Genomic DNA, 72,089 nt, shown 5'->3' with positions numbered 1-72,089 from the left:
GAGGAGAGAAGGGACAGAAAGTGTGGTGCTTCCCTGCTAGCTGTGTTCCCCTGTTGCAGGTTCAAGTAAGACTGAGCCACCGTGTGGTCAAGCTGAGCTGCTGGGAAGAAACCCTAGACAGCTGGCACCTCTACTGAGGCTAAGACTGAGTGCCCAGTGCCTCTTCCTGCCTACATACAATGAGGGACTGCACCCACACAGAGGCAAAGACTGAGCTGCCAGGATAAACCTGAGACAGCCAGCAGCTTCTCTAGGGGAAAAGATGAACTACAGGGAGAAGCCTGAGATCGCTGCACCTTCTCCTTCAATACCAGGACTGAGCTGTTGGGATAAGTCTGAGAGTGCCACTGCCTATATGCCGACAGCGAGGGACTGTGTCCCCATGCAGCCCTTGACTTCCTTACTACTGTAAATAAAATATATCAGGCGAGTTCACTCCACTGCAAATGGTGTGGTCATTGCTGAATCTGGTGTTATCCCTGACTCCACAACAACTAAACTTCTATCTATGTACCTGTCTAAACGTCCTGCCTCAACTACGTCCTCTGGCAGCCCGTTCTTAAAACCCACCACCCTCTGTGTGAAAAATAACTTCTATTCTCTGATAAACGAACATGTATCAAAAGTCTTGATCATCGCAGAGCCCACGATCCCTTTGCCAGGGATCGATCTCTGAGCACCACTGCGGACTTTGACGTCGTGGAGCCCGCGGTCTCTGGTCAGAGACCGACTTCAGGAACTCCAAGCCGCAGGAGCTTCGACCGCCCCGACGCGGAGGCTTCGACCGTCAGCTGCTGGAGCTTCAATCGCCCCGACGGATGGTTCAATTGCCCCGACCGCAGGAGAAAAAAAGAGAGAAGATTACACTTTATTGCATTCCATCACAGTGAGGAATGCCGGGAATCCACTGTGGTGGATGTTTATGTTAACTTTTATGTAATTGTGTTTTGTTGCTTTTTTAGTATGGCTGTATGGTAAATCGCACATCACTGTACCTTAATTGGTACACGTGATAGCAAAAGACCTTTGAAACCTTTGGCCTGCACCTTTTCACTTCCAGCCAACTGCAGCCAAAATAAGGGATGCATAAAAGATAATACATGAAATGAATGCGATGACATAAGCGCATCTTTTATGCTAAACAACTGCTGTTTCACATTCAGAGAAATCTGGTTGAGTTAATACCCCTGGTTTAACTACATATTGCTCTGCATTGGCCTAAAATCATATGGAACAGTTTCTGTTCCATTCTTTCACAGTAAATGAAAGCACAAGTTTTTCTGGTGCTTTTTACAATATGAAACTTGCAATTTAAACTCATTTTGATATTTCTCATACTCTCTATTTATCCCATTGAACAACGCAAGTATTGAATATGTATTCATTTTCCATTCAAGTCTCCAGCTATTAAATGAAATTGTGGATATTTGTGCGAACAAGGAGAAAGCAGGGTTGTTTTTTTAAACAGGTATCTCGAACAGAAACACTCCCTTTAATTGATTCTAATACATAAACTGTGTACTTCCAATGATTCCCGACTCTATTTCAAATTTTCAGCATTTCCACATCCTTTAATTGCAGATGAAAGGCCAATTTGTTCTGCCCCATTGTGCCTCAGAATCTGAAATGTAGCCTGTTGGAGCATTCCCCATCTCTGTTGTACATCAGTACCGTCCATCAGTCTGAGATTACACTTAATCATCTGCTGTTGCTTTGGCCATGCTTCAGAACCAGAATTTTCCTTATCTGCGACCCCTTTGTCCTGTTTTCACACCTTACATTTTTTTTATTTATGTATCTTCTTCTCCCCGACATCAGTCAGAAGAAGGGTCTCGACCTGAAACGTCACCCATTCCTTCTCTCCAGAGAAGCTGCCTGTCCTGCTGAGGTACTCCAGCGTTTTGTGTCTAACTAGCACCTTTGTCTTACTGACATTGAGATTGTTTCAGTGCTGAAAATAGTACAATGCCAATTTTGCTAATTACAAGCCGATTAATCAATAAATTAATGTTCGGCAAATGTCGGAAAAAAGTTTATATGAAGTAAGTTTCTGTCGAAAGTAATGACGATGCCAGGTGTCCCTGTACTAAAAGCCTAACTAATATAAATATCTGGCTTTTGTACAAACATTAAAATTTGGAAGCCATGTTCCAATTCCTTATAAGTGCCTTTCCATTTCCTTTTTTTGTCAAAGTGTAAAATGGAAAGCAAGAGCTCTTGGAACATGATGTTGGGGACGAATAGCAAATTACCACAACTCTGAGACTTCTCTATGGTGACACTGGCAACAGAAGTGTCCTATCACAACAGAAGTGGTTTATCCCTGTACACTTTGTATCCGAGCATAATAATCTAGGTCTGTACCTGCTTGTGGCTCACACACAAGGATCACACACCCTACATTATCATTCATCACCATTGTCACTTGGTAGTCATCTATTGATTTGCTATGTTGGTTCAAATATTGTTCATACAGCATGCTAATGCTAAATGAAGTTAGCATGAATACCACAGAATGCTTTTACTGACAATGCACTACTTGTGATTAACAGTAAACATTAACATTATAAAAGACAAAATTGCGGAGCATTTGGATAGCAGTAACAGGATCATTCCAAGTCAGCATGGATTTACGAAGGGGAAATCATGCTTGACTAATCTACTGGAATTTTTTGAGGATGTTACTAGGAAAATTGACTGGGGAGAGCCGGTGGATGTGGGGTACCTCAACTTTCAGAAAGCCTTTGACAAGGTCCCACATAGGAGATTAGTGGGAAAAATTAGAGCACATGGTATTGGAGGTAGGGTACTAACAAGGATAGAAAATTGGTTGACAGACAGAAAGCAAAGAGTGGGGATAAATGGGTCCCTTTCAGAATGGCAGGCAGTGACTAGTGGGGTACCGCAAGGCTCGGTGCTGGGACCGCAGCTATTTACAATATACATTAATGACTTGGATGAAGGGATTAAATGTACCATTAGCAAATTTGCAGATGATACAAAGCTGGGTGGTAGTGTGAACTGTGAGGAAGATGCTATGAGGTTGCAGGGTGACTTGGACAGGTTGTGTGAGCGGGCGGATGCATGGCAGATGCAGCTTAATGTGGATAAGTGTGAGGTTATCCACTTTGGTGGTAAGAATAGGAAGACAGAGTATTATCTGAATGGTGTCAAGTTAGGAAAAGGGGACGTATAACGAGATCTGGGTGTCCTAGTGCATCAGTCACTGAAAGGAAGCATGCAGGTACAGCAGGCAGTGAAGAAAGCCAATGGAATGTTGGCCTTCATAACAAGAGGAGTTGAGTATAGGAGCAGAGGTCCTTCTGCAGTTGTACAGGGCCCTAGTGAGACCGCACCTGGAGTACTCTGTGCAGTTTTGGTCTCCAAATTTGAGGAAGGATATTCTTCCTATTGAGGGCGTTCAGCGTAAGTTTACTAGGTTAATTCCCGGAATGGCGGGACTGTCGTATGTTGAAAGACTGGAGCGACTAGGCTTGTATACACTGGAATTTAGAAGGATGAGAGGGGATCTTATCGAAACATATAAGATTATTGAGGGGTTGGACACATTAGAGGCAGGAGCATGTTCCCAATGTTGGGGGAGTCCAGAACGAGGGGCCACAGTTTAAGAATAAGGGGTAGGCCATTTAGAACAGAGATGAGGAAAAACTTTTTCAGTCAGAGTTGTAAATCTGTGGAACTCTCTGCCTCAGAAGGCAGTGGAGGCCAATTCTCTGAATACATTCAAGAGAGAGCTAGATAGAGCTCTTAAGGATAGCGGAGTCAGGGGGTACGGGGAGAAGGCAGGAACAGGGTACTGATTGAGAATGATTAGCCATGATCACATTGAATGGTGGTGCTGGCCCGAAGGGCCGAATGGCCTACTCCTGCACCTATTGTCTATTGTCTATTAAAAGAATCTCAGGGGAAAGATCCATTTTGGTTCCAGTAGTTAGAGTTGTCATGTGAAGTCGCATGAAACAATGTGCATTTAATCTATAAGGAAGCATTCAGTTTAATCATAAGGAAGCACTCAGTGAACCTGCATGTTCTCTGACTGCTCCAGGCAAAGGAAACTGAAATTTAATGTTATTTCATGAAGTGCAATTCCTGCCCTGATCTTGGCCGTGGAAGTGACAGACGTCCGTGAGTTCAGTGAGGATGCTGTTAATGATCTGTTCATTCTCATCCGTAGTTCCTCACTAACATTCAGGTATCAGAATTGCTTCTCAAACACTTAAGTTAGAAACAGCTTCTTGCTGAAATCCTTGCTTCTTCAGTAGCTTGTCATTGTCTGTGTGCATGGTGCTTATTCATCACAGGAATGCCTACCAATGCACTCGGGGGTCAGGGAGAAACCAGAAACCAGTATGCCCAGAATTCCTGATGACATCAAAATGGCTCTCAGAAAATGTCACATCCACACATGAAGACTTTTGCAACTTGAAAACACAAAAAACACAGCAGAGTAGACCAGATGGGCCGAATGGCTTAATTCTACTCCGATAACTTGTAAATATGTTACAGAATTACATCCAGAAAAGAAAAATCAGGAACTAACCTGTAATTAGCCTGATCTGGAAAACTTTCACTGCCTTCAAAATCCTTTCACATTCCTGCTTACCATCCTTATTGTTATTGCTGACTCACAATTAACAAATAAATATGGTCATAATATTGCATTTGAGTTATAAAAATATAGCATAAACCAGCAGGGGACCAAAATATTCTCAAAAATTCATTTCAGATAACACTCACGGTGTTTATTAAGTACAAAATTACTAAAAGCTTCATTGATTTTGCCAGAATAGTACAGTATCATTCCCTAATGCCTATTTGCAATATGCTTGGAAAAGTCAGGCAAAAGCTTAGGACTATAATTCCCTAACCTGTCATACTAACATTTAATTTCCTTCATCACTTTATGGGTTTCAACCAAGCCTGAAGAAGAGGCCTTACGATGTATCATATTATCTTATTTACTGAGGTACGGCAAGCAACGTGTTTGCAATAAAAGTGGAAACTTTGCCGGTCTATCTGTCAGCAGACCTGGAGTTTGTTGCCAGCTTCAACCATTGATATCAGTTTCATATTGAGGGCTATGCGTCCAATCACTTTCATTTCTAAGATAATGTCGGCAAATGTAATAAAAACATAATCAGAATTATCCAGAAGGATATCAGTAAGTATCTCAAAGCTTATAATGACACTAAGATCACAAAAAAAAGGATAACATTGTGAACATGGCTCTGGGGATGGAAGGGGAAATAAATGACAGATGCAGGTTAAGTTAGACAATTATAAATGTGGATCCAGTGAAATACAGCAGATATGATAAATCGAAAGATATGGACAAAATCAAGAATGATATCTGAAATGATAAACAAAATTCCTGATTTCAGGCATGAGGTAAATATTAGGCAGAAACAAGGTATGCAGATGTTGCTTTACAAAAAAAGACACAAAGTGCTTAAGTAACTCAGCGGGTCAGGCAGCATGACTGGAGAACATGGATAGGTGACGTTTTGGGTCGGGACCCTTCAGACTAATTGTGAGAAGGGGACAGGTGGGAAGAAAGTTGGAAGAGAGGAGGCGAAGGACAAATCCTGGCAAGTGATCAATGGATACGGGTGAGAGGTGTTTTTGATAGGTAGATAGTTGGGCAAAAGCCAGAGATGAAAAGTCAGAAAATGTGAGACAAAAAAATTGAAGCTTTGTGAATTGTGAAGCTAGAGGAAGGAATGTAGAAGTGAGGGGAGAAATAGGCGGAAGTCCTGGTGAGTCACAGGAGAGAATGTGCGGGCGGGGGTGGAGGAAAGGAGGGTTGTAGTTACCTAAAATCAGAAATTCAATGTTCATACCATTGGGTTGCAAGCTACTCAAAAGGAATACGAGGTGCTGTTCTTCCTCTTTGCTTGTGGTCTCATTCTGGTAATGGAAGAGGTCCAGTACAGAAAGGTCCATATGGCAATGGGAAGAAGAGTGACAATGGATGGCAAATGAGAGATCCAGTAGGCCTTGGTGGACTGAGCGCAGGTTTTCGGTGAAGTGGTCGCCAACATACAGGAAGTCACATGGGGATCACTGAAAGCAGTAGGCAAGGTCAGAGGAGGTGCATGTGAACCTCTGTTTCACCTGGAAGGATTGCTGGGGTCCCTGGATGGAGGTGCAGGAGGAGGTAACGTAGCGTGAAGCATCTCCTGTGTTTGCAGGGGAAAGTACATGGGGAGGGGATTGTTTGGGTGGGAAAGGATGAGGGAAGATGATGTGTTGAACACAGAGGCGAGAGGGGTGAAAGGTGAGGACCAGGGGTCCTCTATCGTTCAGGGGGAAGAGGAGTGAGAGCAGAACTACAGGCAACAGGAGATGCAGGTGAGGGGTCTGTCTATGACACCAGGGAGGAACCAAGTTTACGAAAGAGGACATCTCCAAGGTTCCGGATTGGAAAACCTCAACTTGGGAGCAAGTGCGGCGTAGACGGAGAAATTGAGTGCAGGGGATAGCGTCTTTGCAAGAGGTAGGGTGGGAGCATGTGTTGTCCACATAATCATGGGACATCAATCCCCCCCCCCCCATCTCCCTTCATCTCTTTTTGTCCCCAGACCCCATAACTCCTCCTCCTCATGGACTACCTCTTTCACCATCCCCCCAACTACTTCTGCTGATGCAGAATGGTCAGTCCTCAGCAGAGGACTTATCTACTTACCCCTACGCCCACACCTCAATGAGTTCTGGTCCTGCCATGATGTTCAGCTGTTCTGGTGCCTCTACCTCCAGGCTTTTTTCTCTGGTAAGTTCTCACCGCCCAATGATAACCCCTTCTCCCGTTCCCATCATTCCTCCTCGTCATGGACGACCTCTGCTGGCCTTCTACCCTCTTTGGACCTATTTGTTTCCAACTGCTGGAATGACATCAAATGCTCTGTCTTCATCACATCTGCTTCCAAGATGAGGCTTTCCATTCTACGACATCCGAGATGTCCTCTTTCTTTAGTAAACGGGGGCTTCCCCCCTGCTGTCACAGATGGATCCCTCACCCTAGTCTGTATCCTGTAGTTCTGCTCTTGCTCCCCATCCCAACAGACGACTCATATATTTCAAACAGAATTCCTGCAACTTCCACTCTAGTTTCCCCCAATGTCCTCGGATATATCAATAGACAATAGGTGCAGGAGTAGGCCATTCGGCCCTTCGAGCCAGCACCACCATTCAATGTGATCATGGCTGATAATTCTCAATCAGTACCCCGTTCCTGCCTTCTCCCCATACCCCCTGACTCCGCTATCCTTAAGAGCTCTATCTAGCTCTCTCTTGAAAGCATTCAGAGATCTGGCCTCCACTGCCTTCCGAGGCAAACAATTCCACAGATTTACAACTCTCTGACTTAAAAAGGTTTTCTTCATCTCTATTCTAAATGGCCTACCCCTTATTCTTAAACTGCGGCCCCTGGTTCAGGACTCCAAACATTGGGAACATGTTTCCTGCCTCTAACGTGTCCAACCCCTTAATAATCTTATATGTTTCAATAAGATCCCCTCTCATGTATATAAGCCTAGTTGCTCCAGTCTTTCAACATACGACAGTCCCGCCATTCCGGGAATTAACCTAGTAAACCTACGCTGCACGCTCTCAATAGCAAGAATATCCTTCCTCAAATTTGGAGGCCAAAACTGCACACAGTACTCCAGGTGTGGTCTCACTAGGGCCCTGTACAACTGTAGAAGGACCTCTTTTCTCCTATACTCAACACCTCTTGTTATGAAGGCCAACATTCCATTGGGTTTCTTCACTGCCTGCTGTACCTGCATGCTTCCTTTCAGTGACTGATGCACTAGGATACCCAGATCTCGTTGTACGTCCCCTTTTCCTAACTTGACACCATTCAGATAATAATCTGCCCTCCTATTCTTACCACCAAAGTGGATAACTTTACACTTATCCACATTAAACTACATCTGCCATGCATCCGGCCACTCACACAGCCTGTCCAAGTCACCCTGCAACCTCATAGCATCTTCCTCACAGTTCACACTGCCCCCAGCTTTGTGTCATCTACAAACCCACAAGGTCGCAAGGAGGGTATACAAACTCCTCACAAACAGCACCTGAGACCAGGATGGAATCTGGGTCTCTTGTGCTTAAGGCTGCGGCTCTACTAGCTGAGCCACTGTGTCATCATAGTGAAGTGTGCCACCATAGTGCAGTGTGCCACCGTAGTGCAGTGTGTCACCATAGTGCAGTGTGTCACCATAGTGCAGTGTGCCACCATAGTGCAGTGTGCCACCATAGTGCAGTGTGCCACCGTAGTGAAGTGTGCCACCATAGTGAAGTGAGCATAACCCTCCGTAAGATGCAAGAGTGCTTGTGCATTTGTGCAGGGGTGCCTTTAAGGACTGGCTGATGAGCCTCAGTTAAAGTATGTGCCTCAGTGTTGGCACCAGTGAGAAATTTGGCCAGTGGTGCTCAGTTCTCTTGAACAAGAATGGTTTACAAAAAACATAGCCTTATGACAATGGATTACAAACTGCACTGCTGAATTTATTGGTTATTGGTTAAGAACTTTTAAAACCACATTAGGGAACCTTGCAACTATGTTTTACAAAATAAAACAAAACCTCACCACAAACTAATTTCTGGGAAAACTTAAGGAACAGAAACACCCGCAGGACTCTTGACTGTCTCCAAATCCCTGGTGATAATGTAGATGGGAGTTGGGAAGGGAAGAGAGGGGGAAAGTAGAATGTGTGGAGACAGGGAATCTTGCACCAAAGGCATTGTTGTTATAAAGGAAGATTTAAAATGTTTAACCACAATGAAGAAGAAGCAGATAGCCCAAACAGTGAAAGTAAATGATTTCTGTAATGGATTCAGGACAATGCCTTGGGAGTTCCTGATTTTGCATAAATGGCAAACTAGGCATTAAAAAGTGCCCAAAGTTGCACTAGTTTCACAAAGTCTCTTTCAGGTTTGCACTCAGACTCATTTTGTACTTCACCAGAGACAAACGCTGGTGTGTCAGTATCACAGCAGGCCATTCGAGCACAGATTGTATAATTGTACTCATGGTATGATTTGACTGGATGTAAAACAGAACTTTGCACTGTATCTCAGTGCACATGACAACAATAGACAAAACTAAGCAAAACTAAAATATTGACGTATTTGCAGAGTAGATTTCATCACCTTTATTGGAGGTTTCGTGACTAAAATTTAGAAACTTGCTAATTGTGAAATATTTAGATCAGTTAGGCATATTTCACATCATGTGCTTTCTTTCCAAATGATTCATATGTTCTTTACTGTGGATTACAAGTGTTAATTGACTGGCAGGGTGGTGAGTCAATGTGGTATCAGCTCTTATTCATTTCTACTTGATAAGTCAACTTTGAAAATGTGAAGCAATCTGTTATTAAGAACTGGGTGAATTTTAAGGATTATTCAATGATAAAGGGAAAACAAATTGATTATAACTGGCATTTAAGTTATTAAGATATAAAAGGTTGAGGGTCTGTGGACCTTGGTAAATCTGCAATAGGGAAAGCTTGGAAACGGTTCGTTAAGATATGAGAAGAAATGTTTGCAGTCAGTAAGAATTTATCGTGGAGCCGGAAAGAGTGGGACATGCAGGCACAAATATAGCTTTCAAAAAAGGATCTGGATGAATAAAGAAGCTGAAGGTAAATAAATTGCAGGGCTCTATGAGAAGGTCCAGGGGTGGGGCAAATGGAGTTTGTCTCACCTATTGCCAGATATTTTCTATTTTCCTCTATTTTCTTTATGAATTCTGCTGCACCATTGCATTTTATATTTGTAGGAAGGAACTGCAGATGCTGGTTTACATTGAAGATAGACACGGAAAATGCTGGAGTAACTCAGCAGGACAGACAGCATCTCTGGATAGAAGGAATAGGTGATGTTTTGGGTCGAGACTGAGTCAGGGGAGAGGGAGACACAGATAAAGAAGGGTGTGTGAAAACGAGACATCAAAGGGGACGAAGCTTGAGGAAGATGTAGTGGATCATTATTAGCTTGGGAAAGATGACAACGAAGCATACAAAGATAACATTTAATCAGAAAGACAGTCAGACTGGTTGGCGAACTAGGATGGGGGAGGGATGGAGGAAGATGGAAAGCAAGGGTTACTTGAAGTTAGAGACGTCGATATTGATACTGCTGGGTTATAAGCTGCCCAAGGAAAATATGAGGTGCTGTTCCTCCAATTTGCATTGGTCCTCACTCTGACAGTGGAGGAGGCTCAGGACAGAAAGATCAGTATGGGATAGGAAGGGAAGTTAAAGTGTTTAGCAACCGAGAGATTATGTAGGGTTAGGCGGACTGAGTGGAAGTGGAGTGAGAGGGTCTTCAAGGAGGCTCTAAGCACATCCTTGAATCCTTTTCTCAGTCCACCTGGTAATCTTTTACCATGACGGAGTTCGGGATAGAGTGTCTATTTCAAGGGTCTGCTGATACAGACTGTTCCACACCTGTTTAAGGCAGCACGGTGGAGCAGCGGTAGAGTTACTGCCTTACAGCGCCAGACACCCAGGTTCAATCAACCAAAGGCTGTGTTGGCACTTTGTATTTCAGTGAAGGCTCCCAAATTATGAGACGTGGCTCACTTTTTCAAGGTTGTGTGAACTGTTATTGTAGTAGGGCACTGCACAGCTGTGGGACTGCACAGTGCCACAGCCAACAGAGCTGCTGCCTCAGTGCTCCAGGAACATTTATTTAATCCTAACCTCTGGTGCTGTCTGCATTTACTCATTCTCTCTGAGATCCCTCCAGGTGATCTGGTTCCCACTCACCTCAAGACATGCTAGGCGCTAGTTTAATGGATCACTATAAATTACTCCCATAGCGAAGGTGCTGAGTAGGATTTGGCTAAATTCATGGAACGTGAGGAATGTTGATGGGAATGTAAGGAGAGTTGATGGGAATGAGGAATGTTGATGGGAATGTAAGGAGAGTTGATGGGAATGTGAGGAAAGTTGATGGAAATGTGAGAATAAAATGGGATTAGCATAGGATTAGTCCAATGGATATATGAAAGAACTGCAGATGCTGGTTTAAATCGAAGATAGAAACAAAATGCTGACGTAACTCAGCAGGCCAGGCACATCTCTGGAGAGAAGGAATGGGTGACATTTCGGGTCAAGACCCTTCTTCAATCTGTGCAATGGGTGTTTGATGATCAGCACTGATTCGATCAGTCTAAGGCCCGGTTCCATGCAGTTTGACTGACTCTTTGAGGGCCTTGTAGTGGTTGAGTCAAGGCCCAATCTGTGACACTTCAGTGAATCAACAAAGCCATTGAGGTTAGCCTTTAAACACAAATGTAAGCTTTGTCTGCATACAGCAGTTTGGCTATTAATGTTCAGGTAATCTTGGTTCAGTAGCCACAGATTGAAGAATTAACTGTGCAATTTGTTCCATACATCAGTAAGTTTGATACAGGTGAGGCATAGCAATGGAGTGAAAATTTTGGAAAGATTGTCAGGACAATGACACGGTTTTGCATGCCACCAGTTCTCTCGGAGAATGGTTCTGTTGTAGATCTGTTGGCTAAGATCATGACTGCCAAATGTAAGATAGAGTCATGTTTCTTTGGCAGCCAGATTTGAGGAAAGTACTTAGTCCTGGTTGATAGAGTTAATCGCATTAGTCAGATATAAATAGGTTGGTTGAAATCTGCATTTTCTCTGTAGCTGTAATTTGCACTTTGTTTATTTTCTCTTTTGCATTACTGGATTTACTTAAGTGAGGTATAATTTGCCTGGATAGCATGTAAAATAAGTTTTTCACTATATGACAAAATAAACTGATATATGATAGTATGCAGATTCTTCAAAAACAAAATGTTTTTGAATGGATGACCATGAATAAACTCAGGTTAAATTTAGTTGTCACAATGAAATTGGTTAGTTGAGACAATAGGGTCGGCTAAAGTTGATACCAGACTACAAGGTATTGGAAATACCGTTTATACTTAGAGCAGATAAGACACGAAGCTTGGATTGGATACATCCAAGGAATGTAAAATTGGAGATATATTGCCTATAATCTTCTAATCCTTCTTAAATAAGGGGGCAGCTTGCCAGAGAATTGGAGAGTTGCGAAAGCAATGCTCTAGTTCCAACACGTATACAAAAAAAAGACCGAAACTACAAATCAGCCTGACCTCTGGGAAAGCTGCTAAAACTAATATTTGGAGACAAGGTCTTGTCCTGTTCAGGCACCAGTAAAGATGTTTCTTTCTCCCCAAGGAGCAGTGGAGATTCTAATCCAGAAAGCTTTATGATTGCAGGTAATTAGTGATCTCTTGATCAAACCAATCCAAGTTCTTCATGGTGGAGAAGCTAAGAGTCTCTTCACAGGTGTCCAGTATTGTGGACGTCAGGCTGTAGCTCCAGTTAGGTGGAAATCAACAGGTTGTCTGTGAGGCTTCCTCTGAGAAGAGGCAACCATACGAATGTCCTTGAAAGTTTCAACATTGATATTGTCGCAGCAATAGTCCTGGTGTTGCAGAGAAGGGCTACCTCACAGTGTGCTGTGCAAATACAATTTGAAAGTGACCCAGGCCACGAGAGGTCCCAGGCTCTCATTGAGAAACCTGGACTTCAATTGGTTTTCAAAATGTCAAAGGATCAGGAAGAACATTCTGAGTCCTGAACGGGTTGGGAATGGTGTGTGCAGGGTCATGGTCAGAACAATCCTACTGAACATTCATTCAAATGTTGACATAATTACAAGAATGCTGTTCAGTGAGGCAAAATATGTCCTACAAAATATGGCCGCGGCACTTTCCATCACCCGGTGGGGGCTCAGGACCTTCATCGGCCTGTTTGGCTCGGCCCTGGGACTTTCCATCGCCCGGTGGGGGCTTCAAAAGTTGGGAGCCTCGATCGCCTCGTGGCACCACGGGAGAAGAATGAGGAGGAGATAAGACTTTTCTTTGCCTTCCATCACAGTGGAGTATAATTTGCCTGGACAGCATGTCAAATAGGTTTTTCACTGTATGACAAAAATAAACCAATACTAGGTATGCAGATTCATCAAAAACAAAATGTTTTTGAATGGATGACCATGAATAAACTCAGGTTCAATTTTGTTTGTCACAATGAAATTGGTTAGTTGAGACAATAAGGTCGGCTAAAGTTGATACCAGACTACAGGGCATTGGAAATACAGTTTATATTTGCAGTAGATAAGACACAAAGCTTTGGTTGGTTATATATCCAAGGAATGTGAAAGTAAAAATCGCCTACAATCTTCTAATCCTTCTAAGATAAGGGGTCTGCTTGCCAGAGAATTGGAGAGTTGTGAAAGCAATGCTCTTGTTCATACAAGGATGAAAAGAAAAGACCGGAAACTAAAAATCAGTGTGACGTCTCTGGCGGGAAAGCTACTAGAAAGGGGTTGGACACGTTAGAGGCAGGAAACATGTTCCCAAAGTTGGAGGAGTCCAGAACCAGAGGCCACAGTTTAAGAATAAGGGGTAGGCCATTTAGAACGGAGATGAGGAAAAACTTTTTCAGTCAGAGTTGTAAATCTGTGGAATTCACTGCCTCAGAAGGTAGTGGAGGCCAAGTCTCTGAATGCATTCAAGCGAGAACTAGATAGAGCTCTTAAGGATAGCGGAGTCAGGGGGTATGGGGAGAAGGCAGGAACGGGGTACTGATTGAGAATGATCAGCCACGATCACATTGAATGGTGGTGCTGGCTCAAAGGGCCGAATGACCTACTCCTGCACCTATTGTCTTTTGTCTATTGTCTATAGAAATAATATTTGGAGACAAAGTCTTGTCACTGAAAATGTTAATAAAGGAAGCCCATCTGGATTTATTAAAAGGCAGCGTTTAATTGATATTTTTGATAATGTAACGGTATTCATAAGGGCAAGGGAGACTTCCAATGAACACATTGTAAAATGCAACATTGAATTATTATTTTGACATGATATAATTGCTATCATCATGTAATTACAGTATAAATCAACAATCTCCATGGGTGCAGCGCCAGAAACCTGGGTGGTGCCTTTATTGAAGAAGGGCTGCAAAGAAACACCGATGAACCTGGGAACAATAGTCCAGTAAACCTCATATCTGTAGTAGGTAAGGTATTGGTGAGGATTCTGACTAAGGTACACCGATCAGCCAAAACATTATGACCTGATGAGCCAAAACATTATGACCACCTGCCTAATATGCTGTTCGTCCGCCGTGTGCAGCCCCATACACAGCAGGGTGTGATGCACTGTGTATTGTGACACATTCCTCCCGTGACCACCATTAAAATTTTCTGTGACTTGTACTACAGTAGACCTTCTGTTGGTCCGGACCAGACGGGATAGCCTTCGTTGCCTTTGCGCATCGATGAGCCTTGGGCGCCCAACACCCTGTCGTCGGTTTGTGGTTTGTCCTTCCTTGGACCACTGTCGGTACGTACTCACCACTGCTGACCAGGAGCACCCCACAAGCCTTGCCGTTTCAGAGATGTTCTGACCCAGTCGTCTGGCCATAACAATTTGGCCCTTGTCAAAGTCACTCAGGTCTTTACTCCTGCCCATTTCTCCTGCATCCAACACATCAATTTCAAGAACTGTCTGTTCACTTGCTGCCTAATATATCCCACCCCTTGACAGGTGCCATTGTAACAAGATAATCAATGTTATTCACTTCGCCTGTCAGTGGTCATGTTTTGGCTGATTGGTGTATACATGCATTTGTGAAGACAAGGGTTGAATATGAATAATGTGCATGGCAAATCGGATCTCACAAATTTTATTTTTTTTAAGTAACCAAGGAGGTTCATGAAACCAGGGCTGTAGATGTGCTCTATATGATCTTCAGCAAGGGCTTAGATCAGGTTCCTCGTATAGGCTGCTCTGGAAGGTCAGATCACATGTAATCCAGGGAGAGCAAGCTAACAGGATACATTAATTGATGGTTGGAAGCTGAGGGAGGTGTTGGAGGTTATTTATTGGACTGGAGACCTCCGACTAATGGTGCTCAGGGATTGGTGCTAGGCCCATTGCTGTTTGTCATCTAGGTTAATGATTTGGATGAGAATGTACAAGGCAGGATTACTAAGTTTGCATACGACACAAAAGTGGGTGGTATTGTTGATAGTGAAGATGGTTATCAAGAATTACAGAAACATCTTAATCAGCTGGACAAGTGGGCCAAAGAATGGCAAATGGTTTTTAATCCAGTCAAGTGTGAGGTGTTGCATTTTGGTAAGTTAAACCAAGACAGGATCTCAGTGAATGGTACGGCCCTGGGAGGTGTTGTGGAACAGAGGGATCTAGGAGTACAAGTACATACTTCTCTGAAAGTGGCATCACAGGTAGATAGGTTGGTAAAGAAGGCTTTTGGCCGACTGGCCACTAACCAGGATAGTGAGTATATAAATTGGAACAGTATGTTGTAGTTAAAGACACCAATGAGGCTGCACTTGGAGTGCGATGTGCTGGTTTGGTCACCCTGCCATAGGAGAGATGCAATAAAACTGGAAAGAGCACATATATGAGGATGTTAGCAGCACGAGGGCCTGAGGAATAGGAGAGAAAGGGCAGGATAGGACTTCATTGCTTCCAACATAAGAGGCAGAGAAGTGATCTTACAGAGGTGTATTAAATCATGAAGGGCAAAGATGGTGTATAAACTCATGAAGGACAAAGACAGGATGATTGCGCATTTCCCCCCCAGGATAGGGGAGTCAAAAACTAGAGGGCCTAGATTGGAGGTGGAAAGGAAAAGATTTAATAGGAACCTGAGGGGCAACATTTACACGTGGAGGGTGCTGGGTATATGGAACAATCTGCTTGTGAAAGTAGTTTGAGTAATAACCCCCACCCCCTCTCTCTTCCCTGTGCTCTCATCCACCCTGGTGCACACATTTTTCCCACTCTTCTTTTCCCTCCTTTGTAACTCATCTCCCATCATCAAGTTCCTTGATTCCTTTTATCACCTCCTCTTTCCCCTCCCCCCATCCCCTTCCCTCGAGCTTTATATTTCACTCCTTTTCCCTTCTTATTTGACATCCTTTGTCTCAATTTCATCTCTACCATTTGTCACTCCACTCATCTGCCAATCTCAAACTTCTCACCTGAATCCACCTATCACTTGTCTTACTCCCACCACTCTTTTCCAGCTTTGTTCCAATTACTAGTCTGAAAAAGGATCCCAAGCCAAAATGACACCCATCCATTCCCTCCACAGAGGCTGCCAGACCTGTTGATTTACTCCAGCAGTTTGAGTTTTCCATCGAGAATATTGGTTAGCTTTGTGTGTTTTAATTTAAAATAAATAAATAAATGTTAAATCATACAAATTCAGAATATGAGATTAATTAGTTGGAATTATGGCACCAGTCTTATAATTTGAAACGGTTGAATGAAAACTATATAAATAAATAAAAGATTATTGTAAAGCCAATATAATTATGCCTCATTTGAATCACTCTCTTGTGTCTCCATTTAAACTCAGTTTGAAAAGATAGCTGCAGCTCCATCTTCTGGCTAAAGTGACTAAACAAGACTAAACAAAATATCGGAGCAACCTTTAGGATTCTCATTTTACAAGTATTTGCGTAGGCCACCGAATTCCACCTAGTATTGCACCAATTTTAAGAAACTATCTAAATCATACGACTGCACTTACTGAAACAATGAATAAAAAAAACAATTATTACTGTGGTGCAAATACTGGAATATCAACGAAAACTAATCCAGGTTTGGGTTTTCAGAGTAAAATGGTTGAGAGTACAAAATGATTCTCCAAAGCACAAAACAACACAATGCCATCTCTCACTCCCATAAGAACATAAAAAATTAGTTGGATACATCTTTATATATATTTTAAAAATCTTGACTTCACTTTATTGGCTTTTTTCACGTTTTTGGATTCCTGTGGGTTCCAAAGATCTAATAATCTTAGTCTTTAAAACACTTCCATTCGTGACATAATTTCTCCTCATCTGAAATCAAAATGGTCAAATCCTTATTCTGAATTTATGGCTTGTAGCTCTTGACTTCTCTGCATGAACACTTTCAAGCCCGTTGAAATTTATACAATTCAATATTCCTCTCAATTTTTCCGAACTCCACAAAAATCACCTGATCAGAAACTGTAAACCTTTGATCTTACTACAAAACAGATTAAATAATAATCTTAAGAATGAAGAACCGTTTGGGGGGGGGGGGAGGGGGGGGCGAACATGATGAAAGGTTTACTTTTGTAGCCTCCCAAGAGCAGTGGTAATCCCAATTAACTTGCTGTTCTGGTTGAGTGATTGACAGCCTACTTCCAGATTAAATATTTTAATGTTTAAGGTCTTATAAAGTATTGTTTTAAGTGATATAAGAGGCTTTATTAAAATGTCACAAAATAATACCACAAAAACCTCTTAAGTTTACCCAGGTTTTACTGAAGATTAAATTTTAATACTTGCACACGATTGTTGTTTGAAATAGAAATTAATATGATAGTAATAAAAAGTTACCAATGGAGGGAGATGGTAAAATTTCAACTGGCCTTTGTCCAATCATCTGCCAATCAATCCCTCCACCCCCTCTTCCCATGTATCCACCTTTCACTGGCCAGGCTTTGTCCTGCCCACTTCTCTTCCAGCTTTCTTCCCTCCCCACCCCCACCCGCCACCACAATCAGTCTGAAGAAGGGTCCCAACCCAAAACATCACCTATTCATGTTCTCCCGTGCTGTTGCCTGACCTGCTGAATTACTCAAGCCTTTGTGGGGTTTTTTGTGTACCAGAATCTGCAGTTCCTTGTGTCTCTATGTTTCCCTCACTTAATTACTTTTACATGAACAGATCAGCTATACATTTAAAACTACTTAGTTTCAGGATCTTAACTGTATAGTTAAGATAAAGGATGTTGTCAACATACAGTACCATTTTGTACATTGAAAAGAATAGTGCACCACAAATTTGGCACTTGACTAACTTGCCTCTCAAAAACTATTGAAGCTTTTGTTATTTCGAAAAGTCCAATGCACTGATAGTGAATTTAATCAAGGAAGACAATATCAATACTTGTTGACCACATCAAAATTTAAAGCAATTGTAAATGGTTGCCGTGTGTAGTTATAACAATTGATGCAGTTTATAGGTGGAAGCAAATCTATCTACTGAAGAAACAAAAGCAGTCTACAGAAAAAAGCAGGCAAATACAGAGTACTAGAAATGCTGAAAGCACCAGAAATAATTGGTAAATTTAAACAGGACATTAACTAAGAACATTTGAACCAATGAGCTACGTTTGCCTCGATTTCAAAAGGCAACTCTCCACTCAGATAGAAACATGGTCCACCTCCTGGTACTCACTTAACTTGATGCATCTCTGCTTCGAGAGCCATAGTGATATAGTGTGGAAACAGACCCTTCCGCCCAACTTGCCCACAAAGTCCCAGCTACTCTAGTCCCACTTGCCTGCGCTTGGTCCATATCCCTCCAAACCTGTCCTGTCCATGTACCTGTCTAACTGTTTCTTAAACGATGAGATAGTCCCAGCCTCAATTACCTCATCTGGCAGCTTGAACCATACACCCACCACCCTTTGTGTGAAAAAGTTACCCCTCGGATTCCTTTTAAATCGTTTCCCCTTCACCTTGAATCTATGCCTTCTGGTTCTCGATTCCCCTACTCTGGGCAAGAGACTCCATGCGTCTACCCGATCTATTCCTCTCATGATTTTGTACATCTCTAAGATCACCCCTCATCCTCCTGCGCTTCATGGAGTAGAACCAGCCTCCTCAACCCCTCCCTATAGCTCACACCCTCTAGTCCTGGCAACATCCTCGTAAATCTTTTCTGAACCCTTTCAAGCTTGACAATGTCTTTCCAATAACATGGTGCCCAGAACTGAACATAATATTCTGGATGCAGTGTCACCAATGTGTTATACAACTGCAACATGACCTCCCAACTCAATACTCTGACTGATGAAGGCTAAAGTGCCAAAAGCTTTTTTGACCACCCTATCTCGACTCGACCTTCATGAAACCATGCACCTGTACTCCTAGATCCCTCTGCTCTACACAACCGAGGTCTGTGTTCCAACTGTTAATTCATATACAATAATCCATCCTCCACAACTGACACTACACCCCTGCTCTTATCCCATCGCAATACACACTGCGTAGCCTTTTATTTTTCCCTCTCTGCCTCTATTTCCTAACATGGCATCATTGCCCCTCACACACCATGGTCCTGCTTCTCCAGACATCAGCCTATTTTATAACCTCATGCTACTCCTTGCTGCCCTGAAATTACTTCCCTCAGTATATTCTCCCTCCGTTTCTTCTGCAACCACACCAGTGGTTCCCACTTCCTCTAAGTTCATTAGAATCCAGATTGGCCTGAAAAGCTGAAATTACTTTTGACTAACCATGTACAATCCCAAGACAAACCAGCTGGTCCTTTGCACAAATGACACTTTAAAAAAAATAGATTTGTTTATAACTAAAAGTACTTAAATCATTTTCTGAGATGACCCTGAGATGGTGCCATTACTACCTGTGGAGCTTAACAATTTGAAGCAGATACCAAACCTGTGGATAATTAACGTTAACTTATCACCTGCAAAATTGCACCATAATTGTTTGTTTCAAGAAAATGAATTAAGTAACACAAAGACCCATACAACCCTGGCCATGCTCTCATTTGGAAAGAAGATATATTGGAGTCTTAAAACCATGACCTCCAGGTTCAAGAACAGCTTCTTCCCAACAACCATCAGGCGCTTGAACACTGCAAACACCAACTTAACTACAAGTTGTCTTGGTTGCACTAGGGACTTCAGGCTTTTGTATTGCACTAATATTAAGGCTATTTTTAATTTATTGAACATTTTTTGGTTTCTTATTTTATCTATGAGTACTGTGCTTTGTCCTGTTATGCTACTGTAAGTAGAATTTCATTGTTCCATGTTCAGAACATATGACAATTAAACACTCTTGACTCTCTTATAAAATGTACTGTTAATGTGACACTGAGCAAGGTTGTAAATGAAATGGTAATTGAGTCTGTTATTCACTGGATTATCTGCTACACACAAAGGTTCACAACTTGTTGGTACAGAAAGTGGCACGAAGATATCTTTCTGATGTTTAGAAGAGTAAGGTCTCTTTACTCAGGCGCCATTGCCACCTAACATAAACGATACCTTACAATGTCGTTGTGAGTACAACTAATATGTAAACATTCCATTCACAAATATGAGCATCACTCATCATGAAAACCAAAATCAACCGTTGATTTTTTTATTTTTTAAAAAATAAATCTGTAAACCCCAAATAGTTATGTCATAGCAAAGTTATTATTTAATAAACAATTAATTAAGTGGAAAAGAGGACATTCTCAAAGTAACACAGTCCTTGCTTTGGGAAGAGTTTATTTTCTTGAATAACTACTTTTGTGATAACGCAGATCCAATCTGTAGTTGTCTTCTGACTTCGGCAAACAATTCCCAAACAATCTGGATTGGCTTCCTTCAATAAAGGGTCAAAATGTAAGTTCTGTAGTTTCTCAATTAAACCAGACTTTATAGCGAACTGAGCTACAGTCTTCTGAATTCAATAAAGAGCAACCAAATTCACTGAACAAATCTGAATTGCTGCATTCATAGATAACCTCCATGAATGGATCCAGGATTATTGAAGAAAATATTGCAACGTGCAATGCAGAAACAATGAAAATTAACTTCCTATTCTGCAAAACAAAAAAAAGACAGACCAAATAACCTCAATTGCAAAATAAGTTCTGGAAATAAAAGATTTGATCTTTTAAATATGGAGGGGAGGGTTGCAACTGAATTATGATGGTGGCTGCAATTCCATACATGTGGTTCAGGATGCTACTGTGACATCTGAGCTTCCATTGCCTGCGCCGTCCACTCAGGGGCAGCCTGGCTGATCTTCTCCAGGAGATTGTTTACTTGGAAACAAAGAGACTGGATCTGTTTGTCCCATGTGGGCAAAGTTTCACGAGCTGGAAGAATAAGATAAATGTATCAGTCTTGCAAGTATTCCACTAACAAAAATAAATGACCATTGAGGCACCCTGGCCACTCCCCTCTGCCATCAGGCAAGTGGAATAGAAGTGTGAAAACGCACACGTCCAGGTTCAGAAAGTTTCCTTCCTGCTATCAGGCAACTGAACCATCCTACTAACAACTAGAGATCAGTCTTGAGCTGCTTTCTATCTCGTTGGAGACCTTCCAACTATCTTTGATCGGACTTTACTGGACTTTATATTGCACTAAATGTTGCTATTCACGTTATTCCCTTTATTGTGTATCTGTGCACTGTGGACAGCTCAATCATCTTTCTGCTGACTTGGTTAGTGCGAATCAAAAGCTTTTCATTATACCTCGGTACACGCGATAATAAACTAAACTCAACTCATCTGTTGGTTTAGAGTGCAAGAATATAAATAGAACCAATAATCCATTGGACCCTCTAAGCCTGCTCCATGACGGGTTCTTTCTCTCTGTGCCTCTTTCTTACACTAACCACATAGTCATTGATTCCCTTAATCTCCAAATACCTATCGGAGTCATACAGCACAGAAACCGGCCCTTTGGCCCAATTGGTCCATGTCGACTAAGACACCTCATTAAACCAGTCCCATTTGGCCGCGTTTAAACATTTCCAATCCATGTACGTTTCCAAATATCTTTTAAATGATGTTGTTGTGCCTGCCTCAACGATCTCCTCTAGTAGCTCGCTCCATACACCCACCACCCTCAGTGTAAAAAAGTTGCTCCTCAGATTCTTATTGAATCATTGCCCCCTTCCTTTAAGCTGTCCTTTAATTCTTAATTCCCCATTTCATCACTCTCGAATACATTCAGTGACTCATGTTGCAGTTGTATAAGACGTTGGTGAGACCCCATTTAGAATAATGTGTTCAGTTCTGAGCACCATGTTATAGGAAATATATTGTCAAGCTTGAAAGGGTTCAGAGAAGATTTACAAGGATGTTGCCAGGACTAGAGGGTGTGAGCTATAGGGAGAGGTTGAGTAGGCTGGGCCTCTATTCCATGGAATGCAGGAGGATGAGGGGAGGGATCTTACAGAAGTATACAAAATCATGAGAGGAATAGATCATGTAAATGCATATAGTCTCTTGCCCAGAGTAGGGGAATCGAGGACCAGAGGACATAGGTTCAAGGTGAAGGGGGAAAGATTTAATAGGAATCTGAGGGGTAACTTTTTCACACAAAGGGTGGTGGGTGTATGGAACAAGCTGCCAGATGAGGTAGTTGAGGCTGGGACTATCCCAACGTTTAAGAAACAGTTAGACAGGTACTTGGATAAGACAGGTTTGGAGGGATATGGACCAAGCACAAGCAGGTGGGACTAGTGTTGCTGGGACATGTTGGCTGGTGTGGGCAAGTTGGACCAAATGGCCTGTTTCCACACTGTATCACTCTATGGCTAGGCTTTCACTATTTTCCTGAATGGAAAATTCCTAAGATTTGCCACTCAGAATGAAGAAATGTATTTCTATCTTCATCCTGCATGGTCAACCTCCTATTTTTTGATGGTAGCTTAGATACCCTGGCCAGGAGAAACATGAATCCCACATCCACCATCAAGCTTCGAAAGAATATCCAATGCTTTAATGAGATCTCATCTTTTCCTAAACTCAGAGTAAATGCCTACTCTGCTTCTCCCCATATGATAAACTTTCCCAGTGCCATGAAACAATCAGAACCTTTGATGATCTCCCTCTATTGGAAATATATTCTTCCTCAGGAAGGGTGACCGCAGACTTGTACACAATATTCCAAGTGCAGTCACATCACTCGATATAATTGAAGCAAGATGTCTTAATTCTTGCCATCAAATATCCTTGCAGTTAAGGCCCACATGTCACCTTTCTACCTGCTTGTTAATTTTTAGTGATTTGAGCAGAAGGGCATCCAGATTGCTATTGTCACCAACACCTTTCAGCCTCACCATTTGAAAAATATTCCATTATTTGATTACTTTATTATGCCAATGAAACATTTCTGAGTCCCAAAGCGATGTATTAAGTTAATGAACTGTCACAAGATCTCACATCTTCATTGCACAGAATTATAAAAACACAAACAGTAGAAAGACTTAACATTTTCAGTTTGGAGGCACATACTTACTTTCAAAGTGAACAATTCCATCAATTTGATCAATAAATCCATTCATTCGCCCTTCAGTGATCATCTGCGAGGCAATTTTCTCTGCCTGGTGGAGAAAGTACAAAAGCAATTAAATTATCTTTTCAACATTCACAGATAGAGGAAAATCATTACAAATTAACACCTGAGAAGTTGGCATACCAAATAAAGAACTAATTAACATCCTTTGGAATTCCCAAGTGCCAGAGAAGAAATATAACATTTTCATATTTAATCATCTATAATTAAACAAATATGATACAGAATTTTGTGCATTTTGTCACTTGCTTTGTACTTGGCAAAGTTCACAAACGGTCTACCCACAGAAAACTAAGATTCCCTGGTGAGTTTATTTTCTAAAAATTAATTACTCCTCTTCATCTTGTTAGCAGAAGCCCAGATGTTTAAATAATGAAATAACAATGTTCAACACGATATGTTAAGAAGCAAGTTGGGCTGAAGGGCCTGTTTCCATGTGGTGTGACTCAATGACTTAGCACAAAGGTGTTGGATTGTTAGATACTGATAAATATAATAATTGTAATGAAGCAAGTCTCCCACTAAAGACAATTTCAGATTTTATACAATCAATGATAAATAGGAGTCAAGAGGACAGCATTGAAACAGGCATTTCGGCCCTACTTGCCCAGGCCAGCCAAGATGCCCCATCTACCCTAGTCCCACCTGCCTGTGTATGGCCCATGCCCCTCAGGACAGCACCCACTCCCCTGGATGTCACTGATCCCTTTCACTGGCTGACAGTCCAGGAGGCCAACATCATTGCGAACAGCTGGGTCCAATTAGCAGACATTAGGTTGGGCACCTGAACGATGTCAGCCTACTCCCTATAAAATTCAGGCAGTCCAGCTTGAGGAGAGAAGGGACAGAAAGTGTGGTGCTTCCCTGCTAGCTGTGTTCCCCTGTTGCAGGTTCAAGTAAGACTGAGCCACCGTGTGGTCAAGCTGAGCTGCTGGGAAGAAACCCTAGACAGCTGGCACCTCTACTGAGGCTAAGACTGAGTGCCCAGTGCCTCTTCCTGCCTACATACAATGAGGGACTGCACCCACACAGAGGCAAAGACTGAGCTGCCAGGATAAACCTGAGACAGCCAGCAGCTTCTCTAGGGGAAAAGATGAACTACAGGGAGAAGCCTGAGATCGCTGCACCTTCTCCTTCAATACCAGGACTGAGCTGTTGGGATAAGTCTGAGAGTGCCACTGCCTATATGCCGACAGCGAGGGACTGTGTCCCCATGCAGCCCTTGACTTCCTTACTACTGTAAATAAAATATATCAGGCGAGTTCACTCCACTGCAAATGGTGTGGTCATTGCTGAATCTGGTGTTATCCCTGACTCCACAACAACTAAACTTCTATCTATGTACCTGTCTAAACGTCCTGCCTCAACTACGTCCTCTGGCAGCCCGTTCTTAAAACCCACCACCCTCTGTGTGAAAAATAACTTCTATTCTCTGATAAACGAACATGTATCAAAAGTCTTGATCATCGCAGAGCCCACGATCCCTTTGCCAGGGATCGATCTCTGAGCACCACTGCGGACTTTGACGTCGTGGAGCCCGCGGTCTCTGGTCAGAGACCGACTTCAGGAACTCCAAGCCGCAGGAGCTTCGACCGCCCCGACGCGGAGGCTTCGACCGTCAGCTGCTGGAGCTTCAATCGCCCCGACGGATGGTTCAATTGCCCCGACCGCAGGAGAAAAAAAGAGAGAAGATTACACTTTATTGCATTCCATCACAGTGAGGAATGCCGGGAATCCACTGTGGTGGATGTTTATGTTAACTTTTATGTAATTGTGTTTTGTTGCTTTTTTAGTATGGCTGTATGGTAAATCGCACATCACTGTACCTTAATTGGTACACGTGATAGCAAAAGACCTTTGAAACCTTTGGCCTGCACCTTTTCACTTCCAGCCAACTGCAGCCAAAATAAGGGATGCATAAAAGATAATACATGAAATGAATGCGATGACATAAGCGCATCTTTTATGCTAAACAACTGCTGTTTCACATTCAGAGAAATCTGGTTGAGTTAATACCCCTGGTTTAACTACATATTGCTCTGCATTGGCCTAAAATCATATGGAACAGTTTCTGTTCCATTCTTTCACAGTAAATGAAAGCACAAGTTTTTCTGGTGCTTTTTACAATATGAAACTTGCAATTTAAACTCATTTTGATATTTCTCATACTCTCTATTTATCCCATTGAACAACGCAAGTATTGAATATGTATTCATTTTCCATTCAAGTCTCCAGCTATTAAATGAAATTGTGGATATTTGTGCGAACAAGGAGAAAGCAGGGTTGTTTTTTTAAACAGGTATCTCGAACAGAAACACTCCCTTTAATTGATTCTAATACATAAACTGTGTACTTCCAATGATTCCCGACTCTATTTCAAATTTTCAGCATTTCCACATCCTTTAATTGCAGATGAAAGGCCAATTTGTTCTGCCCCATTGTGCCTCAGAATCTGAAATGTAGCCTGTTGGAGCATTCCCCATCTCTGTTGTACATCAGTACCGTCCATCAGTCTGAGATTACACTTAATCATCTGCTGTTGCTTTGGCCATGCTTCAGAACCAGAATTTTCCTTATCTGCGACCCCTTTGTCCTGTTTTCACACCTTACATTTTTTTTATTTATGTATCTTCTTCTCCCCGACATCAGTCAGAAGAAGGGTCTCGACCTGAAACGTCACCCATTCCTTCTCTCCAGAGAAGCTGCCTGTCCTGCTGAGGTACTCCAGCGTTTTGTGTCTAACTAGCACCTTTGTCTTACTGACATTGAGATTGTTTCAGTGCTGAAAATAGTACAATGCCAATTTTGCTAATTACAAGCCGATTAATCAATAAATTAATGTTCGGCAAATGTCGGAAAAAAGTTTATATGAAGTAAGTTTCTGTCGAAAGTAATGACGATGCCAGGTGTCCCTGTACTAAAAGCCTAACTAATATAAATATCTGGCTTTTGTACAAACATTAAAATTTGGAAGCCATGTTCCAATTCCTTATAAGTGCCTTTCCATTTCCTTTTTTTGTCAAAGTGTAAAATGGAAAGCAAGAGCTCTTGGAACATGATGTTGGGGACGAATAGCAAATTACCACAACTCTGAGACTTCTCTATGGTGACACTGGCAACAGAAGTGTCCTATCACAACAGAAGTGGTTTATCCCTGTACACTTTGTATCCGAGCATAATAATCTAGGTCTGTACCTGCTTGTGGCTCACACACAAGGATCACACACCCTACATTATCATTCATCACCATTGTCACTTGGTAGTCATCTATTGATTTGCTATGTTGGTTCAAATATTGTTCATACAGCATGCTAATGCTAAATGAAGTTAGCATGAATACCACAGAATGCTTTTACTGACAATGCACTACTTGTGATTAACAGTAAACATTAACATTATAAAAGACAAAATTGCGGAGCATTTGGATAGCAGTAACAGGATCATTCCAAGTCAGCATGGATTTACGAAGGGGAAATCATGCTTGACTAATCTACTGGAATTTTTTGAGGATGTTACTAGGAAAATTGACTGGGGAGAGCCGGTGGATGTGGGGTACCTCAACTTTCAGAAAGCCTTTGACAAGGTCCCACATAGGAGATTAGTGGGAAAAATTAGAGCACATGGTATTGGAGGTAGGGTACTAACAAGGATAGAAAATTGGTTGACAGACAGAAAGCAAAGAGTGGGGATAAATGGGTCCCTTTCAGAATGGCAGGCAGTGACTAGTGGGGTACCGCAAGGCTCGGTGCTGGGACCGCAGCTATTTACAATATACATTAATGACTTGGATGAAGGGATTAAATGTACCATTAGCAAATTTGCAGATGATACAAAGCTGGGTGGTAGTGTGAACTGTGAGGAAGATGCTATGAGGTTGCAGGGTGACTTGGACAGGTTGTGTGAGCGGGCGGATGCATGGCAGATGCAGCTTAATGTGGATAAGTGTGAGGTTATCCACTTTGGTGGTAAGAATAGGAAGACAGAGTATTATCTGAATGGTGTCAAGTTAGGAAAAGGGGACGTATAACGAGATCTGGGTGTCCTAGTGCATCAGTCACTGAAAGGAAGCATGCAGGTACAGCAGGCAGTGAAGAAAGCCAATGGAATGTTGGCCTTCATAACAAGAGGAGTTGAGTATAGGAGCAGAGGTCCTTCTGCAGTTGTACAGGGCCCTAGTGAGACCGCACCTGGAGTACTCTGTGCAGTTTTGGTCTCCAAATTTGAGGAAGGATATTCTTCCTATTGAGGGCGTTCAGCGTAAGTTTACTAGGTTAATTCCCGGAATGGCGGGACTGTCGTATGTTGAAAGACTGGAGCGACTAGGCTTGTATACACTGGAATTTAGAAGGATGAGAGGGGATCTTATCGAAACATATAAGATTATTGAGGGGTTGGACACATTAGAGGCAGGAGCATGTTCCCAATGTTGGGGGAGTCCAGAACGAGGGGCCACAGTTTAAGAATAAGGGGTAGGCCATTTAGAACAGAGATGAGGAAAAACTTTTTCAGTCAGAGTTGTAAATCTGTGGAACTCTCTGCCTCAGAAGGCAGTGGAGGCCAATTCTCTGAATACATTCAAGAGAGAGCTAGATAGAGCTCTTAAGGATAGCGGAGTCAGGGGGTACGGGGAGAAGGCAGGAACAGGGTACTGATTGAGAATGATTAGCCATGATCACATTGAATGGTGGTGCTGGCCCGAAGGGCCGAATGGCCTACTCCTGCACCTATTGTCTATTGTCTATTAAAAGAATCTCAGGGGAAAGATCCATTTTGGTTCCAGTAGTTAGAGTTGTCATGTGAAGTCGCATGAAACAATGTGCATTTAATCTATAAGGAAGCATTCAGTTTAATCATAAGGAAGCACTCAGTGAACCTGCATGTTCTCTGACTGCTCCAGGCAAAGGAAACTGAAATTTAATGTTATTTCATGAAGTGCAATTCCTGCCCTGATCTTGGCCGTGGAAGTGACAGACGTCCGTGAGTTCAGTGAGGATGCTGTTAATGATCTGTTCATTCTCATCCGTAGTTCCTCACTAACATTCAGGTATCAGAATTGCTTCTCAAACACTTAAGTTAGAAACAGCTTCTTGCTGAAATCCTTGCTTCTTCAGTAGCTTGTCATTGTCTGTGTGCATGGTGCTTATTCATCACAGGAATGCCTACCAATGCACTCGGGGGTCAGGGAGAAACCAGAAACCAGTATGCCCAGAATTCCTGATGACATCAAAATGGCTCTCAGAAAATGTCACATCCACACATGAAGACTTTTGCAACTTGAAAACACAAAAAACACAGCAGAGTAGACCAGATGGGCCGAATGGCTTAATTCTACTCCGATAACTTGTAAATATGTTACAGAATTACATCCAGAAAAGAAAAATCAGGAACTAACCTGTAATTAGCCTGATCTGGAAAACTTTCACTGCCTTCAAAATCCTTTCACATTCCTGCTTACCATCCTTATTGTTATTGCTGACTCACAATTAACAAATAAATATGGTCATAATATTGCATTTGAGTTATAAAAATATAGCATAAACCAGCAGGGGACCAAAATATTCTCAAAAATTCATTTCAGATAACACTCACGGTGTTTATTAAGTACAAAATTACTAAAAGCTTCATTGATTTTGCCAGAATAGTACAGTATCATTCCCTAATGCCTATTTGCAATATGCTTGGAAAAGTCAGGCAAAAGCTTAGGACTATAATTCCCTAACCTGTCATACTAACATTTAATTTCCTTCATCACTTTATGGGTTTCAACCAAGCCTGAAGAAGAGGCCTTACGATGTATCATATTATCTTATTTACTGAGGTACGGCAAGCAACGTGTTTGCAATAAAAGTGGAAACTTTGCCGGTCTATCTGTCAGCAGACCTGGAGTTTGTTGCCAGCTTCAACCATTGATATCAGTTTCATATTGAGGGCTATGCGTCCAATCACTTTCATTTCTAAGATAATGTCGGCAAATGTAATAAAAACATAATCAGAATTATCCAGAAGGATATCAGTAAGTATCTCAAAGCTTATAATGACACTAAGATCACAAAAAAAAGGATAACATTGTGAACATGGCTCTGGGGATGGAAGGGGAAATAAATGACAGATGCAGGTTAAGTTAGACAATTATAAATGTGGATCCAGTGAAATACAGCAGATATGATAAATCGAAAGATATGGACAAAATCAAGAATGATATCTGAAATGATAAACAAAATTCCTGATTTCAGGCATGAGGTAAATATTAGGCAGAAACAAGGTATGCAGATGTTGCTTTACAAAAAAAGACACAAAGTGCTTAAGTAACTCAGCGGGTCAGGCAGCATGACTGGAGAACATGGATAGGTGACGTTTTGGGTCGGGACCCTTCAGACTAATTGTGAGAAGGGGACAGGTGGGAAGAAAGTTGGAAGAGAGGAGGCGAAGGACAAATCCTGGCAAGTGATCAATGGATACGGGTGAGAGGTGTTTTTGATAGGTAGATAGTTGGGCAAAAGCCAGAGATGAAAAGTCAGAAAATGTGAGACAAAAAAATTGAAGCTTTGTGAATTGTGAAGCTAGAGGAAGGAATGTAGAAGTGAGGGGAGAAATAGGCGGAAGTCCTGGTGAGTCACAGGAGAGAATGTGCGGGCGGGGGTGGAGGAAAGGAGGGTTGTAGTTACCTAAAATCAGAAATTCAATGTTCATACCATTGGGTTGCAAGCTACTCAAAAGGAATACGAGGTGCTGTTCTTCCTCTTTGCTTGTGGTCTCATTCTGGTAATGGAAGAGGTCCAGTACAGAAAGGTCCATATGGCAATGGGAAGAAGAGTGACAATGGATGGCAAATGAGAGATCCAGTAGGCCTTGGTGGACTGAGCGCAGGTTTTCGGTGAAGTGGTCGCCAACATACAGGAAGTCACATGGGGATCACTGAAAGCAGTAGGCAAGGTCAGAGGAGGTGCATGTGAACCTCTGTTTCACCTGGAAGGATTGCTGGGGTCCCTGGATGGAGGTGCAGGAGGAGGTAACGTAGCGTGAAGCATCTCCTGTGTTTGCAGGGGAAAGTACATGGGGAGGGGATTGTTTGGGTGGGAAAGGATGAGGGAAGATGATGTGTTGAACACAGAGGCGAGAGGGGTGAAAGGTGAGGACCAGGGGTCCTCTATCGTTCAGGGGGAAGAGGAGTGAGAGCAGAACTACAGGCAACAGGAGATGCAGGTGAGGGGTCTGTCTATGACACCAGGGAGGAACCAAGTTTACGAAAGAGGACATCTCCAAGGTTCCGGATTGGAAAACCTCAACTTGGGAGCAAGTGCGGCGTAGACGGAGAAATTGAGTGCAGGGGATAGCGTCTTTGCAAGAGGTAGGGTGGGAGCATGTGTTGTCCACATAATCATGGGACATCAATCCCCCCCCCCCCATCTCCCTTCATCTCTTTTTGTCCCCAGACCCCATAACTCCTCCTCCTCATGGACTACCTCTTTCACCATCCCCCCAACTACTTCTGCTGATGCAGAATGGTCAGTCCTCAGCAGAGGACTTATCTACTTACCCCTACGCCCACACCTCAATGAGTTCTGGTCCTGCCATGATGTTCAGCTGTTCTGGTGCCTCTACCTCCAGGCTTTTTTCTCTGGTAAGTTCTCACCGCCCAATGATAACCCCTTCTCCCGTTCCCATCATTCCTCCTCGTCATGGACGACCTCTGCTGGCCTTCTACCCTCTTTGGACCTATTTGTTTCCAACTGCTGGAATGACATCAAATGCTCTGTCTTCATCACATCTGCTTCCAAGATGAGGCTTTCCATTCTACGACATCCGAGATGTCCTCTTTCTTTAGTAAACGGGGGCTTCCCCCCTGCTGTCACAGATGGATCCCTCACCCTAGTCTGTATCCTGTAGTTCTGCTCTTGCTCCCCATCCCAACAGACGACTCATATATTTCAAACAGAATTCCTGCAACTTCCACTCTAGTTTCCCCCAATGTCCTCGGATATATCAATAGACAATAGGTGCAGGAGTAGGCCATTCGGCCCTTCGAGCCAGCACCACCATTCAATGTGATCATGGCTGATAATTCTCAATCAGTACCCCGTTCCTGCCTTCTCCCCATACCCCCTGACTCCGCTATCCTTAAGAGCTCTATCTAGCTCTCTCTTGAAAGCATTCAGAGATCTGGCCTCCACTGCCTTCCGAGGCAAACAATTCCACAGATTTACAACTCTCTGACTTAAAAAGGTTTTCTTCATCTCTATTCTAAATGGCCTACCCCTTATTCTTAAACTGCGGCCCCTGGTTCAGGACTCCAAACATTGGGAACATGTTTCCTGCCTCTAACGTGTCCAACCCCTTAATAATCTTATATGTTTCAATAAGATCCCCTCTCATGTATATAAGCCTAGTTGCTCCAGTCTTTCAACATACGACAGTCCCGCCATTCCGGGAATTAACCTAGTAAACCTACGCTGCACGCTCTCAATAGCAAGAATATCCTTCCTCAAATTTGGAGGCCAAAACTGCACACAGTACTCCAGGTGTGGTCTCACTAGGGCCCTGTACAACTGTAGAAGGACCTCTTTTCTCCTATACTCAACACCTCTTGTTATGAAGGCCAACATTCCATTGGGTTTCTTCACTGCCTGCTGTACCTGCATGCTTCCTTTCAGTGACTGATGCACTAGGATACCCAGATCTCGTTGTACGTCCCCTTTTCCTAACTTGACACCATTCAGATAATAATCTGCCCTCCTATTCTTACCACCAAAGTGGATAACTTTACACTTATCCACATTAAACTACATCTGCCATGCATCCGGCCACTCACACAGCCTGTCCAAGTCACCCTGCAACCTCATAGCATCTTCCTCACAGTTCACACTGCCCCCAGCTTTGTGTCATCTACAAATTTGCTAATGTTACTTTTAATCCCTTCATCCAAGTCATTAATGTATATTGTAAATAGCAGCGGTCCCAGCACCGAGCCTTGCGGTACCCTAGTCACTGCCTGCCTTTCTGAAAGGGACCCATTTATCCCCACTCTTTGCTTTCTGTCTGCCAACCAATTCTCTATAAATGTCAGTACCCAACTCCCAATACCATGTACTCTAATTATGCACACTAATCTCCTATGTGGGACCTTGTCGAAGGCTTTCTGAAAGTCATGGTACACTACATCCACCGGCTCTCCCCTGTCCATTTTCCTAGTTACATCCTCAGAAAATTCCAGAAGATTAGTCAAGCATGATTTCCCCTTTGTAAATCCACGCTGACTTGGAACGATCCTGTTACTGCTATCCAAATGTGCCACTATTTCGTCTTTTATAATTGACTCCAGCATCTTCCCCACCACTGATGTCAGACTAACTGGTCTATAATTTCCTATTTTCTCTCTCCCTCCTTTTTTAAAAAGTGGGAGAACATTAGCTACCCTCCAATCCACAGGAACTGATCCTGAATCTATAGAACATTGGAAAATGATCACCAATGCGTCCACGATTTCTAGAGCTACCTCTTTGAATACCCTGGGATGCAGACCATCAGGCCCTGGGGATTTATCAGCCTTCAGTCCCATCAGTCTACCCAATACTGTTTCTCGCCTAATGCAAATTTCTTTCAGTTCCTCTGTCTCCCTAGATCCTCTGTCCTCTAGTATATCTGGGAGATTGGTTGTGTTTTCCTTTGTGAAGACAGAACCAAAGTACCTGTTCAACTCTCTGCCATTTCCTTGTTACCAATAATAATTTCATCTGTTTCTGCCTTCAAGGGACCCACATTTGTCTTTACTAATCATTTTCTCTTAACATACCCGAAGAAGCTTTTATTATCCTTCTTAACATTCTTGGGCAGCTTCCCCTCGTACTTCATCTCTTCACGTATTGCCATTTTTGTTACCTTCTGTTGTGCTTTGAAAGTGTCCCAATCCTCTGACTTCCCGCTACTCTTTGCTATGTAACACACCTTTTCATTTAGTTTTATTCCATCCCTATCTTCCCTTGTCAGCCACAGTTGCCTCTTACTCCCCTTAGAATCTTTCTTCCTCTTTGGAATGAAATGATCCTGCATCTTCTGGATTATGCCCTGAAATTCCTGCCATTGCTGTTCCACAGTCATTCCTGCTAGGATCCTTTTCCAGTCGACCTTGGCCAGCTCCTCTCTCATGCCTTCATAGTTCCCTTTGTTCAACTGCAACACTGACACTTCTGATTTAACCTTCTCCCTCTCAAATTGCAGATTAAAACATCATATTATGGTCACTACCTCCTAGTGGTTCCTTTACCTGGAATTCCCTTATCAAATCTGGTTCATTAGACAACACTAAGTCCAGAATTGCCTTCTCTCTGGTAGGCTCCAATACAAGCTGCTCTAAGAATCCATCTCAGAGGCATTCTACAAACTCCCTTTTTTGTGGTCCAGGACCAACCTGATTTTCCCAGTCTACCTGCATATTGAAATCCCCCATAACCACAGTGGCATTACCTTTGTTACATGCCAATTTTAACTCCTGCTGCAACTTGCACCCTATATCCAGGCTACTGTTTGGGGGCCTGTAGATAACTCCCATTAGTGTCTTCTCACCTTTACAATTCCTCAATTCTATCCACAGCGACTCTACATTGTCAGTCCCTATGTCACCCCTCGCAAGGGACTGAATTTCATCCCTCGCCAGCAGAGCTTGCATTAAAATGCATGTAGTTTAAACCAACCCTCCTTCCTCGCTCTCCGCCTTTCACCTGCCTATTCTGTCCACTAATCTTTCCCACACCACCCTCCATATCAGCGTCTCTCGTGTCTCTGTGCTGCACGAGATCCCACCCGCCTGCCAATCTAGTTTAAATCCCCCTATGTCGCATTAGCAAACCATCCCACTAGGATGGTGCTCCCCTTCCAGTTTAGGTGCAACCCATCCCTTTTATACAGGTCACCCCAGCCCCGGAAGAGATCCCAATGATCCAGAAATCTGAATCCCTGCACCAACTCCTCAGCCACACATTCATTTCCCCTATCTTCCTGTTCTTATCTTCACTGGCATAAGGAACGGGAAGCAATCCTGAGATCACTACCCTGCAGGTTGTGCTTTTCAATCTTTTACCCAATTCTGTAAATTCTTGTTGCAGAACCCCCTTCCTCTTCCTACCAATATCATTTGTGCCAATATGCACAACCACCTCCGGCTGCTCCCCCTCTCTCTTGAGGATGCCGTGCAGCCGCTCCGAGATGTCCAGGATCCTGGCACCAGGGAGGCAACACACTACCCTGGAGTCTCGCCTGCTGCCGCAGAATCTCCTGTCCGCACCTCTGACTATCGAGTCCCCCACCACTACAGCTTTGCCTGATGTCACTCTTCCTCGTTAAGCCTTGGCACCAGGGTTGGAATCACAGCCCTGGCTACTACTCAATCTTTTTGTGTCATCCGCTCCCAAGAGGATGTACCTGTTTTCAATAGGTACAGCACTATTGAAGTCTCCTGCACTCTACGCTTACTAATCTGTATCATAGTCACCCACCTTTGCTCTTTCTTATTCCTTATGAGCTTATGACACAGCAACGGTTTCGCCAAACGCTTGCACTTGGACCACCAAGGACTACTAGATATCCCGGTTGCTAACTATGTTAACTCCTCTTCCCATTCCCATACTGACCTTTCTGTCCTGGGCCTTCTCCATTGCCAGAGTGAGAAGGCACGCAAACTGGAGGAAGTGTCTTATATTCCGTTTGGGTAGCTTTCAACCCAACAGTATGAACATTGAATTCTCCATTTTGAGGTAACTCCCCCCCCACCTCCGTCCACCTCCTTCCCTCACACCCACTTTCCTCCTACCCTCCCCTGTCCCACCTGGACTCTCACCTATTTTCCCCTCCCCCTCCCCTTCTACCGACATTCCTTCCTCTAACTTTACAATTCAAAACTCTTCAATCCTTTGTCTCACATCTTCTGTCTTTTCATCTCTGGCCTTTGTCCAACCATCTGCTTATCAAAACCATCCCTTACCACTTGCCAGGCTTTGTCCTGCCCCTCCTCTCTTCCAGCTTTCTCCCACCCACACCCTCTGCCATCAGTCTGAAGAAGGGTTCCAACCTGAAATGTCACCTATCCATGGTCTCCAGCCAGATATGCTGCCTGGGCCCCTGAGTTAATCCTGCACTTGGTGTCTTTGTAAGTGCATAATTACTTCATTTATTGAGGAGCTTCTTTCCAGCATAGCTTAAATAAAAAGATCGCCATGATAAAATAAAAGAAGAAAAAGACAAACATCTCAACTAGAACAGCACGAAGATGGACCTCTGGTTTCTCTTTTGACCGATAAGATGTTCAAGGTCTCTTTAAATAGTTGTTGATGCAGCCATGTCCTTTGCATCAACCCAGGCAAACAAAGCAATGGTTGGCTGTTCAGTCAAGATGCCAATTATATGTGTATATACAGATCTGGGTAAGATCAGAAACAAAGGACTTTGTCAAATGTTTTCAAATAATAAATGAAAGGGAATTAAATGTAAACAGGACCTTGTTTTTGAAGAATAACCAAAAAGCAAATCAATTTGGTTTGTAATTAACTCTAGATTACAGTGATCCAATATTATTTCCATTGCTTCCTCAGAGGACTTTTTGTAGGAAAGGTTTCTGATTTGCACTTGGTAAAAGAATTCACAGCTCAGAAACATTCCTTCTATGTACATCAAAACATCAGTTCATACCAGACCTCCAAAATTCACAGTGGGGCTGTTTGATGATGCTAATTAAGCAGTTTTGAGTGCATTAATGTTAATTTGGAAATTGATTACTTTTGAGGATCTAGGATTTATCAATTTCATTTATTGAGGTTAGAGCAGATATAGGGAGGTGTAGGAACAATATCCTAATCCACCAAGATACCTGTTTTCCAAAGCCTTCCATTTGAAAAAGACCATGTGGCCAAAATACATTCTACCTAAAGTTCCTTTTGTCTGTGGCTCCCAATGCTAGTTCATCGTGCTGTGTAGGAAAAACCATAATATGCAATTTCAAATTATTTGTTGGAAATGTTGCTCTTAGCAAAAAGTAAATGCCCAGCTCTAAAAATGTTTTTCTTATGTACGTGAAATGAACAAATGCCAAAATATACACTGACGGCATATTTTTCCTATTAAGCAGAGGATATTTTCATATTTTCATATTTTCATATTTCAGATACAGCGCGGAAACAGGCCTTTTCGGCCCACCAAGTCCGCACCGCCCAGCGATCCCCGCACATTAACACTATCTTACACACACTAGGGACAATTTTTTTTTTTTTAATTTAAACTTTTACCCAGTCAATTAACCTACATACCTGTACGTCTTTGGAGTGTAGGAGGAAACCGAAGATCTCGGAGAAAACCCACGCAGGTCACGCGGAGAACGTACAAACTCCTTACAGTACAGCACCCGTAGTCAGGATCGAACCTGAGTCTCCGGCGCTGCATTCGCTGTAAGGCAGCAACTCTACCGCTGCGCCGCCTGTCGGCTGAAGATTTGAACTCAGGGATTAATATAAGACAACGTTCAGTACTTCAGGAGCTTACCTTGGCTGGTGGTATTTCTAGCAAAGCTCCAAGCTCTTCAAATGTAATATTATTGTACAGTTTGCTGGCAGAAAGCAGGTTGTGCTCAATGACAGCCCTGTCCAGTATACTGGAACCTGGTATCAAGGGAGGAAATATCACATCATTACAATCAATGCAATCTCATAGACTTTTATATCTACTATAAGCAAATGAAAAAGAATGCTGACAGATATTTTGGTTTGACAGTTGCTAAAAAGGTATTTAAACCTTTATGTAACCAGAGAGGGGAAGGTATTGTGATAACTGATAGACAGTAGCAAGCTCTGTGCTTTGCTATTGGAGAGATGGTCACAGGAAAAAACATCTTTAAAGTATCCTCCTTAAGCACCAGTGTTTTTGCATATTTTTGAATATTTCCTAGATTCACAACATTGATATAGAACAAACCACAAGAATGACCAGCCCAGGGTTTGTTTCTTTTATTTAACCTGAATTTCTGGATTTTACGTGTGAAAATATATGTGCTCACAAGGAATCTTTTAAATTAGTCATTGCCATGTGGTAAATTTTGACCATGAGTGTCTGTGAACCCAGTGACCATTCCCAAATTTAGAAATCATGGTTTCAATAGTAGCATCCTCTTGAGGATGAGGAGAATTTAAACGTATGGTTCCTTTAAAGATCTTGAACCTCATTCCTTTCAAAATAAATGTTGTGAATTTTCTGTTCCAAGACAGCAGGAAAGCATTCAGAACCAATGTTAGCTGAAAGATCTTTTTGCATCATTTAAATGGCAATATTGAGCATGTACATTAGGACAAATATATTTTGACTGAAAGCCGGCCATTCTCAAAATAACCAGCAACTATTATCTATTCAGACGACAGAAGGTTCTGAATGTGTGGCCAAATATGCAAGCTCGAAACCTCCTGAAGATCAGGTTCAGTCTTACCCAGACGTAGGCTCCAATGCTCAAAATTGAGTTCAGCAATTAAGTTTTCACATCCTGGTGAGCGTCTAATTGCACTCAGCCTCCAGCCTTTAATTATACACAAGGATTGACTGGTGCACAAACAATAAACCCATTTACTTGAATGGGGTCACCCCCACACTTGTAGTGTGCTATATATTTACCTGCATCTTAAAGAGCATTCAAGTTGATTATTTATTCCTTGTTTTTACATGTATTTAAGTTTTGCAACCAGTAAACTGCCCACGTGTTCTGGGGGCAGGACGTTGGGTTACGTCGCCTCAGTGGGAATCTGCTCCAAACTTGCGTTATCAGTCAACGCAGAGGGTCAGCTCATTCAGCCAATAACATCCAGAGGTGTGCAGGGTGCAAGACCACGGGTGGGGCAGGTCCAAGGAATTCAGGCCAATACTAGGGCAAATCTACCCAATATGTATGCAACTTGAAGATGGTAATATTTACATATGCTTTTCAAACCATTTTACAAGCATGGGTGGTACAATGACACTGAAAGTATGGCAAATTATCCATAATGTAGCTGGCTGGCAGGAGGATCACAATGGAGCTGGCATGTATGTGAGGGACAATAGGTTACAGAAAAATAAATGTGGGGGGGGGGGGGGGGGGGGGCAGGTAGCGGATTGCCCTGAGAGCCTGCATGGATTTTATGGGCTGAAAGTTCTCATCCCGTGTCATTGAAAAATAGAAAATAAGGTGAGAAAAGCTCACCAATTGCTCAAAAAATGAAATCTACATTTTGTTTCTTTAAATCCAATTTAACCATATTATAGATGTTATAAACATTTAAAGTGCCGTATTGCATCGGTAAACTTTAAACCGGTAAAGTCCCACATAGCAGGAGCAAAACCTTTACACGGCATTCACTTCTCCATGGATGCCCAATGCAACCTGAGTAAGGAAATCTGTCCAATATCCTCCTAACATTTACATTACCCATCTGCTGCCCACTCCCATTTGATTGCCTTGAAGTTTTGGTTGGTTCGTCATAGAGTGATACAGCATGGAAACAGTCCCTTCGGCCCAACTTGCTCATACCGACCAGCCGGTTTCTTGAACATCGGGGTAGTTCCAGCCTCAACTACCACCTCTGGCAGCTTGTTCCATACACCCTCCACCCTTTGTGTGAAAAAGATACCCCTCAGATTCTTATTAAATATTTTCCTCTTCACCTTAAACCTATGTCCTCTGGTCCTCGATTCACCTACTCTGGGCAAGAGACTCTGTGTATCTACCTGATCTATTCCTCACATGATTTTATGCACCTCTATAAGATCAGCCCTGATCCTCCTGCATTCTGCTTTTAATCATTGATGATTAATGCCAAGTCAGGTACAGCTTTGTGAGAAAGCATTGGAACCTCATGGCTATTTTAAAGTTGATTCTCCCCCTTGCCCAAAGTAAATTGTAAGTGTTGCTCTGTCAATTTCAATTGAATGTCTTTTTTTCATTGGTCTATTGTCTTCATCCAGAAAATCCTCAGTGATTTAAACAAAATACCCACTTATCCAGACCATTTCAATACAGCCAAGCAATTAAAATTGATGTAATCTTTTAGTGTACCTTAATGCCAAGAGAATAATACTATTATATATTTTTTACACTTAACATTGAGAGATATCAGAGTAAAGGGGGTTAGCTAAGAGATTAGAGTGCTTCATCCACATTAACAAAAATAGTAAAATCCTTGGATGAAATAAATAAAATAATATTCAATGTTACAATTAAAAGTTGAAATCTGTTTTTAACATAATGAATCGAGAGCTTCTGCTCTGGGGATCACTCTGCAATTTTTTTTCATATTTCATGTAATTTCATAAATCAATGTATTTAGTTAACTTATTAAAATGGGCTGAATTCAAAGCCATTGCTATGATTTCAGCTGCATCACCGGAAAACAGAAGATCAATAATACATTTATGAAAAAGAATAATGTGCAACTTGATACAGTCGAACTACCGACACAATTCTCCACTAAACTTCCATACATGAGTAAATGTAGAATTCAACAGTGCTGAGCGTTTCAAGATAGCACAGCATTATCATCTGAGTCATGAATGAATAACACAACAATTTATGGATATTGACTATCAGCCTGGCAGCAATATGATCATCTGTTCATTAAAAATAAAGTTTATAGCACCAGAAATAGCATACTTTGGATTCATCAAACACAAGTAATTCTGCTCCAATTTAAAAGAAAAAGGTGTTAAACACACCTTCAGGACAAAAACAGACTGTGTAGACTTTACCATCAGCAGTCGTTGCTTTCTGGTGAGGCATCAGCATGGCAGCAAACTCCTGTAGCTGGTTCCCTCGAATAATTCTATCCAGATACATTTTCTCTAGAATGCCATAAGCTGCAAGTTGCTGGCATCGTTCATCCTTAAAAAGGGTTGCCAGCATACGGGAACGCTGCTGTCCTGCAGGGCAAGCACAACCAAAAGAATCACTGTGAAATTTAATACTCAACATGGTTGCATTGCAGTATTTCTTCATAATAATGCATCGAATCAGCAAATTGTATGTTTTTCTTGCCTGGAAAACTTTTCTTTTTTCTTTTAATACAGCATTTTGATGATACATTTAGTGTTATAATAACATCTGACATTTCAAATGATAAAACTTAAAATTAAACAGAACAATAGAAAAGCTGCTTACCAAATTTTTCACCTGGTTTACATGAATTCATTTACCATGTTGCATTTCCAAATGACTTTTTGAATGCCCTGACTCACAATTTGCTTCCTACTGAGTGTTCCAATATATTTGTGGGAAAAAATGCAATCTCATCAATCGTGTTTACTTGTGTAAGCAAGTGCCTTAAGTTATGTTTTATTTGGATGGAGTTTGATATTGGTATTTGTTTTTATTTTTATTGTCACGTGCAACAGGACTAAGTGAAAAACTTTGTTTCGCGTGCTATTCAGTCAGACCATACTAGACACAACTATAATCAAGCCATACACAAATGCAACAGGTAGCGGAAAGAGAGACTAAACAGAAAGCAGAATATAATGTCACAGCTACAGAGAAAGTAGAGATTTTAAAAAGTGCAAGGGCCACATTGAGGTAGATTGGGAGAAAGAGACTATCCAAGATTGTTCTCATAACAAAATTTATCCTTGGCAAACATAATTCCTAAAACTGTTCTGGCCTTTGGTTTGGATTAATTCATATATATCCAAAATAAATGGTTGTCAACAGAGACAAAGCCAAAAAGGGTGAAAGAATCCTAAGTCCAAAACCTAATTACTGGCTTACCTGATACATGCCAATTTTTATGCTCCACAAGCTTCCTTTCATCTTTTCTTAGAAACATCTATTAGTGTTAACCTCCATTTACTTATTCCTCACTTCATTCTTCACTCAAATGCACCTACACTATTTGCTTCAATAATGCTATATAGACTGGTATATTTTCCACACTGACATTGAGAGTATATGGTGGAAAGACAACCACGGTTGATATCAACTATTTAATTTCAAAACAAATTGCTTAAATATGAAAAATGTATCTAACCATGCAAAATTAATCAGTGAAGCCATCATTTTGTTCCTTTCTGAGTTCACAGCATGATAATGCTATGCAATCATCTTATAATATTTTAAGATTTGCTCTCAAAGGCTACCAATTGTTTTTCTTAAATAATGCTGGCATTACCAGCCACATTATAATCATTTAAAAAAAAATAGATCTCATGGACACACAACAGATACACAAGACAGAGAATGGAGGAAAGCAGAAACTTCAGAAAGGGATCTTAATGAAAGTAAAGTGATACAAAAAATGTTTAACTTTATGTTTGAAATACTCTAAAATTAACTTCAACTTCTGGTGCACTTATTTTTTGATGGAAGCTCACAAGACTCTGATCTAACAACATAACTACAGGCATGGTGATTAAAATATTGAACTGCAAACTAAGACAACTCAACTAGACTCTTATCATGCACAATTATGCTAGAATTGCCCATATCCCAAGGAGTATTATCAACAATATAGTACCTGCTGATGCAAGAATGGTGCAGTGTAGTGCATGCTTTAAAGCCTCGAGGCGCTCGGTTTCATGAACTATAGATTTATACGAAAGCTCATTATATCGCTGGGCAGCTTCTATAAATTTCCTTCTGTAATCGAGGACACGAGCATAGCACACCTGAAGACAAAGCATAGAAGAAAGTTGTACTTCAATGAAATTATAATAATTTACATTTTGCGTGCCAAGTGACAAATTTAGGACATGAATTTGCTTGACTATAGAAGTGGTTCTTCTGGTTTACATACATCCAAGTTGTGTAATTCTCCATTCACTTGCAGGATGTGGGCATCACTGACAAGGCCGGCAATTATTATGCACACTAACTGTCTTTAAAAACGTTATAGTAAGCCATTGCAAATACTCTTAAAAGGCCATTCTTACACGGTCATTAGGTGAAGTTTTCTGGAATTGAGACTATACAATGATAAGGAATGGCAGTATGTTAAATTGGGATGGTGTGTGACTTGGAGGAATATTTGCGAATGACGTCCTCAAATTCTCGCCAGCTCGGTTCTTCTCCTGGTAGTTTGCAGAGATGAGAGGTCAGATTACCATTGAGATGCCACTGCACTGCAACTTGTAAATTAAAGTGGACATAATGTCCCATATTGGAACTAATTTGTTTATAAGTTACCAATTAGTTTAACGCTAAGTAATTATACAATGGAAAATTTTACTTTATTACATGATATTAGATCTCTCCACTACCAACATAATCTCGCTGCAGAGTGCGCTGTTTATTCAAGTAAAATTAAGTGTGTTTTGTCACCAGTTGATCAATTTGTTCTTGTTCGTTTTCCTAGGATTTCCCCACATTCATGTCCTAAATACATTGAATAAACTGGGTAGTGGTTCTGGAACAGTACTTCATCCAATACTATTTATAACCTTAATCAGCAACTGCCTCTGGATTACTCATTAGTTTGATACACATAAGAAAAATCTAATGGAACGAACCACCCAAAAAATATATTTAAATCACGAGAAATGGGAAACCAAGTTTAATTTCTTCCTCCATGACCCATGAATTCCTGGTGCAAATTTAAGCTCCTGGCACAAACTTTAAACTAAATTATTTGAGAAGTGCTGGAGATCACCTAAAGCACCCAGCCAAGTTAGGATTGCCTAATTCTTCAAAATGTCTAAATATTCTCATTGATCCCCGGTTTTTAGTAATGAAAATCATCTTTCCAGAAGCAGAATTGTACCTTATAATGTATCTGCAGCTGTTCATTGGTTGATTCATTCTGAAGCAGAGATGCCCGGTTAATGTAAGCTTCTGCTTGAACAGGATCATCATCTTCCAAATACAAACGAGCAATTTTCAGATAGGTGTCCAATTTATAGTCCACATTATACTGCCTGCAAAATTAAAAAGGTCAAATGTTAATGCATGACTTTTCCAAAGTTGCATTTGACCTGAAAAGTTTCAGAGCATGAATGTAAGTGAAGGATTTAAAGATAGAAAAAGATTTTATTTTTCAGCTAAATCAGCAAATTTTAGGCCCATATTTTAAAAGGGTTTGACCAACACAACATAGTTTCAATTGCTTCCAAAGAGTCATACAGCGTGGTAACAGGCCCTTCAGCCCTTCTTGCCCACACCAGCCAATATGTTCCAGCTACACTTGTCCTACCTGCCCGCATTTGGCTCATATCCCTCCAAACCTGTCCTATCCACGTACCTGTCTAATGCTTTCTTAAATGTTGGGATCGTCCCTGCCTCAACTACCTCCTCTGGTAGCTTGTTCCATACCCCCATTACCCTTTGTGTGAAAAATTTACCCTCAGATTCCCATTATATCTTTTCCCTTTCACCTTAAACCTATGACCTCTGGCCCTCGATTCACCCAGTCTGGGCAAGAGACTCTGTGCATCTAAAGAGTAAATACCTTCAGATAAAGGTAGTTCATAAAATGGGTTATATTCCAGGAAAACAGTGCATTATGTGAAATGTTGTGAACTGAAAATGCTTTTCTTATTACTTTCAATATAAAAATTCCCTTTAATTGTTAACATTGTGCCTTGCTCTTATTACAAAAACTCATTGTAAATCAGGCACATGTGTCCAAAAGAAACTAGTATGTTACAGCAAAAATTCATAAAGCATTTGTATATTAAGGGATACCCTTAATACATAGGTTGACAAGAAGCTCATGCAATTAAAACTACTAAAATACTCATACATCATATGTATGATTCACCATACCTTTCTGGCAATGTATTGGCCTCACCTGGGTCTCTTTCTTTGGCAAGGAGATTCAGTGGAAAGGAGGCCTTCTTCCAGAATACCAATACTTCATACATATGATTAGTATTATGGATGAAGGCCTCCTTCCCCTTTCCACTGAATCTCCTTGCCAAGGGAAGAGACCCAGGTGAGGCCAATACATTGCCAGATAGGTAGGAGAGAAAGTTAAGACATTTTACCAAACCAATGTCACACAATTTCCAATCAATATATTCACTGACAGATGGCTAAGACAAGGTCATTCATCCGCTCACTCTTCACAGAAGATATAAAATCCCGATTACTGATAATAGACAATAGACAATAGGTGCAGGAGTAGGCCATTCAGCCCTTCGAGCCAGCACCGCCATTCAATGCGATCATGGCTGATCACTCTCAATCAGTACCCCATTCCTGCCTTCTCCCCATACCCCCTCACTCCGCTATCCTTAAGAGCTCTATCCAGCTCTCTCTTGAAAGCATCCAACGAACTGGCCTCCACTGCCTTCTGAGGCAGAGAATTCCACACCTTCACCACTCTCTGACTGAAAAAGTTCTTCCTCATCTCCGTTCTAAATGGCCTACCCCTTATTCTTAAACTGTGGCCCCTTGTTCTGGACTCCCCCAACATTGGGAACATGTTTCCTGCCTCTAATGTGTCCAATCCCCTAATTATCTTATATGTTTCAATAAGATCCCCCCTCATCCTTCTAAATTCCAGTGTATACAAGCCTAATTGCTCCAGCCTTTCAACATACGACAGTCCCGCCATTCCGGGAATTAACCTAGTGAACCTACGCTGCACGCCCTCAATAGCAAGAATATCCTTCCTCAAATTTGGAGACCAAAACTGCACACGGTACTCCAGGTGCGGTCTCACCAGGGCCCGGTACAACTGTAGAAGGACCTCTTTGCTCCTATACTCAACTCCTCTTGTTACGAAGGCCAACATTCCATTGGCTTTCTTCACTGCCTGCTGTACCTGCATGCTTCCTTTCAGTGACTGATGCACTAGGACACCCAGATCTCGTTGAACATCCCCTTTTCCTAACTTGACACCATTCAGATAATAATCTGCCTTTCTATTCTTACTTCCAAAGTGAATAACCTCACACTTATCTACATTAAACTGCATCTGCCATGTATCCGCCCACTCACACAACCTGTCCAAGTCACCCTGCAGCCTTATTGCATCTTCCTCACAATTCACACTACCCCCCAGCTTAGTATCATCTGCAAATTTGCTAATGGTACTTTTAATCCCTTCATCTAAGTCATTAATGTATATCGTAAATAGCTGGGGTCCCAGCACCGAACCTTGCGGTACCCCACTGGTCACTGCCTGCCATTCCGAAAGGGACCCATTTATCCCCACTCTTTGCTTTCTGTCTGTCAACCAATTTTCTATCCATGTCAGTACCCTACCCCCAATACCATGTGCTCTAATTTTGCCCACTAATCTCCTATGTGGGACCTTGTCGAAGGCTTTCTGAAAGTCGAGGTACACCACATGCACCGACTCTCCCCTGTCAATTTTCCTAGTTACATCCTCAAAAAATTCCTGTAGATTTGTCAAGCATGATTTCCCCTTCGTAAATCCATGCTGACTTGGAATGATCCTGTTATTGCTATCCAAATGCTCAGCAATTTCGTCTTTTATAATTGATTCCAGCATCTTCCCCACCACTGATGTCAGACTAACTGGTCTATAATTACCCGTTTTCTCTCTCCCTCCTTTCTTAAAAAGTGGGATAACATTTGCTATCCTCCAATCCACAGGAACTGATCCTGAATCTATAGAACATTGAAAAATGATCTCCAATGCTTCCACTATTTCTAGAGCCACCTCCTTAAGTACCCTGGGATGCAGAACATCAGGCCCTGGGGATTTATCAGCCTTCAGTCCCATCAGTCTACCCAAAACCATTTCCTGCCTAATGTGGATTTCCTTCAGTTCCTCCATCACCCTAGGTTCTCCGGCTCCTAGAACATTTGGGAGATTGTGTGTATCTTCCTCAGTGTAGACAGATCCAAAGTAACGGTTTAACTCGTCTGCCATTTCTTTGTTCCCCATAATAAATTCCCCTGCTTCTGTCTTCAAGGGACCCACATTTGCCTTGACTATTTTTTTCCTCTTCACGTACCTAAAAAAACTTTTGCTATCCTCCTTTATATTATTGACTAGTTTACCCTCGTACCTCATCTTTTCTCCCCGTATTGCCTTTTTAGTTAATTTTTGTTGCTCTTTAAAAGAGTCCCAATCCTCTGTCTTCCCACTCTTCTTTGCTATGTTATACTTCCTCTCCTTAATTTTTATGCTGTCCTTGACTTCCCTTGTCAGCCACAGGTGTCTCTTACTCCCCTTAGACTCTTTCCGCCTCTTTGGGATAAATTGATCCTGCAACCTCTGCATTATTCCCAGGAATACCTGCCATTGCTGTTCTACCGTCTTCCCTGCTAGGGCCTCCTTCCAGTCAATTTTGTCCAGCTCCCACCTCATGCCTCTGTAATCCCCTTTGCTATACTGTAATACTGACACTTCCGATTTTCCCTTCTGCCTTTCCATTTGCAGAGTAAAACTTATCATGTTGTGATCACTGCCTCCTAATGGCTCTTTTACCTCTAGTCCCCTTATCAGATCAGGATCATTACACAACACTAAATCCAGAATTGCCTTCTCCCTGGTAGGCTCCAGTACAAGCTGTTCTAAGAATCCATCTCGAAGGCACTCTACAAACTCTCTTTCCTGGGGTCCATTTCCAACCTGATTTTCCCAGACTACCTGCATGTTGAAATCTCCCATAACCACCGTAGCATTACATTTGTGACACGCCAATTTTATCTCCTGATTCAACTTGCACCCTATGTCGAGGCTACTGTTTGGGGGCCTATAGATAACTCCCATTAGGGTCTTTTTACCCTTACAATTCCTCATTTCTATCCATACTGATTCAACATCTCCTGATTCTATGTCACCCCTTCCAAGGGAATGAATATCATTCCTTACCAGCAGAGCAGATGGAAGAAGACAGACAAGAGAGCAAAATATTCTACAAAAGCACTTTGTAAAAATTGGGAAAGCAGCAACTCTTCTAAAACAGAATCTTAGATCAATGATTCATTTGTACCAATGATGACATTCTTACTATGCCCTGGGTGTCACTTGAACCATTAAAGGTGTCCATAAAATATCAGGTAAATCTCTTAAGCAATATCGATTATTTACAATCTCACTTTTAAAGAAATGGACAATTTATCTGTGTAATGATTTGTAGATATGAATTTATTAATTTTTAAAGGAACCACCTTGTTCAAAATAGTTACAAGCTGCACGCTACACTGCAAAATGAACCAAGTCGCATCCAATTACGCACTTCTGTCCGGTTTCCAATGGAATTCCCACCAAAACTTGAGCGGCATTTCTCCAGTCTTCTTCCTTTTCATAGATGGTGGCTAGATGCTGTCTTATAGAAGCCACCTGCAAAATCAAAGCAAGAGTCGTGATGTCACACTGAACATATTTATACTTTCCTGCACCCCAACCCACCCCACCAACTGCACGCCCAGAATAACCCATATCACCACATGGTGGATAATCTCTTTTTCTTTAGGTGTCAAAGCAACATTTAAAAGTAAAACAAACAGCAGAGGATCTACCCAACAGGCCGTATAAATGCTCGTTCATAAGTTATAGGAGCAGAATTAGGTCATTTGGCCCATCAGTTCTACTCTGCCATTCAATCGTGGCTGATCGATCTTTCCCTCTTAACCCCATTCGCTTGCCTTCTCCCCATAACCCCTTACACACGTACTAATCAAGATAGTCAAGTCTTGGTCAAGATGACTTATAATCCTCAAAACAAAATCCACTTACTTATACGTACTTATTGTCTTTGGGGAACTACATTCTGCTCTTTGAAGGCAAATATGAGGGCATGTTCTGCAACATTCCACTCTGCAGCACAATATCCTCAGAAACCAACCTGCAATGATGCTTATTTGGTCTCTGCACTGGTAAGCATAAAGGCAGTTTTCCTGCCCCATCTAATGGACTAGCCAAACCTGGAACAATGACTTATCAGTCTTAATGAAGCAAATTATGACCCGAAAATGATGAACAAAAATAAACAGATGAAATCCAAAAGAACAATAAAACATTTAAAACTGGCTGTTGGGCAATCAAATACGAGTTTGATTTGCATTTCATTTAGGTAATATATTGAGAATTTTTTCATCCTCTTTTAGAACAATTCAATACACAATGGACTATAAATCATATGGGAATAGACAATAGACAATAGGTGCAGGAGTAGGCCATTCAGCCCTTCGAGCCAGCACCGCCATTCAATGCGATCATGGCTGATCACTCTCAATCAGTACCCCGTTCCTGCCTTCTCCCCATACCCCCTCACTCCGCTATCCTTAAGAGCTCTATCCAGCTTTCTCTTGAAAGCATCCAACGAACTGGCCTCCACTGCCTTCTGAGGCAGAGAATTCCACACCTTCACCACTCTCTGACTGAAAAAGTTCTTCCTCCTCTCCGTTCTAAATGGCCTACCCCTTATTCTTAAACTGTGGCCCCTTGTTCTGGACTCCCCCAACATTGGGAACATGTTTCCTGCCTCTAATGTGTCCAATCCCCTAATTATCTTATATGTTTCAATAAGATCCCCCCAATCACCCAATGATTGGGTTAATGTATGAGGAGCAGTTGATGACTCTGGGCTTGTACTCGCTGGAGCTTAGAAGGATGAGGGGGGATCTCCTTGAAGCTTACCAAATATTGAAAGGCCTAGTGGATGCGGAAAGGATGTTTCCAGTAGTGGGAGGGTCTCGGAATAAAAGATCAAACCTTTAGAATGGAAATGAGAAGAAATGTCTTTAACCAGAGGGTGGCAAATCTGTGGAAATAATTGCCACAGACAGCAGTGGAGGCAAAGTCATTGAGTGTTTTGAAAGTGGAGATTGATAGGTTCTTGATAAGCAAGAGTGTCAAAGGATATGGGGAGAAGGCAGGAGAAAGGGCTGAGAGGGAAAAAGTAGATCAGCATGATTGAATGGTGGGCCAAATAGTTTCATTCGGCTCCTATGTCCTATGGTATTGTAAATCATAGATACTACAGAACTTTTAAAGACATGACTGAAAGCAGGACAAAAGAGGTTTGGTTTGAATCCAGCTTTTAAGATTGATCATCTCGTGGCCCTAAAGACATTATAAGGTGTAATTTCTAGATGACTTAAACTGCATCAAAATGAGTGAGGTATTGACATTCTACTTTGAGTCTGAAGCATACCTAACCTACAGTTTGTACTATTAAACAGAAACAATATAATACGTTTTGAATTTATAAATGCATATTGAATAAACCACTGATTCATATTCCTATTTCCACATTTTCCCTTGGGTGACATAGATCATGGAGATCCACTGATGGACTCTGCATCCCTCTGGTATAATGTGCTTTTCCAATATTGAATATCCACATATTTTGTTTACTTTATTGATGAATGAAAGGACGTCAATTAAATACTTTCACAATGAAAATAGTTTTTTTTAACAGTTTTGTTTTATTCTCATTGTCTGGCATACCTGTTCTTCAAATGAAATAACTCTAGGCTGGATCTTTTCCAAAGTGAAGTGATAAATTTCTTTGGCTGTACCATCAGGAAGATTCGGTAGATGAGAGCAAAAGTCAGTCAGCAATTGCCGGGAAATCACGAGACTGACGTTTTCATTAACCACTGTATTAAAACAGACAATGAATTACATACCTTCAATAAGCAGATGAAGTTAGTAATTTACTGCCACAAGCAGATGCGTTCATTTCTTCACGAAACATAATTCATGATTACCAATGCAAATATTTCTGATCATTGGATAAATTTATGACCTCTATGCTTCTCATTAGTCTGTTGCAAATAAAAGTTGGTGGTTATTAGAAATTATTAAAAATACTACATTCTTGTCAGGGCTATGTTGTTCAGATTTTTTTGGTGACTGTCCCTTTAGATCCTCAAGATCAACGGCAGAAAAACCCATGGGGGCACAAGAGATAGATGTTGGAATCTGTAGCAAAAAAAATAGCAAACAGCTGGAGGAACTCAGTAGGTCAGGCAGCATCTGTGGTGGGAAATGGACAGTCGACATTTTCAGTCTATATAAAGGGTCTCAATCTGAAGCGTTGACTGTCCATTTCCCTACATAGATACAATCTAACCCACTTAGTTACTTTGCTTTCCTTTGTAGAAAAAAAAAACCCAATCTTGAATCTGATACGGATATTTTGGTATATATTTCATTGAAATTTCATCAACGTAATTTGTTCAATTAAATATTACAATTATTTTTCAATTTGTGTGCCAGGTGTGAGACTAGAGACAGAATAACTTCACTTTATAAGTAAATAGTCCTGTTCATTGGGCTGAATAGGAATATAATTTACGTTGAGAACCACCACTGAAAAATCTGGCTAGATGAACTATGTTCCACAGTTACAAAAGTTTATAAATAAAGCCAGAATGAAAGTTATTTGTAAAAGGTTAACGCTTTTATTTGTTTACCATTTGAACATTAGTCTTTGTATTGTCAGTGTATAAATGTCCACGTTATTCTGAGGTTTGATTTTTGAGGTTAAACATTTGAGGTTTAATATAATCTGATAGCGGATGCCTTTCTGCTTCTGAAGTCAGGAGAGCATTCTTGTAAAATCATGTTAATTTCCTGCAAAATAAACATTGCTATGCAAAATGCGCTGTTCATTGCCCCAAATATGTTATCAAGAGTCAAAAGTGTTTAATTGTTCGCTGTACCAGCCACGGAACAATGAAATTGAAGCCTACCAAGACTTCAAGCTAATTTTAGACACAGTGAACGAGTATGGACTTAATGATTTAAAATAACCAAAATAATGATTAGGAGAGAAAAGACCAATAAATGTTGCAAATTACAAAGAGTCTGAATCTCTCTAGCCCCTAATCCCCTTTTCCCTACTAATTCTATTGTTCTTAATAGCACGATATAGTATGAAGAGAAGGTAGACACAAAATGCTGGACTAACTCAGCGGGACAGGCAGCATCTCTGGAGAGAAGGAATGGGTGACGTTTCGGGTCGAGACCCTTCTTCAGTCTGAATTATAGTATGAAGAAGGGTCTCGACCCCAAACGTCATCCATTCCTTCTTTCCAGAGATGCTGCCTGTCCTGCTAAGTTACTCCAGAATTTTCTGTCTACCTTTGATGTAAACCAGCATCTGCAGTTCTTTCCACCACAAACCATAAAGAGAGATTTCTTAAGAATGCAATGACCAACTTAGAGCAGAACTACCTGTGTCAAGCGATTTTAGAGCCCAACTTTGCAAATAAATGGCTCTGTAAACATGTAATTATTTGGCATTTGGAAAATCTTTGGGAAAAAATCTTGTCTTTGGATCCATGCTGCACAAAAATGTTAAACTATTTACAAAAGATATGCAACTTTAATTATCCAAGATACATCCCTACCAATAAAAACATTATTAGAATTTAAAATACCATTTGTTGAAAAATAAATTCCATCAGCAGCTGTGCATGCACATTAGCTACACCAACTATACAATTCAAGACGTCTCAGCTTAAACCTATGCCCCCTAGTTCTAGATACCCCTGCCATGATAAACAGGTACTGGCTACCTGCACTATCCAAGCCGCTCACTATTTTATATACCTCTATCAACTCCCAGCCTCCTTTGCTCTAGCAAAAAGGGACACAATCTATCCAATTGCTTTTCGTAACTCAAGTCCTTCATTTCCAGGCAACATCTTTGTGAATCTTTTCTGCATCTTCTCTGGCTTATTCACATCTTTCCATTGGTGTAGTGAGCAGTACTGTTGCCCTTGTACAGCCTAACCAATGTTTTATATAATTGTAATATGTCCCAAACTTTTGTACTCAAATGTCTTGGCTGATGAAGGTAAGCATACCATACACCTTCCTCAGCACCCTGTCCAACTGTGTTCCCCTTTTCACAAAACTATGTATTCGTACCCCCAGGTCTCTATTCAACAAACTCTCCTGAGTCTGGCCATTCACTGTTTGCTCCCAGACTTGGTATTTGTCTGAGTTAAATTCTATCTGCCAATCTCTTTTCCACTTGAATCTTATCCTGTTGTAACTTTAAACAACTTTCCATACTGTCCATTGTGCCACTAATTCTGGGGTCATCCTCACATTAACTGATCACTCCACCTAAATCCTTATCCATTACGACAAACACAACGATTCAATGCTGATCAATGCAGCACACCACCACTCACAGATCCCCATCCAAAAAACAATTATCCACTACTGCGCTTTGTCTCTCACTACCAAGCCAATTTTACATCTAATTGACAAATATATCCTGGATCCCATGTGTTCTAATCTTCCAGACATGCATAGAACATGAGATCTTGACAAAAGCCTTGGTAAAGTCCATGTATACAACATCCATTGTCCTACCCTCAGCAATCCTCTTGGTAATCGCTTCAAAACAAAAATCTAACAACGTTGTGAGACATGATTTATCTTGCAAAGTTATGCTGATTATCCCTAAACAGTTTTTGCCTTTCCGAATGCACCTCAGAATTCTTTCCAATACCTTTCCCACCACTAAGGAAGACCTATCAGCCTATCCCTGCAGTCCTTCTTAAATAAAGGCACAAATATTTGCTACCCTCCCAATACCTCACCAGTGGCTAAAAAGATACTCAGATTTTGTATTTCACTTGGGCAGCTTACATCCCAGCAGTATGAACATTGACTTATCTGACTTCAAGTAACCCTTGCTTTCCCTCTCTCTCCATCCCTCCCCGACAAGTCCTACTGTCTCCGCCTACAGTTTATCTCTGTTTGCTTTGTTGTTACCTTCTCCCAGCTATCAATGATCTATTCTACATTTTCCTTGATCTCGATTCCCTTTATCCTGTTTTCACACCTTACACTTATTTCTCTATGTATCTCCCCCTTCCCTGACATCAGTCTGAAGGAGATCTTGACCCGAAATCAGCATCTGCAGTTCCTTCCTACACAAAGATATGAAAATCTCCACCCCAGGATCCCATAACTTCCTGGAATATCCCAGGTCAAGCAACAGGGTCTTTCAATATTTTGAACACCTCTTCCAACGTAATGTTCATATGATCCATGATATCACTGAACCCTCCTCTGAACTCATTAGCTTCCATAGTAAAGGCAGAGAAGATTTCATTTAAGACCTTGCCTTTTTCCCCATCACCTCAATGCACCTTAAAGGAATCTACACTCTCCCAAGCCACCCTTTTATTCTCAATGCATTTATAGAATCTATTAGCATCCTCCTTTATCTTATCTCTTGGCCCATGTTCACCCTGAAGTACACTACTTCAACAGTCCTTATAGCTTTTCAAAAAAACCATGAGACATATCCCCTAAGACACTTTGATTTATTCACAAAATGCTGGAGTAACTCAGCAGGTCAGGCAGCATCTCGGGAGAGAAGGAATGGGTGACGTTTCGGGTCGAGACCCTTCTTCAGACTGATGTCGGGGGTGGGACAAAGGAAGGATATAGGTGGAGACAGGAAGATAGAGGGAGATCTGGGAAGGAGGAGGGGAAGGGAGGGACAGAGGAGCTATCTGAAGTTGGAGAAGTCGACGTTCATACCACCGGGCTGCAAACTGCCCAGGCGAAATGTGAGGTGCTGCTCCTCCAATTTCCGGCGGGCCTCACTATGGCACTGGAGGAGGCCCATGACAGAGAGGTCAGACTGGGAATGGGAGGGGGAGTTAAAGTGCTGGGCCACCGGGAGATCAGTTGCGTTAATGCGGACCGAGCGCAGGTGTTCAGCGAAGCGATCGCCGAGCCTGCGCTTGGTTTCGCCGATATAAATAAGTTGACATCTAGAGCAGCGGATGCAATAGATGAGGTTGGAGGAGGTGCAGGTGAACCTCTGTCTCACCTGGAAAGACTGTTTGGGTCCTTTGATGGAGTTGAGGGGGGAGGTAAAGGGACAGGTGTTGCATCTCGTGCGGTTGCAAGGGAAAGTGCCCGGGGTTGGGGTGGTTTGGGTGGGAAGGGACGAGTGGACCAGGGAGTTACGGAGGGAACGGTCTCTGCGGAACGCAGAGAGGGGAGGGGATGGGAAGATATGGCCAGTGGTGGGGTCCCGTTGTAGGTGACGGTCCCGTTGTAGACACTTTGTTGATCCTAGTTGCCTATTCCTGACATGTGCCTCCTTTTTTTCTGACCGGACTTTCAATGACCCTCATCAAATTTAGCTTTCCCAATTTCTACAAGTAAGAATTTCATTGTTCCATTTCAGTACACATGATAGTGAAACACCCTTGACTCTTGAATTTAGGACTAGGACTTGTGGACTAGTCCTATCCTTTTCCAATACTTTCTTAATGTTAACAGAATTAGTGTCACTCCCCCATTTACTCAACAGATATCAATGCTCCCTTCGGCTTGTACTCGCTGGAATTTAGAAGACTGAGGGGGGATCTTATAGAAACATATAAAATTCTTAAGGGGTTGGAGAGGCTAGATGCGGGAAGATTGTTCCCGATGTTGGGGGAGTCCAGAACCAGGGGTCACAGCTTAAGGATAAGGGGGAAGTCTTTTAGGACCGAGATGAGAAAACATTTCTTCACACAGAGAGTGGTGAGTCTGTGGAGTTCTCTGCCACAGAAGGTAGTTGAGGCCAGTTCATTGGCTATATTTAAGAGGGAGTTAGATGTGGCCCTTTTTGCTAAAGGGATCAGGGGGTGTGGAGAGAAGGCAGGTACAGGCTACTGAGCTGGATGATCAGCCATGATCATATTGAATGGCGGTGCAGGCTCGAAGGGCCGAATGGCCTACTCCTCATCATCATCATATATATACAGCCGGAAACAGGCCTTTTCGGCCCTCCAAGTCCGTGCCGCCCAGTGATCCCCGTACATTAACACTATCCTACACCCACTAGGGACAATTTTTACATTTACATTTACCCAGCCAATTAACCTACATACCTGTACGTCTTTGGAGTGTGGGAGGAATCCGAAGATCTCGGAGAAAACCCACGCAGGTCACGGGGAGAACGTACAAACTCCTTACAGTGCAGCACCCGTAGTCAGGATCGAACCTGAATCTCCGGCGCTGCATTCGCTGTAAAGCAGCAACTCTACCGCTGCGCTACCGTGCCGCTCCTGCACCTATTTTCTATGTTTCTATGTTTCTAATGAAAGAATCCAAATGCCATAAACAACTTTTATCTCCCAAGGAATAATCATTTTACCTCTTGAAACTTGTAGAACAAAACACTCTACAACCCACTACTTCCTATCATGCTAAGACAAAAAAATATGGTACCTGTTCAAAAAACATGATATGGTACTTAAAACCAGTCCCACTAAGACAAATTCAAAATAGCGTCTTCGCCCGCCCTGAATCGCGGGGCTTGGGTCGGCCCACTGCGGACCTTCCACTGTTCGGCGAGGCCTGGAACGTGGCAAATTCAACAGCCTGACCGCGGGAGAAGACGGCAGGGAAAGAGAAAAAGACATTCTGGCCTTCCATCACAGTGAGCTGGTGACTGGAGGAGACTCACTGTGATGGATGTTTCTTTTTGTTTGGTGTTGGTTTATGATTGTGTGTGTTATTGCTTATTTTTATTGCTCTTATTGTTGGACTGTGGGTAATCTTTCATTCACTGCACATTTATGTGTATGTGACAAATAAACTTGACTATTGACTCAGACACGGCTAACAGATAAAAGATAGTTACCAGGCAGTCAGAAACAAGCCATTTATATGGAGAAAATAAGGATTGGCAGAACAATTCAACAAGTACTGTGATTATATTTTTTTAGAAGAGAATACAACTAGCTTCCAAGAAATACAAGGAAACTAAAAATCTAAAAATCTAACAAAAAGGAGGAATGAGGAAATTAGTGTTGGTAAAAACAAGTACTGGATAAATTAATGAACCTGAAAATTGATAAATCATCAGGTGATAATCTGCATCCCAGAGCAATGGGAGAGAAAACATTTCCAAATTTGCACCAATAATGCAATGGTTGCTGCAGATAAGAGTGAGTCAAATATAAAGACACAAAAAAGGGTAAACAGGAAACCACTGATCAGTTAGACTAACAACAGCAATAAGGAAAAAACTAAAATTAAAAAGCACACGAAAGCAAGACGTCAAGAAATTAAATATACAAAATCAACCTTGCTATATGAAAAAAAAATGATTTCAGAGCAATTTGGAGGATGTAAATGGTAAGATAAGGGAGAACCAATGCATACGGTATATTTGGATTTCTCAGAGGCTCTCAGATAAAGTCCCACGTAAAAGGTTAGTGTGAAAAATTAAAGCGTATGGAGTTGGGGGTAATATGCTGGCATGAAAGTTATGAGAGGAAATGGAGGAAGATTAAATGGGTCTTTTTTGGGGGGTTGCATATAATGGCCAGTGTTGTCACAAGGATGAGTGCGAAAGCAACAGGTGTTCGCAAAATATATCAATGATTGGGATGAGAGAACTGTATGTAACACTTCTGTTCTTGCTAATGAATGAAGCTGGATGGGATGCAATGAGACAAATTAAGAGTACCACTGTAAAAATAATTAGTTTCAGGCTAGTTGTGAAAATGAAGGGGTTAATTAAGTGAATGTTGGCTTGAAATGAAAAAAGAACATTTCAAAAGATATAAAGAACAGAAGACTGCTGATTTGAACAAGAGTGAGAGAAGGAAAGGGAAAAATGCTTTTTCAGATTGGGAAAGGAAGCAAGGAGAGTTCATTTTAAATCAGAGAGAAACATCATACAAAGGACAATATTTTCTTGTTGTAGAGCAGAATGTACTTTCAGAATAATACTCACTAGCCTCAACAAAGGCCTTCAAAGCCTCCAGCAGTTCAGCTCCTGTGAGCTGCAAAGCCTTTTCCAGGATCTGGCGGTACCTGTTAAAGAGCACAAATGGACGACAGATTTTGGGTTTGATTCTTAAAACAAATTGTATTTTAAACATTTATGAGCATTTTCTAAATCTTACTAAAATAAATCTTACCGTTAAAATTTAACTGGTAATGTGCCAGTGCTATCTAAATTTAATGTGATTGAGTTCTAAGCCCGATAAACCAGAGGATCTTAAGTTACATTATAGACTTATGGTGAAATCAAATCTAAACAGTGTAAATCACATATTTTACGAAAATAATTGAAGGCTAAATCTATGTGGTAGTGGAGTAATATACTCAATTTTGTCCTTATGTTTTCAGTTCTGACATTTCACATCGGCATTGCTATATGAATTGGTTACTACATTTAAAGGATGAGAATGTTTTTTACTCCAATTTATGATTTGTCTTTGAATTCATTTTGTTTTAATTAAACCATGAAATACAAGTAATATTGGAGATAGTCAGCAATAAATCTACAAAAATGTGGTTGTACTAAATTAGGACAAATGAACCACTTTAATATGAGAGGCATTAAAACTGGTTTTAATTTATACATTCCAATATTAATCCTTTTCATGCAATCATTCTGTTAACAAGTTTCACAGAACTAGTTCTTCAGGTTATACAAATAGAAAATATGGATTGAAAACTGCTCCGTCAGTCCACTATATCCATTACATTTGTAAAGCAACATAAAGCAGCATTACAAATCTACTTTGAAATTTATTTCTGGGGTTTCATTCAAAATAAATATTCAGATTGTTCACTGTGCACCCCATACAAACTGTTTTCCTTGGTGTAATAATTATTAACCTGGATGCCCAGAAAACATCTTAATCATCCAGTGATGTGGAGGAAATGTTATTAAGGAAAGCAACATGGCACCAAGTAACCACTAGGTTAAGATTAATCACAAGTGAAAATAGATCTTCAGCCCATTTAATATCACCCTATTTGAATACCTCCATCTATGATCACTAAAGACACCATCTATTCCAAGTGGCTTGGCATCTTCCATGCCTCCGTTTCTGAAATTGATAATACTAGAACATCGAACAGTACAGCACAAGAACAGGCCCTTCAGCCCACAATGTCTGTGCCGAACATGATGCCCAGACCAACTCTTATCTGCCTGCATATAATCCATATTCCCTCATTCCCTGAATATCCATGTGCCTATCCAAGTTCTTAAATACCACTATTGTTTCTGCCTCAACCACTAACACCGACAGTGCGTTCCAAGCACTCATCACTGTGAAAAATCTTGCCCCGCACATCTCCTTTAAACATTGTCCCTACAACCTTAAAGCTATGCCCGCTAGACTGTCTATCCTATCTATGCCTCTCAAAATTTTACATACTATCAGATCTCCCCAGAGAAAATAATCCAAGTCTGTCTAATCTCTCCCTGTATCGAGTACCCCCTAATCTAGGCAAATCTCCTCTGCCCATTCCTGTAATGTGACGATTTGCATGCAATATTCCAAAAGCAACCTATGCAAAGTCCTATACAGCTGCATCATAACTCCCTGATTCTTATATGCCTAGACCTATAAAAGCAAGCATACCACAAGCCTTCTTTATTATCACTCTATCTGCATGTGTTGCCACTTTCAGCGATTTATGGACTTGGAACCCAATATTCTCATGTACATCAATGCTGTTGAGGGTCATGCCGTGAACTGTATATTTTCCCCTTACATTTGACCTCCCAAATTGCAACACCTCACACTTGCTTGGATTAAACTCCATCTGCCATTTCCCACCCATTTCAGTAGTTGATCTATATCCCACTATATACTTTGACAGCCTTCCGCAGTGTGCAACCCCAGCAATATTGTTGTCACCTGCAAACTTACTAACAAACTCATCCACATTTACATCATAGTAATTTATATATATCAGAAACAGTAAAGGTCCCAGCAAAGATCCCTGTGGAACTTCCCTGTCAGACTAATGAGGAATGGGTGATGCTCAACATGCATTTAGAAATATGGAACAGAGCTCTCCGAGTTGCTCTCTTGATCCATGAAATTTTGATTTGAGACTTTGTTGTTGGAACTGACTAGACAAAATGAACATTTTGAGCAAAAAAATCACTCGTCAATGAAGTTCCCCGTACCTTAGCCAAACGCATTAGTGCCCCAAGATCAATTTGTCATGGCCTGGAGACCTTCAGTTTGTGCCATTCATTAATTCCTTTATTATGAATCTATAGTTTTCTTTTACTTCTCATTAGAAGGAAGGAAACGATTACATTGCCTTAGCATCTTTGAAGGGCCAAGGTTATTCTCATTGGAACTCAAGTCCCTCTGAACAGGTTGTAGGCTTGAAACAAAAATGTTTGTTTAAATCCCTATTCAACACACACTGTTATAATTGATGTGGCCATCACAGCATCATTTCATTCGCCATGTTCAGCTATCATCTTTATATTCTTCTCGATTTAAATATAAAACAAAATGTCAAAATAAGGGAACAGCCATTCAGGACAGATGAGAGGAAAGTTCCTTACCCAGAGTGTTGAAAATTCAAAATTCACTGGCCAAGAAGGCAGAGGAGGCTCAGTTGCCTCGTATACTCAAGTTAATATTCAAGGTTTTTTACTTTAAGAGAATCAAAGAACAACAGACAATAGGTGCAGGAGGAGGCCCTTCGGCCCTTCGAGCCAGCACCGCCATTCAATGTGATCATGGCTGATCATTCTCAATCAGTACCCCGTTCCTGCCTTCTCCCCATACCCCCTGACTCCGCTATCCTTAAGAGCTCTATCTAGCTCCCTCTTGAATGCATTCAGAGAATTGGCCTCCACTGCCTTCTGAGGCAGAGAATTCCACAGATTCACAACTCTCTGACTGAAAAAGTTTTTCCTCATCTCTGTTCTAAATGGCCTACCCCTTATTCTTAAACTGTGGCCCCTTGTTCTGGACTCCCCCAACATTGGGAACATGTTTCCTGCCTCTAACGTGTCCAACCCCTTAATAATCTTATACGTTTCGATAAGATCTCCTCTCATCCTTCTAAATTCCAGTGTATACAAGCCTAGTCGCTCCAGTCTTTCAACATATGACAGTCCCGCCATTCCGGGAATTAACCTAGTAAACCTACGCTGCACGCCCTCAATAGCAAGAATATCCTTCCTCAAATTTGGAGACCAAAACTGCACACAGTACCCCAGGTGTGGTCTCACTAGGGCCCTGTACAACTGCAGAAGGACCTCTTTGCTCCTATACTCAACTCCTCTTGTTATGAAGGCCAACATTCCATTGGCTTTCTTCACTGCCTGCTGTACCTGCATGCTTCCTTTCAGTGACTGATGCACTGACGTGAAGATAGTACAGCAAAAAAGCATCAGCATCAGCAAAAGTATCAGCCATGATCTTACTAAATGATCAAATGGACAGAAGGGTCATATGGCCTATATCTTTTATTGCATATGTTATAGATTCAGCACTGAAATAGACCCTCCCGTCCACAAAGTCTGTTTAGATTCAGTTTAGTGTATTGTCATATACACCTGGGTGCAATGACATTCCTAGTTTACGAGAAGCTCACAAAGTAAACGGTAAACAAACAGCAGTGACAAATAGAACAAAAAATATGAGTGCAAAAAAGAATGATACAAGATTGTAGTGCAAGCTGAGGTAGTGCAAAAATATTGAAGTAAAACAACGGAATAACCGAAAGAGGTAGAGTTAATAGTAAGAGTACGTGGCAGCATGTCTGGGAATGGGATCTGAAAAAGGTGACACAAAGTGCTAGAATAACTCATCAGTTCAGGCAACATCCCTGGAGAACACAGATACGTGACATATCGAGTTGGGACCCTTTTTCAGACTGTCAGACAGGCAATTGGTTCAGGTGTCTGACTGCAACAGAGAAACTGTGCTGAAGTATAAATATCAGAGCTTTCACGCTTCTATATCTTCTCCCGTAAGGTGGAGGAAAGAAAAGGGCATGGCCGGGGTGATAGGCATCCCTGACCATACTTCCAGCCTTCATGATGAGGTTATGATGAACTGGGCTGTGTTCACCAGTCAAGTGAAGAGTGGAGCAGTTGTCATGACTGCTGAGATACATCGCATCAAAATACTTTCAATTGTGCATCGGTGCAAGTTGCGAGAGAATCCGCATGGACATGCCGAATCTTCCCATCGTCCAAGAAAATAAATACGCTGCTGTGGTTCCTTGACCACATCAGTGTGCAGGGATCAGGTTGGGTTGCTGATGATATCAATGCTAAGAACTTGAAACTGTTGATCATCTCTACAGCAGCTCCGATGATGAGGACAGGGTAGTGTTCTCCCCCTTGCTTCCTGAGGCCAACTACCAACTCTATCATCTTGCTGGCCATTTTTTCTCAATCCTTCATACTGTGAGAGTTTGTTTTTGACTTCTCTAGTGCTTTCAACACCATCCGGCCTGCACTGCCAGAGAGCAAATGGACGAAGATGCGGGTGGATGCTCCATTGGTGTCCTGGATCACCAACAACTGACTGGATAATCACAGTACGTCATGCTGCAGAACTGCGTCTCGGACATGGTAGTGAGCAACACAGGGGCCCCACAGGGGACAGTCCTCTCTCCCTTCCTGTTCACCATCGACACCTCGGACTTCAGATACAACTTGGACTCCTGCCACCTGCAGAAGTGTTCGGATGACTCTGCAATTGTGGGCTGCATCAGTGAGGGGAGGGAAGCTGAATACAAAGGTGTAGTCAACGACTTTGTTGAGTGGTGTGGGCTACAGCTCACCTACAGCTCAACACTAACAAGAATAAGGAGTTAGTGGTGGACATTAGCAGAAGAACACCCCTATCCCCTGTCTCCATCAAGCATGTGGATGTGCAGTGTACCAAGGACTACAAGTACCTTTGAATTTATCTTGTCAGTAAACTGGACTGGTCCAGGAATGCTGAGGCATTGAAAAGAACGGACAGAGCCATCTGTACTTTCTGAGGAGGCTCCGCTCTTTGAACGTCTACATGAAGATGCTGCAGACGTTCTATCAATTGGTGGTGGGCAGTGCCATCTTCTTCACGGCCGTGTGCTGGGGAAGCAGGGCGAAGGCCGCGGCTGTCAACAGAATCAACAATCTCATCAGGAAGGCTGGCTCCATCCCGGGAGTGGAGTTCGATTCATTGGAGTTGGTCTTGGAGGGGAGGATGCTCATCAAACTGTGGCGCATCTTGGACAATACAGCTCACCCCCTCCATGCCACACTGGTCAACCTGAGGAGTACCTTCAGCATCAGACTAGTTCCACCAGGATGTAGCACAGAACGCTACAAGAATTCCCTTTTCCCTTTGGCTATCAGACTGTACAACTCCTCCCTCTTCAGTCATGGGGTGGGGTAGACTGACTGACTCCCTCCCCTCCCCCCCCCCCCCCCAAACCATCTTTGCACATCCCCAATCCTGGACATCCCACTTGTCACTTTAATTTCATGTTTCATGTAGCTTGGTGTGTTTTATGACTGTTGGCAGACCCATTTCCCTCCTGGGGTAAATAAAGTTCTATTGTATCATATAATCCCATTTTATATTCGTCCCACATTCCTCCAAATTCTGCCACTTACAGTTGGTGTGACTTACAGCATCCATACCATCAACCGGCTGCCTTTAATACGCAAAAGGTAATCAATGCAACTGGAGAAACTACACGTGATCGCAGGAAGAACATGGAATCACTACCTAAACAGCAAGTGGTCATCTTCTTTAAACTTTGCCCTTCTGACCTTCAAGCTATTCCTTCTAATCATTGACATTTCCATCCTGGGAGAAAGGTTCCGACTAATAATAAAGAAGAATCTTCAAATATTTTGAAGGCCGATTAATTCTTGACAAATGGATGAAAAATAGAATGGGAGTTGAGGTTACAGTCAAATCAGCCATGATCTAATTACATTGTGTACTAATATCAAGAGCCATAACACTGTCCCCCCCCCCCCCCAACAGTAAGTCACATGTTGGCATAAACTTTTTTCCTCCAAATTTAGATAACTATGCCCTGCATTATTATATTTTAATGACATTCTAGTGAAAATAATTAAATTAATTACCACACCTTCCATAAGAGAATGTTTTGCAGTCACTTTAGCTGTAGTGTAATAACTGGTGTTGGAACATATGGCAGATTCTTGTGATCATGTCATACGTGATAGGAGCAGAATTAGGCCATTTGGCCATTCAATCATGACTGATCTATCTTTCCCTCTCAAACCACATTTTCCTGCCTCCTCCCCATAACCCCTGACACCCACACTAATCCATTATAGATGAGGCTCTCACTAGGATCTCTTGTACATCCTGCAGCTCCGCTCTTGCTCCCCCTCCTCCCATTCGTATCAAAGACAGAATCCCCCTCGTTCTCACCTTCCACCCCACCAGCCAGCGTATCCAACAAATCATCCCCCAACATTTCCGTCACCTACAACGGGACCCCACCACTGGCCATATCTTCTCATCCCCTCCCCTTTCTGCGTTCCGCAGAGACCGTTCCCTCCGTAACTCCCTGGTCCACTCGTCCCTTCCTACCCAAACCATCCCATCCCCGGGCACTTTCCCCAGCAACCGCAGGAGATGCTACACCTGTCCCTTTACCTCCCCCCTCAACTCCATCCAAGGACCCAAACAGTCTTTCCAGGTGAGACAGAGGTTCACCTGCACCTCCTCCAACCTCATCTATTGCATCCGCTGCTCCAGATGTCAACTTATTTACATCGGCGATACCAAACGCAGGCTCGGCGATCGCTTCGCTCAACACCTGCGCTCAGTCCGCATTAACCAATCTGATCTCCCGGTGGCTGAGCACTTCAACTCCCCCTCCCATTCCCAGTCTGACCTTTCTGTCATAGGCCTCCTCCAGTGCCATAGTGAGTCCCACCGGAAATTGGAGGAACAGCACCTCATATTTCGCCTGGGCAGCTTAGCCCAGTGGTATGAACGTTGACTTCTCCAACTTTAGATAGTTCCTCTGTCCCTCTCTTCCCCTCCCCTTTCCAAATCTCCCACTGTCTTCCTGTCTCCACCTATATCCTTCCTTTGTCCCGCCCCCCCCCCCCCGCCCCCCCCCCCCCCCCCCCCCCCGCCCCCCCCCCCCCCCCCCCCCCGACATCAGTCTGAAGAAGGGTCTCGACCCGAAACGTGGCCCATTCCTTCTCTCCTGAGATGCTGCCTGACCTGCTGAGTTACTCCAGCATTTTGTGAATAAATACCTTCGAAGAGTCTATCAATCTCTGTCTTAAAAATATCCATTGATAGAATTTGTGCAATGGTATTATTTACTTCATTTTAATTGGAAAGAGTGCCCTTTTTAGGAAGTATTTTTTCACTACTTTAAAATTATTTCAAGTATCTTGTCATGCAATATTCCTCCATGCTTCCTAATGTTGGGGTATCCATGTTGGGTTTGTTGCAACCCCCTCCCGATATTCATGTCCTACTAAATCAGCGCCTTTTTCTAGTGAGATAATCCATTTTCTACTTTTCTTTAACTGCACTTATGTGTTTCTTCCCCACATCAACATTCTTGAGTTTACAATTCAAAATGTCCCATTCATTCATAATTAGCAAACATGGGTCATGTTCATATGTTGTAGAATTGGCTGTGATCATTTACATTGGAAAAACATGGGTCGGTTCTTTTTTCAGCCAAGTCACGTGGAAAAGAGCAGTTGTACATTTGTCTATGGAGGACATTATAACATGAGTAAAATCTATCATCCCTCTCCCCCACTGGCAACAAATAGTGTCAATGATACTATTCTTGTGAGGCTGGAGATTGAATCAGTGATGATGGTCCCTCCACGGTTCCGGGCAAAAGGGGCACATCTTGAGTGTGGACGTGAAATCCCTACTTTAAATGATTTTAACGAACAGCTACTTGCCGTCTGCGAGCACAGTCGGTGAGGCCCGGGTGCCGCTACAGCAGGGCTGCCGGCCCGAGGCGACGGGCGGCGGGGACGGGGCTGAGGCGAGCACCGACATGTCCGCGGGCCGCTCTCAGGCCACGCCACAGCTCCGTCAGTTACCCCCCTGCCCCCAGCCCGGGCTTAGGGTAAACACCCTCGTACGTTCCCTTCCCACACTCACTTTCCGGCCAGGTCCTTGTGCGAGCCGCTGGAGTTCATCAGCACCACCAGCTCCTGCCTCATCACCGCCGCCGCCGCCATGTTTCCCCCCCGACACAGTCACGACAAGGAGCGCCAAGAGCGCCGCCCCCTCCCCTCCCCCGGACAACATCCAACGACAGCGCCACCTGCTGCCTGGAAGGCCAGCATTGCAGCTCCGAGAGACCACAGTTGGAACCTGGAGCATTTGAAGCATTGGACTTCCTCATAGCCTAGGCAAGTTGACCATCAATAAATCTCATGAGGCACCAACCTCATTGCCTGGTACTGTTCGTCACTTCAGTTCCTATTCCTATACTGACCTGTCTGTCCTCCACTGCTAGAGTGAGGCAAAGGCTCCACGCAAACTGAAAGAACAGCACCTCATATTCTGCTTGGGTAGCCCCCAACTTAACAGCATGAACATTTAATTCTCCAATTTCAAGTAATGCCCACCCCACCCTTAAAGAATACAACAGTGGACAAGCAATGGTCAGCATTTAACGTAACTATATATGATCTCCAACAAATGCGCATACTTTTAAGGCACAAAAAAGGCAACAGAAAAAATGCTCCAACCCAAAAAGATCAATCTAAGTAAGAGACTTGTGAAGATGCTGTGAAAATAGACTACCGTGGAAGCCAGACACAAAATGTTGGAGTAACTCAGCGGGTCAGGCAGCATCTTAGGAGAGAAGGAATGGATGACGTTTCGGGTCGAGACTGTTCGACTGTTATTCTTCAGACTGTTATTTTCCTACACTGTGGAAGTCAAGTCATTGGGTATTTTTAAGGCGTGGATTGACAGAGTCTTGGTTAATAAGGGTGTCAGGGGGTATGGGGAGAAGGCAAGAGAATGGGGTTGAGAGGGAAAGATAGATCAGCCATGATTGAATGGTGGAATAGACTTGATGGGCCAAATGGCCTAATTCTGCTCCAATAACATGAAAAATCAGTAAGTCTGAGTATTGAGAACATTTTAGAATTATGCAAAGGAGGCTCAGTAAAGAATGGGACATATGTAGAACGTGAGTAATCTATGGAGAAACATCAAAAGACCATAAATGCTTCTAGAAGTACATAACAATATTGAAAAGGTAGAGAAATTAAATAGAAATTTTATATCTGCCTTCATAGAAGCAGGCAAACAGAAATCCCAGAAATATTGGAGAACCATATGTTCAGCGCAACTGAAGAAATAAAACAAGTAGGTTTTGTTTGTGGAGTGTCTCCGAGATGGATTCTTAGAACAGCTTGTACTGGAGCCTACTAGGGAGAAGGCAATTCTGGATTTAGTGTTGTGTAATGAACCTGATCTGATAAGGGGACTCGAGGTAAAAGAGCCATTAGGATGCAGTGATCACAATATGACAAGTTTTACTCTACAAATTGAGAGGGAGAAGGGAAAATCGGAAGTGTCAGTATTACAATATAGCAAAGGGGATTACAGAGGCATGAGCTGGCCAGAATTGACTGGAAGGAGGCCCTCGCAGGGAAGACGGTGGAACAGCAATGGCAGGTATTCCTGGGAATAATGCAGAAGTTGCAGGATCAATTTATCCCAAAGAGGAGGAAAGATTCCAAGGGGAGTAAGAGACACCCGTGGCTGACAAGGGAAGTCAAGGACAGCATAAAAATAAAAGAGCAGAAGTACAACAAAGCAAAGAAGAGTGGGAAGCCAGAGGATTGGGACTCTTTTAAAGAGCAACAGAAGATGACTAAGAAGGCAATACGGGAGAAAAGATGAGGTACGAGGGTAAACTAGCCAATAATATAAAGGAGGATAGTAAAAGCTTTTTTAGGGATGTAAAGAGGAAAAAAATAGTCAAAGCAAATGTGGGTCCCTTGAAGACAGAAGTGGGGGAATTTATTATGGGGAAACAAGGAAATGGCAGACGAGTTGAACCGGTACTTTGGATCTGTCTTCACTAAGGAAGATACAAGCAATCTCCCAGATGTTCTAGTGGCCAGAGATCCTAGGGTGACGGAGGAACTGAAGGAAATCCACATTAGGCAGGAAATGGTGTTGGGTAGACTGAAGGCTGATAAATCCCCAGGGCCTGATGGTCTGCATCCCAGAGTACTTAAGGAAGTGGCGCTAGAAATTGTGGACGCATTGGTGATCATTTTCCAATGTTCTATAGATTCAGGATCAGTTCCTGTGGATTGGAGGGTAGCTAATGTTGTCCCACTTTTTAAGAAAGAAGGGAGAGAGAAAACGGAAATTATAGACCAGTTAGTCTGACATCAGTGGTGGGGAAGATGCTGGAGTCAATTATAAACGACGAAATTGCGGAGCATTTGGATAGTAGTAACAGGATTGTTCCGAGTCAGCATGGATTTACGAAGGGGAAATCATGCTTGACTAAACTTCTGGAATTCTTTGAGGATGCAACCAGAAAAATTGACAGGGAGAGCCGGTGGATGTGGTGCACCTTTACTTTCAGAAAGCCTTCGACAAGGTTCCACATAGGAGATTAGTGGGCAAAATTAGAGCACATGGTATTGGAGGTAGGGTACTGACATGGATAGAAAATTGGTTGACAGACAGAAAGCAAAGAGTTGGGATAAATGGGTCCCTTTCAGAATGGCTGGCAGTAACTAGTGGGGTACCTCAAGGCTCGGTGCTGGGACCACAGCTATTTACAATATACATTAATGACTTGGATGAAGGGATTAAAAGTACCATTAGCAAATTTGCAGATGATACAAAGCTGGGTGAGTGTGAACTGTGAGGAAGATGCTATGAGGGTGCAGGGTGTCTTGGACAGGTTGTGTGAGTGGGCGGATGCATGCCAGATGCAGTTTAATGTGGATAAGTGTGAGGTTATCCACTTTGGTAGTAAGAATAGGAAGGCAGAGTATTATCTGAATGGTGTCAAGTTAGGAACAGGGGACGTATAATGAGATCTGGGTGTCCTAGTGCATCAGTCACTGAAAGGAAGCATGCAGGTACAGCAGGCAGTGAAGAAAGCCAATGGAATGTTGGCCTTCATAACAAGAGGAGTTGAGTATAGGAGCAAAGAGGTCCTTCTGCAGTTGTACAGGGCCCTAGTGAGACCGCACCTGGAGTACTGTGTGCAGTTTTGGTCTCCAAATTTGAGGAAGGATATTCTTGCTATTGAGGGCGTGCAGCATAGGTTTACTAGGTTAATTCCCGGAATGGCGGGACTGTCATATGTTGAAAGACTGGAGCGACTAGGCTTGTATACACTGGAATTTAGAAGGATGAGAGGAGATCTTATCGAAACGTATAAGATTATTAAGGGGTTGGACACGTTAGAGGCAGGAAACGTGTTCCCAATGTTGGGGGAGTCCAGAACAAGGGGCCACAGTAAGAATAAGGGGTAGGCCATTTAGAACTGAGATGAGGAAAAACTTTTTCAGTCAGAGTTGTGAATCTGTGGAATTCTCTGCCTCAGAAGGCAGTGGAGGCCAATTCTCTGAATGCATTCATGAGAGAGCTGGATAGAGCTCTTAAGGATAGTGGAGTCAGGGGGTATGGGGAGAAGGCAGGAACAGGGTACTGATTGAGAATGATCAGCCATGATCACATTGAATGGCGGTGCTGGCTCGAAGGGCCGAATGGCCTCCTCCTGCACCTATTGACTATTGTTTAATAAAAAACTATTAGAGAAGTTCATCGGCCTCAAAAGTGATAAATCCCAACAACCCGATGATTTGAATGAGGTCACTATAGAGATACTTTGGTTATCATCTTCCAGAAAAATTATTGATTCTTGAATTTGTCCTGAAAGTTTGTCATGCTTGCCAAGCAGTAAATGTGATTGCATTATTTAAGAGAGGAGTGAGATAGAAGAGGGAACTATCAATCTGTCGGCCTGAGACAGGTAAAATTCTGGAACCTATTTCGAAGAATGATATTAAGTCCTTTGGAAAATAATATGACTGGAAAGTCTGTATGGATTTATGAAAGGGAAGTCATGTTTGACTGACTTATCAGAGTTCTTTGAGGATGTACCTTTGAGAGATGTGGAAAAGTGGCGGAGGTACATCTGGATTTTCTGAGGGCTTTCAATAAGGTCATGCATCAGAGATTTGTGAACTAATGTATATATGTAATGAAAAGCAACTGTACCAACAAGGATTGACCGTTGGTTAACTGCTAGAAAAGAAAAAATAGGAATAAAAGGGTCCTTCTCAGGTTTGCAACCCGTGACAAGTTAGGTATCACAAAGATCAGTGCTTGGACCCCACTATTAGCAATCTACATTGATGGCACAAGTATATTTCCAATTTCACTGGTGACCTAAAGAATGGTATATCTTTGGAATTCTCTGACCAAGGTACTTTAGAGGCCCAATCATTGACTGCATTGACAACATCATTCTTTGATCTCTGGATGTCAAGAGAGATAGGCCAGCAAACTGTTTAGTGGAGTATATCAGCGTTGATCCAGTTGAAAGATGGAGTAGGTGCGAGGGACTCAATGGCCTACGTAGAATCATAAAATTGTACAGCATGTAAGCAAGTTTTTGGCCCTCCACATCTATCACGAGACCATTAGACATAGGAACAGAATTAGCCCATTTGGCCCATCAAGTTTACTCCACCATTCAAGCATAGCTGATCTATTTTTTCCTCTCAACCCCATTCTCCTGCCTGCTACCCGTAACTGATGCCCTTTACTAATCAGGAATCATGCCTATCTGGGCTAATCCCAAAAGCCTGCATTCATTCCATACCCCTCTGTGATTTTCTCATTCAAGTACATGTCCAGATGCCTTTTAAATGTTGTTACAGTTCTTGCCTCCGTCACCTTCTCTGCCTCCATCACTCCCTCTGGAAGCTCATTCCTGATACCTTCTACTCTTTGTGTGAAAATTGTCCCCCTCAGACCTTCTCCCTCTCACCTGAAACCTATGCCCTCTAGTTCTAAACATTCGTATCATGGGAACCAGACTCTGGCTATCTACCTTATCAATACCTCTCATAATTTTAGATATTTCTTATGTTTTTGTGTGTTGATTACAGCTGAGGGAGAATGGTGAAGGCCTGTGAGACAACATCAAATAGACTGAAATGCTTCCTCATTTCAGGTTACTATTGTTTGACAAGTAACACTACAGTTGATCGACATTTAGCCAATAATTTTAAATGAGTAACTAATTATACCAATCTCCTTGTCCATGATAATTACAATAAATGATTACGGAAATATTACTTGGATAGGGCATATTGTGCATATTGGAATAACAGCCCCAAAGGTGTTTTGTAAGAATATTTTTTTAATACACATACATCTGAAGATACCATGATGGGTGCTTGTCCTTTATGGTGGATTTTCGATCGTAAAAAGAAAATTGGCAAGGAATTGCACAAAAACAATTACAAACCATAGTATTTTGACTACTGAAAGCAGAACTGTCAATGGTAGAGCAATTGACATGCTCATTATGTGAGAGTTAATGTTTCGGAGGGTGGCATGGCAGAGATTGTAGAAATTCAAGTGATGGGAAGGAAGAGGTTACGCAGAGATCAGAGGTGATGCATAATATTCCGCAAGGCACGGGCAACAACTTTTTTGGACCTCAAGTTTTTGGGGTATGGAACATAGGAGACTGTCTAAGGAATAAACAGATAAACAAGCCAAAGGCAGATGGTGGGTGACGTTTTTTTCTTTGGAGATGCTGCCTGACCCACTGAGTTACTCCAGCATTTTGTTTCTATCTTCGGTATAAACCAACATCTGCAGTTCCTTCCTGCACAAGTCAAAGGCAGAACTGGAATGAGGGTGGTAGCAGTTCCACACAGATAAGCGAAAATCCCCCCATGCTTCTCTCTGCACTTCATTTAAATCTGGCATCCATTTTAACATCATCCAACCCTCTGACACCTTGCGATTCTTTCATCGCCTTCTCCTCTGTCACTGAGCATATCCTAAATTTTGTTCCAAGTGGCTGAACTTCTCCTCTCCCTATCTCAATTCCTTATTTCTTTTAAAATGTTTATGAAACTAGCTTTTGCAAACTTTCATTATCCTCTTTTAATATTCCAGATTCCCTTCTGAAAACCATAAAGTGCTATATGAAGTGTTATGTAAAGTAAGTTGTTATATCCGATCACTGAAGGCAAATATTTTTCAAATGTTTTGGAATTCTGTTCCTGTCAACTTTATGAAAACATGAAAATTATGAAAATTAAACTGGCAGAATTGACGTAGCTAGGAATCCTATAGGTAGCAAATTGAATAAAAATTGATAGTTCAGGGATCCAGCAATGAGCAAGATCAGCCATATTGAAGCTCTGGGCCATAAAGCACACTGACGGCTCTACTTCCTCAAACGACTAAAGAAGTTCAGCATGTCTCCAATAACTCGTACCAACTTCTACAGAAGCACCATAAAAAGCATCTTATTGTGGTGCATCGCAACTTAGTTTGGAAGCAGCTGCATCCAAGTCCGCAAGAAATTGCAGAGTTGTGGATGTAGCCCAGTCCATCACACAGACCAGCCGCCCCACCATTGACTACTTCTACGTTTTACTCTGCTTCGGCAAAGCAGCCAACATAATCAATTATCTTTTGCACCCTGTTCATTCCTTCTTCTCCCTTCTCCTGTCAGGGTGGAAGATTCAAAAGTTTCTACCCTGCTGTTATCAGATTACTCTTTTATTATTCGTGTCATCACACAACTGTTTGCCAATAGCAAGCAAATTTTAGTGCCACGTCGTTGGCTTCTGCAAGTTCCTTTGCAGTGCATGTGTCATGCAACATGTCACAGCTCAGGAGATATTTCATAGTCTGGAGGCCCCGTCTGCAGTCGCAGTCTTCCCAGAGTTTGAGCCTTCTGGACGATGCACTGCAGTCCAGGAGATGGACAGAAGAGAGGATACTTCTGCGTGATTTCAAATGCTGAGATAGCAAAGGGTGGTCATGTAGGGGGTGTCTTTCATCCACTGATTGTCTGAGGCGTTCTTTTTGACTGGCTGCAGCTCTTCTGATTCAAGGAGGTGCAATGCTAGAGAGTAGGTAGATGTTGTCCGTCTTGGTAGGTTTCATGCATCCACTGATGCAGCGACAGCTTGT

General features: G+C 42.1%; 1 protein-coding gene across 3 annotated transcripts; it reads right to left on the bottom strand.

Annotated features, from left to right (window-relative positions):
- Positions 1-18,074: 18,074 nt before the first annotated feature.
- cops4 (COP9 constitutive photomorphogenic homolog subunit 4 (Arabidopsis)) lies at positions 18,075-65,132 on the bottom strand. Of its 3 annotated transcripts, XM_078401459.1 has the most exons (11): positions 65,025-65,132; positions 56,852-56,931; positions 49,579-49,730; positions 47,363-47,466; positions 42,967-43,120; positions 41,725-41,875; positions 39,935-40,138; positions 36,746-36,861; positions 23,165-23,249; positions 20,861-21,009; positions 18,075-20,730 (listed from the first exon to the last, which is right to left on the bottom strand). In XM_078401459.1, exons 1-10 carry the CDS (start codon positions 65,102-65,104, stop codon positions 20,876-20,878), a joined length of 1,260 nt encoding a protein of 419 aa, XP_078257585.1. In that variant the 5' UTR covers positions 65,105-65,132; the 3' UTR covers positions 18,075-20,730; positions 20,861-20,875. The 3 variants fall into 3 exon arrangements, with proteins under 3 accessions (XP_078257585.1, XP_078257594.1, XP_078257576.1); XM_078401468.1 differs by having other exon boundaries at positions 18,075-21,009; positions 39,968-40,138; XM_078401450.1 differs by having other exon boundaries at positions 18,076-21,009.
- Positions 65,133-72,089: the final 6,957 nt, after the last annotated feature.

Source organism: Rhinoraja longicauda, chromosome 1 (assembly GCF_053455715.1).
Source record: "Rhinoraja longicauda isolate Sanriku21f chromosome 1, sRhiLon1.1, whole genome shotgun sequence".
In the NCBI taxonomy this organism is placed as follows: Eukaryota; Metazoa; Chordata; class Chondrichthyes; order Rajiformes; family Arhynchobatidae; genus Rhinoraja; species Rhinoraja longicauda.
The sequence above is the reverse complement of the archived record's forward strand: the minus strand, read 5'-3'. Positions and strand labels throughout refer to the sequence as shown.

Coding starts and splice junctions, on each gene's coding strand:
- cops4 (XM_078401459.1), bottom strand. CDS start 65,104: ATGGCGGCGGCGGCGGTGATGAGGCAGGAGCTGGTGGTGCTGATGAAC. Junction 47,467..49,578: donor TTATTTCATTTGAAGAACAG/GTATGCCAGACA, acceptor TTGATTTTGCAG/GTGGCTTCTATAAGACAGCA. Junction 41,876..42,966: donor AGCTGCAGATACATTATAAG/GTACAATTCTGC, acceptor CTTTGTCTTCAG/GTGTGCTATGCTCGTGTCCT.